Genomic DNA, 61834 nt, shown 5'->3' with positions numbered 1-61834 from the left:
GAGATGTACAAAACACTGTTTAGTCAACGAGCACTGTATATCTGAACTACATACAACGTATTTTACCAACTGTAAGCCTTAGGGTGCTTTCTCCTAAATTAAATGTATTTTGTCATTTTTGTTTTGTTTTTTTATTGATCAGTTGTACGCTATTGAAGGTAACATTGCTATCAACCACAGGCGTGAGTAAACCATGACAACAATTGATCCCTAACCCTGTATATATCCTTATCAACATAGTCGAAATAAACAAAAATATTGTTGTCAATTTCGTGCCAAACTGCTGAAAAATATTCATTTGCCACCAAAAGTTATTTCAATTAAAATTCTCCTTTGTTGTGATATTTCTTGTAAATAATAAAGTAATGAAAACGCATTCTTTCCCCCTTAGCCTTTCGAACAATATTCTTATTTTATGTTACTTTCTTAAAACTAGGAGCTAATTTATTTTAGAGTTAGAAATGATGATATCAATAGTCGTATGATTTTTGTTAATATGAATCAATGTCCGGTCCTCGGCTGGGTGAAAGCAAGCTACTGTTACCATGGTTACAATAAATTTACTTACGTAAATGTCTGTGGCTAGCTGATTTCAAATTCGTGATGTTACTTTTTCTAAAATTAACTGAAATGTCATATCTTAAAGTTGTAACAACAATAATTTTAATTTCGAATAATTATGTGCATGATATTTCAGGATGTTTCATAATGGCTGACAGAATGTTTAAAATCAACAGATCGATATAGGCAAATTATGTGCGTACTTTTAGGTTGTCAATTATCAGTTTTGACAGATACCTCGGATTGTATTACTACATGTACCTTGCCCTTGTTCAGTACAATGTCAGTATTTCATGACACTGTTAACTGAATTTTACTGATCACAGTACTGTACGGGCCTGCCTGTGTGTGTTTTACCTATCTATTTATCTGTCTGTCTGTCTGTCTGTCTGTCTGTCTGTCTGTCTGTCTGTCTGTCTGTCTGTCTGTCTCTGTCTGTCTACCTGCCTGTCTACCTGCCTGCCTGACTGTCTGTCTGTCTGTCTGTCTGTCTGTCTGTCTGTCTGTCTGTCTGTCTGTCTGTCTGTCTGTCTGCCTACCTGTCTGTCTACCTGCCTGCCTGTCTGTCTGTCTGTCTGTCTGTCTGTCTGTCTGTCTGTCTGTCTGTCTGTCTGTCTGTCTGTCTGTCTGTCTGTCTGTCTGTCTGTCTGTCTGTCTGTCTGTCTGTCTGTCTGTCTGTCTGTCTGTCTGTCTATCTATCTATCTATCTATCTATCTATCTATCTATCTATCTATCTATCTATCTATCTATCTATCTATCTATCTATCTATCTATCTATCTATCTATCTATCTATCTATCTATCAGTTTGCTTGTCATTAGTGTTGATTTAGGTTTAGAACAAAAATGTCTTTCTAAGACTACGTATTCGTATATTTCGACGTGTATCAGCGTCAAAGTTCACTAGTCATGAATAGTAACCGTTCTTAATCTTACACGTCACCTTGTCATACACAAGCACACACAAATGAAGAGCGCCCATCCACAATACAGGTGGTTTTTTTTGCGAAACCTAGGTAATATTTCTGCACATCACTATTTTCAGTGTACCATTCTTGTGCAACATTCCAAGACGACCTCGATTTGACTTGGAACCTCAAAGACTATGGTAATTTTGACATGTGTCGACAAGTGAAACCTGACTTCAACATCACTAGCTTTGGTGGAAAGTATTGTTTGACAATGCTAGTGAAACCGGTATGTATGTATGTATGTATGTATGTGTGTATGTATGTATGTATGTATGTATGGATGGATGGATGGATGGATGGATGGATGTATGTATGTATATGTATGTATGTATGTATGTATGTATGCATGCATGTATGTATGTATGTATGTATGTATGTATGTGTGGATGGGTGGGTGGGTGGGTGGGTGTATGTATGTATGTATGTATGTATGTATGTATGTATGTATGTATGTATGCATGCATGCATGGATGGATGGATGGATTTTGGATGGATGGGTTTATTTTGGCCGAAAGCTGCAGTAAACTATCCAGCTACTTCGACGATTTTATATTATGTCAACATTGATATAAACGGTTGATATTAACCTAACTCTACTTGTAGGCGGTGTTTTGGATGGGGGTGTGTTACCCAGCTACTTGTACAGATGAAGATATCAAAATAATGGTCCGTCAAGGTAATGTTTTGTGGTCATATATGTATGCAGCCGTGACATTTTAAAAGGTGAACAAATGTTCAACCTCCATTGATTAATTACATCATAACAAATAAAACCATTTTGTATTAACTTGAACATTCTGAACATTCTGCGCGATATAAATGACATTTCGACAGAACTCCCCCCCCCCACCCACCCAATTATTTCCGTATAGTATTTAGTAACATGACAAAATTAAGATAATTATATTGAACCATTTCAAACTAAGCTAAACGTTACATTTTGCACTAGCAAATTTATAGCATCCGGGTATAAACTAAGTATTATACGTAGATGCCAGTTAAGGATTTAATAATATTTTTAAAATGCAACCTCACATAATTTGCGCTAGAACACATGGAAACCACACTTGCCAATTGTATCTGTTATTAAAAAACAGTTGATTGGGGGTTTTGACGAATTTGAAGGAAAAACCTTTCAGATTTCTAAAGAGCATAATAATTTATTAAAATTCCTTTAAATTCACATATCATTTTCCTTGAAACAGAACGTTGTTTGACTCCTCGACAAACATCTGGCTAATATTGATACATTTTCCATTGGCGAGGTGATCTCTATCAGATTAAAATGTAACAAATATTTTACTTCAATTTTTGTCGAGCCCAACGATTCGATGTTATACACTTACTTAGTAAGATTTCAGTTGAATACAGCATTATGGGAATTATAGACAATACTGACTACAGACTAATACTGCTCTATATCACCCACAAGAATCAAAGTGAACTTGCTCGCATTTAAGTGACTGGGCAACTTCAATATGTTTATCCATCTTACTATTATTTGCAACGTTGCCAGATTTGACGTCATGCTCGTATGTATGTATGTATGTATGTATGTATGTATGTATGTATGTATGTATGTATGTATGTATGTATAATGAAGTGCCTCACAGCCTTGACATTATTTTGAAGACAATAATGTTTGGTCTTTATTCAACTTAGATTAGCGATTTTGAGCAGTATAACGTAATCTACAATATAAATGAAGCGCAAGTTGACCATTACCCATGGTTCAATACGGGTCCATGCAGCGCCCAAGCAGAACCAAAGATGATTAATGTGGACTGCTCCCAAAGCCCATTACAATTATCTTTTAGGAAAGCTGCGCAGCTTAAAGGAGTATAGTTTTCCAAGGCTTAAAAACAAACGTGAAGAAGTTGATCTTACACTAAACTTTAATTTCCCTGACTGACTATTATTCTATTGTAAACCAAATGTACGTTTCTTTTCGAGTCAAAATAATTCGATTTTAACGATTCACAAGACTTAGTATCAAGTGCACTACAATGTATATTTTGATTTGTTAGCAGTGTATTCATTCATAAATTTCTTAATTGTTTTAAGTGTTAATATCTTACAAATTCTTGAGGATTTTCCTAAATAACTTTCGTGTTCTACACTACAGGGTATAGAAACACAAACATTCGACCAATTATAATTGTTGAGGTTTCCTGTGCCCCAGAATCTTATCCTTTTCGTGGTGGTGACATTGCTGCCATGTAAGTATATGCAACAGTATATGAAGTTGCGTTATTGTAGAGGACATACAGGTGACGCATATTGGTTTGGGCAGTATAGGTGGGGGTAGTACTACCATCAAGAGGATACCAGTAACGCTGGATATTTCACAGCAGTATAGGAAATGAAAGGCATGTTGGTAAACAGTGAATGTTATATTTGTCAGTTCTGCTTCTGTTTTCACCTGATTCTCGTCTTCTTCGGTGTGCATCATCACCAATGTAAAGTTAAATGACAAGATGGATTATCATTTTGTGAAGGAAGTTCAAATGTTTTTACAAAATGTAAACGAGTGTCCCAACATGATATGCCATCCGGGGAGGCAGGGGGTTTATCAGGGCTGGCGAAACTTTCACACACACACACACACACACACACACACACACACACACACACACACATTTCATTAAGGTATTTCGGTCACGTGTTGCCCCACACTTCGAGACATTTATATATCATATTGGTTTTAGAACACTTTGCTGTGTCCTGTTGCTACTTATCATCATTGGCACGGTGTATGATATAGCGATACGATATATACTACAACCGAAGAAAGGGAAAGCAGAGACGATTCAAGAGTCGCATTTAAGTGAAACTACAAATGAGACAGTCAGTTACACGGTAGCTGAAGAATCGGACCTTAGAATCATTGATAAAGACGTAACAAGTGGCCACCATTCATCAAAATGTAAAGGTACGCATTAGGATTTGTAGCATTCTCGTAAGTCAGAGACAGCTTTTCTACAGATGGAAAGAAAATAATACTCAGAGAGAGAGAGAGAGAGAGAGAGAGAGAGAGAGAGAGAGAGAGAGAGAGAGAGAGAGAGAGAGAGAGAGAGAGAGAGAGAGAGAGAGAGAGAGAGAGAGTGAGTGAGTGAGAGAGTGAGTGAGTGAGATAGAGTCTGCCTGCCTGCCTGCCTGTCTGTCTGTCTGTCTGTCTGTATGTATGTATGTATGTATGTATGTATGTATGTATGTATGTATGTATGTATGTTTTTTTATTACATAAGTGGACTTTTTTATCTAAAATTATGCATTGCAAATATCTCAGGCATACCTTTCGTTGTTTAATGTGCATGTTTTCTTTTGTAACAGCCTACTGCGTAAATGTATTAAAGAAAGGAATCCTAGCCTTCTCTGTTCTTGGTTCTGCTGATACAATATTGAATACGGATCAACGAGGTGGAAGCATTAGCTGTTTGAACGGGATTCGCGTCTTAAGTATGTTCTGGATCATACTTTTCCACCTCTGGGTTTTTGTGCCAGCTTCGGTCGGTGAGTCGAGTTAAAATGTTATGATGTAAATGGGGCGGGACCCTATCTGTAATGTAATGTAATGTAATGTAACGTAATGTAATGTATTTTGTGTGCAGTGTAGTAGTGTAGTGTAGCACAGTGTGGTATGGAGTAGTGTAGTGTGTGCTGTATCAGGTCACGTGTGTCATAGAAAATGATGTCGTGTCCACATAGCCTATACTGTCTTAATGTTAATCAAGATATACTTTCGTTGTTTTATGGAGCTGTCATAAATAGTGTTATAAGTTACTCTATTGTTTGCTGGGGTGGAAATATTACACAACAAAATAAGAAGAGGTTGGATAAATTGATCAGTAAAGCAGGAAATGTCATAGGAAAGAAACGATGAAGTCTTATAAGAGCGAATGGCAGCCAAAGCTTTGCGCATAATGAGGGATGAAACAAACCCACTGAGACAGGAAATTAATGTCAGGAGAATTGATAGGAGTGGTAGATTTAGACAGCTAGCTTCTCGTACTACCCGTTATCATAATTCATTTATACCTCAAGCCATCACACTTATAAACAAAACTTTTAATAGAAACTAATGAATCTTTTTTAGTATGTTTTGGTCTGTATTGTTAATGTATTTATATTTCTTTTAATTTCTACACATATTGTTTTAGATTATTTATTCATAACAACACTGTATGTACATTTTACTGTTTTTGATAATCTTTTGTAGCAGATAACCCAATTACCCCTAAAAGGGACTCAATAAAGTTTTATCTTATCTTATCTTATCTTATCTTATCTTATCTTATCTTATCTTATCTTATCTTATCTTATCTTATCTTATCTTATCTTATCTTATCTTATCTTATCTTATCTTATCTTATCTTATCTTATCTTATCTTATCTTATCTTATCTTATCTTTGGTATGTAATGTAGTCCAATAGCGATAAGTGTAATGCAATATATTCAGTGTAGTGCTGTCTTCAAGGGACATATGCTGAGTTTATACGTATGGGGAGCATAATGCTTGCTGTAGAATTTAAACAAAAATACCACGACCTGATTTATTCAAATTTATACTGAAGCATGTTTTACAATAGACGATTGGAGACGTTTATGGTTTTACCACAGAACCTCCAATTTAGGGTTTTACCATAGACCCTCCACTTTATGGTTTTACCATAGACCCTCCACTTTATGGTTTTACCATAGACCCTCCACTTTTTGGTTTTACCATAGACCCTCCACTTTTTGGTTTTACCATAAACCCTCCACTTTTTGGTTTTACCATAGACCCTCCACTTTATGGTTTTACCATAGACCCTCCACTTTTTGGTTTTACCATAGACCCTCCACTTTATGGTTTTACCATAGACCCTCCACTTTATGGTTTTACCATAGACCCTCCACTTTTTGGTTTTACCATAGACCCTCCACTTTTTGGTTTTACCATAGACCCTCCACTTTATGGTTTTACCATAGACCCTCCACTTTTTGGTTTTACCATAGACCCTCCACTTTTTGGTTTTACCATAGACCCTCCACAAAGTGGACCTTCCTTGCCAGAGTAGTATTTACACGTGGCACTCATTTTGTAATCCTCTATTTGCAGGAAACCCACGTTACATTTCAGAGGTAGTGAGTAAACGATGGGCTACAGAAGTACTTATCCATGGAGATCTTGGTGTCGAGGCATTTTTGGTACTTAGGTAAGATTCCCCAATTTTTTTAATTCATTCTTTTTAAACAGTGAATGTCAACTACAGTCAATCAATCGCTAAATTCAAAATCAAACAAAAAAAATTGTTTCCGATAACATGACATAAAAAATATGGTAGGCAGGTCGAAATTTTCTTTTCTTTTTACCTTCCGTAAGGAAGGTTATAATATACTGATGAAGTCTGTGTCTGTGCGTGTGTGTGTGTATCACTATTTCCGAAAAAACGGCTGCATCAATTCAAAAGAAATTTCATAGACATGTTCCGTAGGGTAATGGCAAGAACTGATTAGGTTTTGGTAATAATCCGATGAATATTAATGAACAATTTGAGTAATTAATCGATCGAACGAGTAGAAAGTTGGCGTCAGATTCAGATTCAGATTCAGATTCAGGTAGCGTTATCTTATGAACGTTATATTGAGCGTCAGATGGCCTCAGATCCGAATCTGAATCTGACACCAACTTTATACTTGTGCTCTACACTACTGAGAAAGACTCTGTTTTCAGGGGTTTCGTGCCAACTTTATTTTGTGTTTCCCTTGGATCTGCACTCTGCATTGGCTGCACAAACACGAGAAAAAAGACGACCGAGGCAGGGTATTTAAGTGATTCAAACTCACCAGAAAACATTTTTTTTTCTTGGCCTTAAAATAGGTTTACAATGAGCGCGGAGTCAAATATGGACATTTTCAAATTTCACACACTGATGCGCAAATGAATAAAGAGAAATCGTGTCTTTTTAGATTTTCGATTAGAAGTTTAGGAAGTATTATATTGAACTCAAACCGTCTCCTTTTTACCGTGTTCTTTTCCGATTTCTCTCGATCACAAACTACCGCTGTTTGTTGCAAGGCTTGTACATAATCCTTTATCTAGCTCTGTATCTCAGGATATAAATACACTCTCACATATTTATCAAGTGTAATAATCTATAATTTATACCCAAATGTGTGTGGTCAAAATATGGAAAATAGACCAAGCCTCGCCTAGCCTATGAAGAAAATTTCGCGACAATGTATCAATAATGGTGACCTATACATTAGCCCCATCTACACGTAGGTCGTCCTACCTGAGGTATTCCCAAGTCCTACCTGACGTAGGATAGATTTGTGTCTACACGTAGGATGGTTACAGCGGAGATGAGGTGTGTTCTGTCCTGACAGTACATAGGACGAGTCAGGAGGGTTTCAGGAAACCTCTCAAAGGTGTCCTAAGTCAGGACGGTTTCAGGACAGGTTCAGGATGCGTTTGCGTCTACACGGGCTTCAAACTATCCTGAATCCTACCTCAGGTAGGATTTTTAGTGCCGTGTAGACAGGGCTAATGACCTCCATATAATTAGTGTACAGTGAGGGCGCGCCACTCAACAAAATCTTGAGAATGTGTAAACTCGTGGTGGGACAGAAGGAAGTTCAACACGCACATGCCATATCCTGGCCCAGTGCAGTGGGTATGTAGGGGATCACGAAAGCCGAGTGAAGTCGAGGATGGCAAGCTTGTGCTGAGAATAGGAGGTGTGGCGGGCATTTGAACAACATTTTGACAACTAACTTTCATTGGGATTTGACGAATCACAAATATAGAGCTAAATTTCTTGCATAAATCCTTACGGAAGGCATTCAGTTTAAATCTGGTTCTTTCAAGCTTTAACTTTCGTTGAGAGAGCTTGATGAGGTGTAAAAGAGGTAAATGAAGACAATTATACTTAAACACAGAACTGTCCTATATAAAGAGGATTATGGGCTAATCTATGCAAATGCGGGAAATTCAAACTGCTGTACAGAGCACTAGCTTCTGGGTCTTGTTTCGGTACTCCGAGAAACACACAGGTCATGAATCATGTACACATTGTTTGTGAATGTCGTAGGATGGGAACTTGATACACAAATTAGTTGAAAATCAATCAGTTTGTATCATAGAATGTAAAAACCTTTCAAAATGAGACAAATTGGCCTGCAAACAGCTGTTTAGATTGTGTCTCACTCAGGATTATTCAAATGTGTGACATTTGCATGTGAACAACCCAGATAGGGAATGTTTATATTTTGGTGAGTCACCACAAGTTCTCCACCTCCAAAACATATAGTCAGTCATATGCAAAATAGGGTGCCTGGCACCAGGCAGTTATGCCTTTAAACATAGACAGTGGAGGGGAGACCCTCCACTGTCTTTGCTTTAAGTAGACAAACACGTTATGCTGACTGTACTGTTATAGTAATAAAAGAGCTGGTTTCTCTCTGGAATAAAAAAGTGACCACAGATGAAGATGTGCATGGGAATAGAAGTAAATTGTAGCCATTTTTACCGGTATTAAAAGGGGGATGTGTGTGTGTGTGTGTGTGTGTGTGTGTGTGTGTGTGTGTGTGTGTGTGTGTGTCTCTGTCTGTGTCATCATTTTCTTAAAAACAGCTGGCTCAATTATAATGAAATTTGTTAAATATATTTGGGGTAATGACTAGACTAAATTAGTTGTTTAGCGTGATCTGTTTATGTTAATTAGGAACATTTGCATATCAATAAAATCAACAAATTCAGTAATAATTTAAGACTGCATACTTCAATTTCAATATAATTCAGCATATTCGTTAACCATAACAAATTGTGTATGTCCTATAAAGTTAATAGTTGATGTACCTTACAGTGTTAATAACTAATGCATAATTAGTGACTCCCTTACGGGAGGCATTCACTTTAAATCTGGTATATTTTAGAATGCAAAAAAAAATGTTTAGGGTCGGGGGCTTAAACTAGCTGGGGTCGGTCGCGCGGGGTATCGGAAACACATCATTTTTTTTATTTAGCTTAACTGTTCTAAGAATTTTCAAAATGAATGAATGAATGAATCGTTGATTGATTTCCAGTGGCCTTCTTGTGACGTATCTGACGCTAAGACAACTCAAAAGATGTGGGGGACCAAGACACTACAACTGGGGATTATTTTATTTTCATCGATACTGGAGACTAACACCAGTGTATGCCTTCACTTTGATGATGTACACCACACTAACCATACATATGGGTGACGGAGTGAGTTGGAAGATGGGGTGGACTGCAAGCCAGGAAATCTGTCAAGAGCGATGGTGGGCTAACATGTTGTATATCCATAATCTGTACCCATTTCCGGGCAATACCAGCGAGGTAAAAACATCAATTTAAGTTTATTTCACCTGCTGTTACCATCACCCTTTTCACTTGACGAAATCAATGTATTTGCATTATTGGCAAACAATTAACCCAGACTCTTCCCCTAGCTGTTCATTGTTACAATGACAATACTTGTTGTCGTTCATTTTGTTTTCCTCCAAAATTTAAATATGGTAATCCCAGTTTGTAAAGAAGTCTACGTACATAGATATTACAATTAGGTTTGATGGCAAGGATGGCTATTTTCACTTATTTCTTTGTAATTTCGTTCAACACCTATTTTCATCATTTACTGTACTTTGGTTTAAAGTGTATGGGATGGACATGGTACTTATCCTTGGATATGCAGCTATTTATTCTCAGCCCAATTTTCATCCTTACATTTTACAAGTAAGTTTTTTTAAATGCTATTTGTAATAATGTTTAGTAAACATAGAACCCTGTCCAGTCAAATACATACATACATACATACATACATACATACATACATACATACATACATACATACATACATACACGCATCACAGACAAGTTGTCAAATATCTTCCTTGCTGGATTATTATCTATACTCATTTTTTATTCATTATATAGATCTTGGATTGGAGGTGTTTGTTTGTCAACTGTGGTCTCTTTGTGTTCATTTGCCGTTTCAGCTTACCTTGCGACCGTCCAGGGAATGACAATAGGAGGTGATCCCGAGTAAGTATGTATATGATATAGCAGTGTCTACTCAGTCGCACTCAGATATAACACATTTCTGTGAATATGTTATCGGTTTTGTCTCTGTCTGTCTGTCTGTCTGTCTGTCTGTCTGTCTGTCTGTCTGTCTGTCTGTCTGTCTGTCTGTCTGTCTGTCTGTCTGTCTGTGGAGTGGGGTACAATTTATTTCATCCCATGTATTGAAAACATGAACACATTTTAGCCATTGGCAAACACTGCATGTAGATGTTGTAAGCCAGTAATACTAACCAGTACCCATGACTCTATTGTTATATCGAGATCGATGAACCGTTTCGCGGTTGTATTTTACAGCCCGTATCGCGAACCCCTTCATGAACCAGGTGATTGGTTGTACAGTAAACCGTACTACAGGATTTCCCAATACCTGGTTGGTATCTGCCTTGGATACGTTCTCTTCAAATTAGATGGAAAGAAGGTCAAAATCAACAAGGTATAGTTTCTGCAATACTTTTCAAAGTCGACTAAAACTAAACCATATTTTTTGTTGTTGTTGCAAGAGTGGCGACACCTGGCTTGTATATGAGTCTATGATAGTCTACCGTACAAAATGGTCATTTATTAATTTGCAAGTTAAGTGTTTTGGATTCAGTACAGTCAAAGGCTTGTATTTCTTACCTTCCGATGCATATTCATACCTGCATTTTTTAAAGAATCAAACGATACTAGTGGTGAGGCTGGTATACAGATCTCGAGCATTTAGACATTTAATTTAGAATTTACTCCACTAAGAAGAAGCGTGAAAATGGGAGGTGTAGATGGGGGTGGGGGTTATACCTTGCGCGTGAATGGTGAATCGTTAATAGCCCCCCCCCCCAACCAGAATGTCGTTAGTTAGTTTTGTGATCAAGACATTCTATCTTTATGTGTGTAGGGGAATGGGAAGGGCGTTATACCAAGGATGTATAAACAAACGTCCCTCAACAGACTTGAAGTCTGTATTGTACTGTCTACGTACTATGAAACCAGAGTGACTATATAGTTGCAATTAGGCGACACAATGATTTTTACATCTTACACAGCGTTTTTGTTATGAATTACACACACACAAAATAAACAGGCACTGATAACACTCACACAAATTAATGTTACGTTTTATCTCACTGCAAACACAAATATGTAGTCTTGTGTTTGAATCTTCCTTGTTTCATCAACAGTAATGTTGATTTGTATTCACAGTGAGATAAAATGTATCTTTTTTTATGCTGAGACGTAAAAAAACTTGCTGCCCAATTGAAACTCTATAGTCACTGTGGGTTGGTAGTAACATGGCTTCGAGTTGTGCATATGATATGGCTCCAGGTAGACTTATTGGGTGAACATTACGGTACTTATCATATGTTGGTATCATGAGACCTGCCATTAACTTCATTGTACTTGCAGTATCTGAATGTCCTGTTGTGGTTCTGTGCTGCGATCATTGCTGTAGCAGTTGTATATGGTACATACGGCAGTGGTTGGGGACGCCGAATTCCCCAGTGGGCAGCCGTAACATACACAACGCTCCATCGGTTTTCTTTCTCCCTAGCTATAGCTTGGGTCATCTATGCTTGCAGCACCGGTAATGGAGGTAAGTACACAAATCAGCGATAACACGGCACACGTGTCGTCCTATATAAAGCGTGTAGATGTAGCTTTTAGTTTTAACGAGTCATTTACAAAATTAAGGATTTCCAGTAATTAGGCTATATCAAACTTCTAATTTTATATCATTTGTGTCCGATATATAACTTGGTAAAGTAGTATGTAATTGTAATAAGTTAAGTTATTTGCATAGGTGCATATTTGCATAATTGGTGATTTTGTAAGCAGACAATGTCTTAAGAATGCCAGCTTCAAATTGTATATAATTTGTTATGTATAATGATTATAGCTCAGAATTTTGCATTTCGACAATGTGAGTATGCAACGCAAGGTATTCAGGTTAATATGATGGCAATATTACCTTGTCGTAGCACACGCCTCGGAAATTCAGACTTTTGCTGTTACCTTGTTTCAGAAACCCCAAACTCATCCTAAATTACTATGTTTTAGTTTTTAATGCCGTATTAGTTTCTTCATCACATTCTCTTTCAGTGTCAATAGTAACTGTCTTTGACTGTGACTTTACTTTGTAGGACCGGTTAACACTCTGTTATCATGGAAGTTATGGCTTCCATTAGCTCGATTGAACTATTCCGCATACCTGGTACATCTTGGACTCATATTCATGTACTTGTTTGGCCTAAAATCTCTGTGGTTCTACACTGACTTCCATTTTGTAAGTATACTAACTGCAACTCAACTTTATTTGAAACATGCACGCGCGTGCGCACACACACACACACACACACACACACACACACACACACAGAGTTGCATAAACACACATAAAATGCAAAATCATTTACAAGCTCAAAATTTTCGTTGTATAGTTATACTATTTTTTCCTCCGTGTTTCCCACTATTTTGTAAGTGGCGCTGCAAATTTTTGGGAAATTATAACTTGAAAATATGTCACCCTTCAACTTTTGCTATTGTGCATCTCCACCTTAAATCATAGGAATAGTTCTCTTGCGTTAAGTGTTGTTCATAAAGTCAAGACATTAAAATTCGATTATAGTTTAAATTTTCTCTCTAAAAAACAAAATTGCTAAGTTCGTTTTACCTTTTGAGTATAGATCAGTATAGTAATTTGCCATCTCTCTCTCTCTCTCTCTCTCTCTCTCTCTCTCTCTCTCTCTCTCTCTCTCTCTCCTCGCTGTATTTCCCTCTGTCTGTGTGTCTCTATCTCCGTGTGGAATTGCCTCTGTCGATTTGTGTGTCTGTATTAATTCTTTATTTTCTGTGTATCCCTGTTTCCCTATCGCTTCATGTACGTGTCTTTCGCTCTGTCCGATCCTCTTTCTCCCTCTACAGAGTCTTGAATTCATGGGTTTCCTAGTGCTGGTGTATGCAGTGGCTTTCATTGTCGCATCTGCTGTAGAGCTACCAACTCTTGAAGTAGAAAAGGTTGTGATACCGTCGAAGAACAAGAAAGCTTAATAAAGGCACGGGACCAATTGATATAATGTGCAAAACGTCATGATAAGATGAACGGGGGGGGGGGGGTAGGGTGTGGAGGGGCAAGTTCATGTATAGTTATACTCGAAGGCCCCGCGCAAACCTCTAACTAAACCCAAGATGTTTTATAATGCGATGGTATTGTCACTGTTTGACAACACTGTAGCAGTATCGTGGTATGGCCAAACAGTGGTACGTCTTTGCTGACCAGACTTCAGAGGTTCCAGAATAGAGCAGCCAGGATAATCCTTCAATGTGGGCCTAGGACCAACTCTTTTACTATGTTAGAGAGTTTCAATTGGTTTTCATGGAATGAACGTTTTGCCTTTCAGAAGGCGTGCGTCTATTATAAAAGTTTCCTATAAATTGTAACCTTCATATCTTAATAAATATGCCACGAGATTGAATGAATTTCAAAGCTATTTTATCCAACAAAGATCTAATCTCAATGCACATCTACCGAGAATTAATAATAATTCCAGCAAAAGAACCTTTTCAAATACTCTGGAGCTGTTCTGTGCTACCAATACAAATTAAGAAGTACAAAACAATTCATACTTTCAAGGATACATACACAAGTCATTTCATGTCATATAGGATGACTTCCAGAATGGTGTAACTGTGTAGTTTTGTGTTAATCTTCTCTCTAAAACCCACCAATCTTTGACACAAGCGCTAGCTTTGTCAAATTCATTTTAAAAAAATTAAATTCTGTTTTTTCTTACATCATCATATGAATACATGTCACGATCTATTCTCAATTCATTCATCTCGCACATTAAGAAAGGCAAACAAAATTTGTGCTGTCACAAGCCTTGTTCAGTCTTGTATCTATTCAAGTGTATTTAATTAATAAAACTCACGTATTATTCCAAAGAAAGAAACAAAATGCGATATTACAAACATGAAGTATCGAAATATCCCCTCATCCCTTAATATCATGATTCAGTGCTTAAAAATAAACTATTTCAACAATTATCCGTGTATCAGCATTATGATTATACCCTTTGTCTTTATAGTGTTTGTAAGTGACTCCCCTCCAGCCACACACACACACACACACACACACACACACACACACACACTCAAGATAAAATCAGTAGAAAATTATATCAGGACAGATGATCAATTGTTATTCCTCCAATTTTGTATATCAAAACATTGTCATCATCATCATCATCATCATCATCATCATCATCAGTACTGGCTCTCAATTCTATTTGCCTTTTTTGTTCTCACTATCCTTCAACAATCTTCGTAATATTTTCCCACTTTGCGTTTTTGGAATCTCATCGATAAATTCTACTCCTCCACGCAATTTTTTGAATGCTGCTACCTTGCCTATCAAAGTAAGAAAAACACAAATACCAAAAAAGACATTTAATAAAATATTTTCAAAGTGTAAGATTTACTTTTTAGAATGGTGAACCACTACGAACTGCAAACTATTCTCAAATATTGTACAAAGTTTATTTACATGTCACATATTCAAACTACCAACATTTACTTCAGCCTGTCCGGCACTAGACATGACCATACATAAATGGTCAAATGCAGTCAATAGGCAGCGACGCACAACTGAATTTATAAAACATATAATTATTTCGACATATGTAGAACGTTATCCACTCATAGACGACTATTAAGACATATACAATTCTGAGTACTATGCAAGAGGATCTAGCTATATTCATATCTTTACAACTATAAGTGTGTATCTCTTGTCGGTTTGTCAGTTTTTGCCTAAAAGAATTTTTGTTTCCCATAACATGACTTCGGAAAATGGTTGAGGTAGGGCGGATTTTTATATTATTTTACTTTAAATTTCTAAAAATTACCTCGACACTGAACACTGACTGTATTTGATGGGAAATGATCTTTGTGGACGTAAGTTGAAAATCACATCTGATCACTTTGATTTTAGAAATTTGTACACACCCTGAGTAATATTCCTCCATCCCGCCCCCAAAACATATTAAGACAATCGGTGTGACAGGTTTGGAACTTAAGTAGTTTACAAACCGTCCGACATACATACATACATACATACATACATACATACATACAGACAGACAGACAGACAGACAGACAGACAGACAGACAACATACAGAGTGAGACAAACAAACAAACAAACAAACAAACAAACAAACAGAAAGACAGACACACTATACCATGCCTATAGCATAATCTGATTAAAATGTGGTGTAGTATTTATTTTTGGATGTTATGTTTACTGTCATTTGTTCTTTTGTGAGCGTATGTAACGGGCACATTTTAATCAGATTGGTCGATACTCAGACAGCTAAAAGAAGCCTATTGCACAACTGAGCGTCAGTTCAGTTTTGCTAAAATAATTACACTTCTGATACTACCGTGAACTACGGAAAGTCTCGTTTTTACCTTCAACAAATTTATACACGTCCTCTGGAAGCAGGTTTTTACTGTTCGTCACAATAAAAGCCTTTGGCAACTCTCCAGCTTCCTCATCCTGAACAGGGATAACTGCCGCATCTTGAATTTCAGGATGAGTTATCAGCAGGGCTTCCAATTCCGCAGGGGCAACCTGAAAAAGTAGAAGAATACTGTGATCTCAAAATCGTTTTGCAAATATTTTGAAAATACCAACTTTGGAAGATAGTAGTAACAGTTGACTGACATGCACGATCCATATTGGTTACTTTGACGAATTCAAAAGCACACACATTCCTGTAAAATATCTGTGAGGCCGAATTTAATGATGTAAGACAAATCAGTAGTTGACAGGGTTTGGTCAACAGGAGGATTTTGCATTATGACGTATTACATACAGTAATTTAATTACATTAAATTACATTGTGTGATTAAATTACATGAAGAAAATATGTACTTGATTTATTAAAATTACCTGAAAGCCTTTGTACTTGATGAGTTCCTTCAGTCTATCTTCCACATGCAAGTGATATTTTTCATCGATGTAACCAATATCTCCTGTATAGTAAAAGTACACAGGGAAAGACCACTTTGATCCTCGCACATCTTAGCAGTAGCCATGTACAAGGCATGTAATGTGCCTCACAGCCCTGTATAATACTATTATACTTTAGTGTCCTGTCTGACCAGATAGCATATTTCGAGGTCGGACGGTTGCTGCTTACATTGCTGTCTACATAATTTTAACAATACCAATAACTAGAGTGATGAAATTATAAATATAACGAGCAACACATCAGAATGAAAAAAGAAAATACATTTTAAAAAAATTGTGTGTATGGTCCGACCAATTCTTCGCAAAAACACAAAAGTGAGTCTTCAAAAACTTCAATGAAGTTACCTATTATAATGCTAGTTTATATCAATACTTAGTTTTTTATCAAAAAAGTAGGCAGTTTGTAAAATTTAATAGGCTTTTTCTATTAATACCAGATAGTGTAATTATACATTAAAGAGAGATATTTAGTGACAGCTTAATATATGATGTTTCACTGTCGTGTTTGTTACTAATACGGCTCGGTTAAAGAGCAGATTAATCAACATGCTAAGACTGATATTTAGTTCATATGAATAGCAGATATAGTTTTAAAAAACCTTTAGATTTAAATTTAGATACTTCTAATTAAAGATTAGCATTTCCGAAATTCAAGGTAAACTTTCTGAACTGAAAATGTATTGTCACGTGTGCGAGAGAGACAGAGACAGAGAGAGACAGAGAGCGAGACAGACAGAGACAGCGAGAGAGAGAGACAGAGACAGAGACAGAGAGCGAGACAGACAGACAGACAGACAGACAGACAGACAGACAGACAGACAGACAGAGACAGAGCGAGAGAGAGACAGAGAGCGAGACAGACAGAGACAGCGATATATATATATATATATATATATATATATATATATATATATATATATATATATATATATATATATATATATATATATATATATATATATATAGAGAGAGAGAGAGAGAGAGAGAGAGAGGGGGGGAGGGGGAGAGGGGAGAGAGAGCCCGCCCGCGTACATTACTGCTTTTCAGCTCACAAACAACTTTGACATTTTGTTGAGCGTTCCTAGTTATTCGTTCAGTGTGTGAATATGACAACTGTTGCGCTGTCATTATATAATTATGTCGTCAAGAAAGTTAAGCCAAACTTAGACAGACCTGACGAGACCCAACCATCTTCATCAATCATTTGTGCTGTCGCCTCTGTGTTTCCAAAGTACCCTTGCATCACTGACGGACCACGAAAGCAAAGAATTCCACTTTCACCAACGGGTAATGTTTTTCCAGTTTCAATATCAACAACCTAAAAGTAACCAACATCATCATCAAAAGATACATTTATAGGTACAGATGCTGTAATTGAACTTTCCAGGCATACGAAACTGTGACAAGTAGTCTAGTAAATATTTACATGTTGTTCATGTGTAGAATATAATGAGTAATCATGTTTCCATCACAGCCCTACTCTTGTAAATACTGAAAGCTTACTACGATACAATCGCTCGTGGCGATAACTTTTACCTTGGCTTCAGCATTTGGCACCAAAGTCCCACTCGATCCCTTTGGCCATTGATTTGGGTCATTACCGTAACACATGTGCGTCACAATCGCTTCCGTTAATCCATACCCTACGAAAGACACAGGACAAATAATATTTTGAGAAGAACCACAAGTTTGCGCTTTCATCATATATTGCTAGCCTGTGCGCATATGCGTGTTACACCTTGAATGCGCTATACAACAGCCAATCATACCTGGACAACAACAATCACAAATTATATGCTGTGGTAGACAACCAATCACAACTTGTAGACTGTGGTAGACAACCAGTCACAACTTGTAGACTGTGGTAGACAACCAATCACAACTTGTAGACTGTGGTAGACAACCAGTCACAACTTGTAGACTGTGGTAGACAACCAGTCACAACTTGTAGACTGTGGTAGACAACCAATCACAACTTGTAGACTGTGGTAGACAACCAGTCACAACTTGTAGACTGTGGTAGACAACCAATCACAACTTGTAGACTGTGGTAGACAACCAGTCACAACTTGTAGACTGTGGTAGACAACCAATCACAACTTGTAGACTGTGGTAGACAACCAGTCACAACTTGTATGATCTGGTCAACAATCAATCACAACTTGAATACTCTAGACAACAACCCGTTGCACGTGATATGTGTACAGTTTCATAGCCAACCGTTCACATCACATTTTAAAGTGTAGAAACCTTTACCTTGTCTAAGAATAGCTTTGGGGTTTGTTCTACTCAGCACAGCTGCAGGCAGCTCATCACCCAGCGGTGCTGCCCCACAGAGAAACTCTTCAATGCAAGATAAGTCGTAGTTATCAACAATTGGATGTTTTGCCAGGAAAAGTGCCATGGGAGGAACAATTGGTACGTGATTTACCTAATAGTATGAAACAAATATGTTTACTATAGAATCTTTATTTTCTCCAAAATCATCATGTCACAATATACCATAATTAAAACAGAAAGCACTTAAAGCGCTTGATAAAGTGGGTATGGTTTAACAGATAGTTATTGGTCAAGTCAGAGGCCATTAACTGAAGATACTCAGACACTGTTGAGTAGAGCTTTATTATTTTGTCCGAGGCGCAGCCGAGGTGTCCGATTATTTTCAGTTAATGATCGAGGACCTGTCCTATAATGAAGTTATACTTCGAATTAGACCTTTTTAGGTTTTTCACTAGAGATTTGATTTCATAGATTTGATTTATTTCAGCACAAGAAAATAAACATTCAGTATACAGTTATGCAGAAAACTGTCACAACAGACAAAATAAACAAGTCAACGTTGTCATCTACAGTGCTGTTACATAACCACTTACCCATTATCATGTTAATTACAAAATTCAGTATAGCAAACCCATCCCGCATATCTCGGCCAAATAATCCGATATTTCCCAAAAGTTCTGAAACCTGGCAAAGACTCGTACTGTAACAACAGTCCCAATTCGAACAGTATATCCGTTTTTACCCACATATATAGTTCTGTTGCTATCCCTGGTACACATACACATACACATACACATACACATACGCATACGCATACGCATACGCATACACATACACATTGTCATGTCAATGAACAATTCTATATGGAAACCTGCTTTCTACACGTCACTTTGTAGATATAGAGCATGTCTTTGGATAGATAGCCACAGTAATAGACGTACAGTGTTCAAGACCCGTCAAGGTAAGAGCTATTTTTTACACACACACACACACACACACACACACACACACACACACACACACACACACACACACACACACACACACACACACACATTACAGAATGACAGGTGCAGAATATTAATTAGATGTGGTAGAACACGGTATTAGGAGGACAGCACATGTTGGTTGCATTGTAACAGTTGACAAGTTGGGGACAGTGCTATAGAAATAATTAACTTGTTGAAGACAGTTTCATTCATGAGTTTAAAAGTGTTTCTGTCATGGATTAAAGGTATGCACAGACACTTTCTTTGTGTAATTAAGTGTCACAACTGAAAAAGTGTCCGTTAAATGAAATTGAGAGCACAGTTTAAACAATGGGGAAGAGTTGGAAAGGAGTATAACGATATATATATATATATATATATATATATATATATATATATATATATATATATATATATATATATATATATATATAGCATCAAAACAAAGCATTAATTCAGTTTTATTCAAACAAAATCAATTAATTTATTCAAATTCATTACTCCAGCCACGTCCTATTCAATTTACTGCAATTCATTTCATTGCAATTCGGTTCATTATACCATGTACGAGCGAAGTTGAACAAAAAATATGGAATGTATACTCTGGTCTTCTATGTCACCACAATGTATGTCTACGTCATTGGTTCTGCTGTATTCAAAATATGAGTCAAAACGTTCAAAATTGCTATACTCTCCCCATGTTTTCTTTGATATTACTGGCTCTGGTATAATTATGTTATTCTCCAATCTTTTTCTTCACAGAAAATATTCGTGACTCGTCTAGAGACTCGTAGTGACAAAGCCATTTGTATTTTCTTTGGCTGAGCGAAGAAAAAAATGGCAATAACATCTAAATATACAATGTAGTTTATTTTGTGTATATCTATAGATATGCTAACTTTGTCAATTTCTTTGATCATCCTCCATAGTGTATACCAATTAATATTTGTAGGATAGTTTTAAAAGTTGGAAAGTTTGAATAAAACGAAAAATATGAGATTCCACACCTTATAATCTTGCACAGTTTTCAGGAAAACCTCCTGATCAAATCGTGGTAATGTTATCACTCGAGATCCCTGTACAAGATCAAGGCTCATAATAGCCAACATACCATAGATGTGAAAGAAAGGCAAAACTGCCACCGCGGTGTCATGTTCCTCTCTATGAAGAAGCCCAGGTGTCCTGTTCAAAATAATACAATTGATACAAGGGTCAAATCATAGACCCTACACCAAGGGTGTAGGGTCTATGGTCAAATTTATTTGATGACTAACATCTTCATCAATTAGAGTATGAATTGAATTGGCATAGTACTGCAGTGTGTCCAATCCATAACGCTATTATCACCACACAAGTCATAATTACATTGTAATTTTGTCAGGCTTTCTGTGCCTATCTTGTTTTTATTTAATAGCATTTCATACTAATGATTATGGGAACAATTGTATATTGTACCTGAGCTGTTCAATATTTGCTATGTAGTTAAAGTGGCTCATCATAACCCCTTTGGGGAGTCCTGTCGTACCACTGGAATACGGAATAACAGCCACATCTTTCTTTGGGTGTATGGTCAGGTTACGTGGAAATGCCGAACCATTGTTGTCAAGAAGAGAGGAAAACGTCTTACAACCGTCTGCCTGCCCAATCACGTAAACATCCTACAGATAGAAGACAGACCACTGATATGATGGAATAAATAAATGAATTGTATAGACGTTCACTAATTATTTTCCCACCAATTGCAAATTCCCATTTTCAATGTATAATCTACAAGCAAACCCCTTGCAAGGCTCATCAAACCCCAAATTATATAAAGTATACTTTATTATGCCTATAGTTCTATTCTATACATACCTTGATTGTAGCGATTCTCTCCGCTCCTTGTCTCGCCTTCTCTGCAAACATCGGTAAGGTAACAATGATATTCGATTGTGAAATTGTCAGCTGTTGAACCAATTCCTCTGGTGGTAAAACACAAAGACGAATTTCAAATTTTCTACGCTGTGCAAAACTCCAAATGGTTTTAATGAAGAAAAACATACAGACTTTGCAATATATAAATATACGTCGCTTACATTCATAAAAAAGTATATGTAAAGTTTATTTGTTGTTTGTGTATTTGTTTATTGTTTACAGTTTTCGTAGAATCCTTGTGAAATGTGTTGTTTTTTTCCATTAAAATATTTGCATAGTTATTGCCAATTGCCAAGTTTCATATCACTTTGAATTGGCAGTACACGCATTGTTCCCTGGACATATAGCAATGTATGTCAATAACATTTGAGTAAATCTCCTCTTTTTAAAACACTTACCTGTTGTATATAGAGGGTTAACAGTCGTAATAGTGCCACCAACCACTGAAACAGCACTGAATATCACAAAATATTCAGGTATATTTGGAAGGTAAATGGCACAAGTGTCACCCTGTTTAAAACCATCCAGAGTTAGGCCACCAGCACATTTGTAGATGAGTTCCTCCAGTTGTGTAAACGTATATGATTTACCGGTAACGCCATCGACCTGTCGGGGACAATATAAATATCAGTGATGAACTTTATCAAATACTAAATTACGTCAGTATTGCCAGAAATTCTTTTTACCGTAACCACAAGAAGTTCATTTAGGTATCATTGGATTTTGATAGACTTTGAAGGATGCTTTAACCTTTGGGAACAGTGGAACGGTGCAGAAATATATGAGTCGGCACCATCTCTGAAACATAAGAAGCTAGGTTCGAATTAAATCACATAGCGCTCACAAAACTAGAACTTTCACGGACGAAATTTGAAAGTTGTCGACGGGGTGCTGTACCTACCAATGCTTCCCTATTTCCAAATTTATCGAAATCTTTCATAACATATTCAGCTACATTCATGTCATCCGGGATTTGTATATCGGGTAAAGAACTCTTGAAAATACCTGTGAAATATAAAGAATACATTACTTACTTTACATACACTATAGGACCATGCAGTATATATGACGCTGGAAGTTATCTTTTTTTGTGTGAATAAGGCAAAACAAATGTATGTTTTCGATAACCCGACCGACCGTAGTTTAAGCCACCCTAAACATTTAAAACAAAAGATAAAAAACCATGTGTTTTCTTCAAACTTCATGCACGTCTGTTTTCTTTCCCCAGTGATGTCTATACATATTTCATGAAAGTATCACAGAATGGGAGGTTTTGGGTAGATGCAATATTTTGCAAACAATAAAACCAATTAAAAAAATAAAATAAAATAAACCCGACCTACCTACCCCTTTTCTGAGGTTTGAAACAGATATCCGTGTTTCAGCACTATTTTTTTAAGTGATGGTGTTAGTACCATTGAAATCATGTGCAAATACAAATGGGGATTGAACACACACACACACACACACACACACACACACACACACACACACACACACACACACACACACACACACACACACAGTCTGTCTGTCTGTCTCCCCCTCCCCCTCTCTCTCTCTCTCTCTCTCTCTCACACACACACACACACACACACACACACACACACACACACACGGAATTGCAGCTGATTGCTCACCAATGTCGTTGAACTTTTCACAAAGAACACTTGACGTATTAGCAAAGTACCTCCCAGTTATGTAGTTTGGTCTTATTATTGGCGAATTTAATATTTTCCACCATAATGCGTTAGAACTTATGGCTGGCTTGATCGTTTGACGGGCGATGAACGCAGCTCTCAACATATTTACGAAATGTGAATCAACGATGGAAAATCTTCAATATCGTCGTTCATAGGTTGATCTCTTTAAAGACAAAGACAAACATATTACTGGTAATTACAATACTAGAGATGAAAGTATGAAAAAGTGTTACCAGTGGATGAGTCCATTTACTATCATACCTAAGTATCCATAAGATAACCATAACAGTGGCACTAAAACTTTATCACATGTAAACGTAGGGCTAAAAAAGGGGGTTGTTTTTACCTTAGCTTTTACATACAAGTTTTTGAAGCGTGAATAAATACATACAGCGCCCTCATCCGACAGTTACTGAAAATATGGCTTATGATTTACATAATAGTTTCAAATAGAGAAATCAATATGTGGTGATCAAATCAAATGTTAGATACTAGTTCAACATGATATTGACATAATAGTTTCAAATAGAGATATCAATATGTGGTGATCAAATCGAACGTTTCATTTTGTTGCGCCTATTATCTCCCTTACCTTGAAGGCTTCTCTCCTTGACACTTACAAATTACAACGAGTTTAATTCCTATAAACAGGCATAGGACTCGTAAAAACTTTGAATGTATTGTTTCTGTTTACAAGTTTTCCAAGCACACTTCAAGCTATAGTTAGAGGCCATAACTTGCTGATTCAAAATCAATCTATCTATCTATCTATCTATTTAACTACTCCCCTACCTACCTACCTACCTGTCTGTCTGTCTAACTAACTACATACCTACCTAGTACCTGTCTGTCTGTCTGTCTGTCTGTCTGTCTGTCTGTCTGTCTGCCTGCCTGTCTGTCTGTCTGTCTGTCTGTCTGTCTGTCTGTCTGTCTGTCTGTCTGTCTGTCTGTCTGTCTGTGCATGCGTGTGAGTGTGTGAGTGTGTATTAATATAAACTGAATGCCTCCTGTACGGGAAGAACCATAGATTTTTGTTCCTACACACACTAATTGTTGGAATGTGACACCCCCAGGGGCGGTACGAGTGACCAGCTCTGGTAGGGGTGTGTGGCCAGTGCTGGAAACCCCAGCCCCCATTTTAGATCCAATTAGACCAAATATCAACTCCCAATTGTAGACCATTACAGGTTTTCTAAAAGATGGAAGTGTAAACCTAAATACATTTTCTTTAGGAGGCAACATTTTGGGGCAATTAATGACAGGATTTGGTAAAGGATAATGGACCACATTTTAGACCAAGCAAAATAAAAAATGATGCAAATTGGATCCCGTGTTAGACTTCAGTTGAAAATAAAACAGACCCCATTTTAGACCAAAGGGCTAGATAACGCATCCCAAAGAGCGGCACATATACGTACACTAAAGTAAGGGGAGTAGCACCCCCTCCCAGTTACAGCGGGACGTCATTGTCATTGGCATCATCACAGTCTCAGTACGATAACTAATGAAAAACAAATGAGCATAGCTGAGCACTAAGTAATAAAACGTCTACGAAAAACAGGTTTACACGTACTACCTTTGTTAGAACAACAAATATTAACCTGTGGTGGTTGACTGATGGATGACCTTGTTGTTGATTGCTGAAGAACTCAAAGATGTGAAGTGTAAGAAATACCTGTAGTCAAGCTTACCTTTGCTTTGATTCTGTCACTCCAGTACACAGCTATATATCTGTGACCGCTACCTGAATTGTACCAGCTTACTGAATAGAACTTTAATTTAGTCTAACTAATGACCTTTGAGTGTGCCAGCTGTAAGTGTGATCTTTTGTTCGGTGCGAGGAAATCGTCTGACCTAGTTTTTGACCTAACCTCAACAGTCTGACCTAGGGTGTCACATTTTACAGACCTGTTCTTGGGGAGCGTCATTGTGTGATGTAAAAGTGAGATGAGCACTCAATATTTATTTTACATGCCAAAGTACAAATACATATATTGTAAGAAAATTGTTTAATAAAACGTTACGTTTTATTGAGTGTACCATTTCACCTTATCACTCCAAATACATCGAATATTGGAAGGAGGTGACAACCAAGACAAGGGGGAGAGGATTGTTCTTCTTCTGCTGCTGCTGTTATTTTAGTTACATTTTAAATTTAAATTATGTTAATTTGTTTAATGCAGTTTACAAAAGATAAATTATTCGTAAAATTGACCTGTAACATTGCTAATGGTATTATTTATTTCTTAATGATACTGCTTGGATCAAACTCAGTGATACCAAACATTTATCTTTTTGCATAACAACATGCCATAGCAAGCATGGTAAAGCATACATAAATAACATACAGAAATAAAGATACTATAATACAGTCCTTTAACCAACTGCTGGAGGAGTTTACATCAACAAGAAATATTTGATTACTTGTGTTACCATACTTCTGTTTACCCAGTTTATTCACAAAACATTTCCTGTATGGACAGTAACGAACTCTTTCCATTTATTAAACATGTATTACCTCTCTTTACAAATTAATTAGTACAAACAAACAAACAAACATGGGATTTGTCTTATATTATTGTTTTATAGTCTTTTTTCCAAGTAGAAAAACATAGTTGATTTATTCATTTAAAATAGCAAATAAATACTTTTTTATGGTCACTTTGAATTTTCTCCTTTGTTCATGCCATGAATTTTCATTTGTTGAGTTCAAAGGCACAGATAACGTGGAGTATTTCGGAATAAACCGAACAATATGATATACCTTTTTTTTTCTTACATGTATTATCAGGTGCTTCAATTATTACCCAGTTGTTGCATAAATAAAACTAATAAAGTGTCTATCCTATTCATGCAAAGCCTGGCAAATGGTGGAAAAATAAGTTCACATGTTATACTGTATAGAAGATGTCGGTATAAAATATGTTTATATTTTGAGAAAATTAAATTCTGGCTTTGCATTGGTGGCTGCTAAATTAAGAATACATTTGGTTGTGAAATATGTGGTCTTACATCTCCACAAATACAGAACAAGCTATAGAACGGTTACAAAAAAAGGGTTGTTAAAAAGATAATGTAGAATTATTTAGAACTTGTGATACCAGTGCATAAAAGTTTTGTATATTTTGTGTGTATCTATGTTATTTAATGTGCTAATTTGGTAGTGTTTTGGTAGCCTCGGTTATTGATTAGTTAATTTCTTTCATTTTTCATTGGGTAACAACGTATTTTGTAGTTTTATTTTAATAATACATGTACAGTATCTACCCATTTATATTGAAATCATATAACCCCCCCCCCCCAAACATTTCAGTCGGAAAATACGAGTCACCGTGACAATTCTCACATGTTACTTGTATTTCCTCAGCTGAACGAAGAATATGGTCAGCTTCACTCCTAGTGCACGAAAGATGTCATGATAGTGTATAAACTCAACTGGTTGCCAGCAACTATGTGTACCCCTCCTATCCCCCTGACATTGCCCATGTTATAAACCCTTAACATTGCTTTACCGTGTCCAGCTTCAACAAGAAGCACTTTCATGCTCTTGGGAACTTCAGAATTAACTAATGAAGTTTTGATGGTGCCTTTCCATTGTTCGGACCGTTGATTCCCTTCCTTGGTTTCCGACAAGCGTGTAGATATTTGGTATCTTTCAAAATAGTATATGAAATCACTGTATATGCTCTGCAATTTAGTCGCTAATGGTTACTAATAGGGATAAAGTAGACAACAAGAAAAAGTTAGGAACTTGATTTTGGTGATAAAAATGTATGTGCCTTTAAAGGTTAGATAAAAATAGCGATTATTTCGAATGTATGCTACACGAATGTATAAATCCGCGTACACGGGGCATGAATGCACTTCCTAATTCCTAATAGGGAGTGTGGAAAGTCTTTTGTAGGTGGCAGTGAATGCGACAGTGTTCTACAGCCTGATATAAAACCGTCCTGAAGTTGACAATTCCAAAACTGTGAATGAACAGTTAATCCAACTTCTTGAACGAAGGATATTTTATCTTACAAATTGTTTGAGATACAGTACATAGAAGCCAGAAATACCATACATATGTACAGGGCAAATTTATGTCTCCGTGCAAATAGAACAAGATAAAATCGACTGATCCAAATCAAAATTGATCAAATCATGTAGAGATAAATAATTCATCGGTGATCTTCAAAACTGTTCAACGATAGAACTATATGTCCCGTAGCAGGTCTCCGTCGAAGTATCTTTTGATCTGTATCCGTCAAGTGATAAAGCTAACTCTGTACCTCCCATACCTCCGTCAACGGAAATTGGTTATATTTCCATTCGCTGTATGACGATGTTGAAGTTGTCAGCAAAATCTTTTTTTTTAAAAAGTAGATAAAAACGTAATTATGTACGGATTTGAGTGACTGACGATAACAGACATTTCTAGTCCAAATTTCGAAAAGAGACCATAATAATGATTAAAATAAAATACGATTGTTGATTCATTAATTGGAGGAAATATATTGAACCCACAAACAAGACCAACATATTTTTTTTTGGCCTTAACCAATTCTATAACTTCCCATACTGCCGAATTATGATATGATCATCTTTTCTCCAATAAATCAAAGCTTCAATGCAATGTAAAACGTGTCATATGAAAAGTCGACGCTTATATCACGTTTAATTCACTTTGCACATAGTCCCACACAAAATGGCGCTTATTCCCCCTCGAAAATAATACTACTAGTTCTGCTATGTGACAGAAACCTTTATCCAATCAGCGTTGCGGAGTTCGTCTGTCGCGTACTGGATGGAACGTCCACCTAGCAACAACAAAATGTAAACACAGTGGCGTTACTACGGTAGTCATCTTTGTCGGGAACATGTTAACACAGGACGATATTCAGTGTGCCATTGATACTCCTGTATTTGTAAGGTTATTACTGAACTCGAGTGACTATCGAAAATGACAATGGCAAATATGAATAGTGAAGAGTTTGTGGTAAACATGAACAAAGTGCGGTAAGTATTTATCAAATGTTTTCTTCTCGTTTGTTCCCTTGGTGATCAGAAATTTACGTGTATAACGCTCTCAATACTGTAAGCTGAATCAGCGTAAATGTATATTTATTTTATTATTTGTAGTACACGGTTTTCACGGTATTTAACAAATCAATTTGTATAAATATTAAAGTAAATAATTGTAGACCATGTTTGCAGCGGATACGACAAATTCAGAACAGTTCCCATGCAATATTTTGTTTCGTCAGTGCGTATCGTGAAAAGTAGAAACTCCGAACATCGAACGCGCGCGCGTCGCAAAGCCCATGATTAATAGTGCAAAATTTCGATATTCTCTTGAAGCGTTCGGCTGCTCATATCATTTGATCGAAACATTCTCTCTTTTTGGTAAATTTCCCTTAAAAATTGTCTGTGACATATTAGTGAGAAATTTACTCAGAATAAGCTTTATGTTTTATATCCATAGATAAGCAATGGAGAGGACAATTAAGTGGATTTAATTCTGTTTCAGATGCCTGATACTATAATTGTCTGTGAAAAAGTTACTAGATCAACAGGCAATTTCTAATTTACATCCAAATTAAAGTATGATTGAGAATTGAACTTGATGATTCCCAAACTAGTTCAAGTTTATAATTTGCAAGTCTTTTATTTCTTACCTTCTGATGTATATTCATACCTGCACATTTTAAAGAATCAAACGATACTATTGGTGAGGCCGGTATACAGATGTCGAGCATTGAGAGATTCAATTTAGTATTTACTCCAAAAAGAAGAAGTAAGAATGGGGTGGGGTGGGGGATGGGTTGGGTTGGGTTATACCTACAGTAATTTGTCGTTTTTGGGGGAAATATGTCTCTCTCGTCTCGCTGTCTTTCCCTCTGTGTGTTACATTCTCTCTCTCTCTCTCTCTCTCTCTCTCTCTCTCTCTCTCTCTCTCTCTCTCTCTCTCTCTCTCTCTCTCTGTGCTATTGCCCCTGTCTCTGTCCATTTGTTTGTCTGTCTTCTTTATTTTCTGTGTATCCCTGTTTCCCTCCCGCTGCATGTACGTGTCTTTCTCTCTGTCAAATCCTCTTTCTCCCTCTACAGAGTCTTGAATTCATGGGTTTCCTAGTGCTGGTGTATGCAGTGGCTTTCATTGTCACATCTGCGGTAGAGCACCCACTCTTGAAGTAGAAAAGGTTGTGATACCGTCGAAGAACAAGAAAGCTTAATAAAGGCACGGGACCAATTGATATAATGTGCAAAACGTCATGATAAGATGAACGGGGAGGGGGGGGGGGTATAGCAAGCTCATGAATGAGCAGTTGTACGCGAAGGCCCCGCGCAAACCTCTAACCAAACCCAAGATGTTTTATAATGCGATGGTGCTGCCATTGTTTGACTTCACTGCGGTAGTATGGTCAAACAGTGGTACGACTTTGCTCACCAGACTTCACAGACTCCAGAATAGAGCAGCCAAGATAATCCTTCAGTGTGGGCCTAGGACCAACTCTTTTACTATGTTAGAGCGTTTCAATTGGTTTTCATGGAATGAACATTTTGCCTTTCAGAAGGCGTGTGTCTATATTAAAAGTTTCCTATAAATTGTAACCTTCGTATCTTAATAAATATGCCAAGAGATTGAATGAATTTCAAAGCTATTTTATCCGACAAAGATCTAATTTCAATGCACATCTGGTATGGAATGGGTAGTTTTGTGTTCATTTTCTCTCTAAAACCCACCAACCTTTGACACAAGCGCTAGCTTTGTCAAATTCATTTAAAAAAATGTAAATTCTGGTTTTTCCTACATCGTCATATGAATACATGTCACGATCTATTCTCAATTCACTCATCTCGCACATTAAGAAAGGCAAACAAAATTTGTGCTGTCACAAGCCTTGTTCAGTCTTGTGTCTATTCAAGTGTATTTAATTAATAAAACACACGTATTGTTCCAAAGAAAGAAACAAAATGCGATATTACAAACATGAAGTATCAAAGTGTCCCCTCATCCCTTAATATCATGATTCAGTGCTTAAAAATAAACTATTTTAACAATGTTCCGTGTATCAGCATTATGATAATACCCTTTGTCTTTATAGTGTTTGTAAGTCACCCCCCCCACCACACACACACACACACACACGCACGCACGCACGCACGCACACACACACACAGACACACACGCGCGCACGCACACACACACGCACACACTCAAGATAAAATCAGTAGAAAATTATATCAGGACAGATGATCAATTGTTATTCCTCTAATTTTGTACATCAAAAACATTGTCTTTTTTGCAAAGACAGTTTCAACCCTCAAAATGAGGCAAAATGACAGAATCAGAATCCTTGATATATCATCATCATCATCATCATCATCATCATCATCATCATCATCATCAGCACTAGCTCTCAATTCTATTTGCCCTTTTTGTTCTCACTATCCTTCAACAATCTTCGTAATATTTTCCCACTTTGCGATTTTGGAATCTCATCGATAAATTCCACTCCTCCACGCAATTTTTTGAATGCTGATACCTTGCCTATCAAAGTAAGAAAAACACAAATACCAAAAAGACATTGAATAAAATATTTTCAAACCATAAGATTTTCTTTTAGAGTGGTGAACCACTACGAACTGTAAACTATTCTCAAATATTGTAGAAAGTTTATTTACATGACACATATTCAAACTACCAACATTTACTTCAGCCTGTCCGGCACTAGATATGGCCTTACATAAATGGTCAAAGGCAGTCAATAGGCAGCGACGCACAACTGAATTTATATACATATAATTATTTCGACATATGTAGAACGTTAAACACTCATAGAAGACTATTAAGATATATGCAATTTTGAGTAATATGCAAGGGGATCTAGCTATATTCATATCTTTACTACTATAAATGTGTATCCTCTCGCTAAAATAACTACATTTCTGACACTATTAACATACTACCATGAACTACGGAAAGTCTTGTTTTTACCTTCAACAAATTTATACACGTCCTCTGGAAGCAGGTTTTTACTGTTCGTCACAATAAAAGCCTTTGGCAACTCTCCAGCTTCCTCATCCTGAACAGGGATAACTGCCGCATCTTGAATTCCAGGATGACTTATCAGCAGGGCTTCCAATTCTGCAGGGGCAACCTGAAAAAGTAGAAACAACTTTGGAAGATAGTAGTTGTAACAGTTAACTGATATGCACGATCCATATTGGTTACTATGTCGACTTCAAAAGCACCAACATTCCTGTAAAATATCTGTGAGGCCGAATTTAATGATGTAAGACAAATCAGTAGTTGACAGGGTTTGGTCAACAGGAGGATTTTGCATTATAATTATGAAGTATTACATACAGTAATTAAATTACATTAAATTACATTGTGATTAAATTACATGAAGAAAATATGTACTTGATTTATTAAAATTACCTGAAAGCCTTTGTACTTGATGAGTTCCTTCAGTCTATCTTCCACATGCAAGTGATATTTTTCATCGATGTAACCAATATCTCCTGTATAGTAAAAGTACACAGGGAAAGACCACTTTGATCCTCGCACATCTTAGCAGTAGCCATGTACAAGGCATGTAATGTGCCTCACAGCCCTGTATAATACTATTATACTACAGTGTACTTATCTGACCAGATAGCATACTTCGAGTTGGGAAGGTTGCTGCTTACATTGCTGTCTACACAATTGTAACCATGCCAATAACTACAGCAGAATGAATGAAGAAAATACATTCAAATTTGTTTGTGTGTGTGATCCGACCAATTCTTCTGAAAAACACAAAAGTGGTCTTCAAAAACTACAATGAAGTTACCTATTATACTAGTTTATACCAATACTTTAATAGGCTTTTTCTATTAATACCAGATAGTGTAATAATACATTAAAGAGAGATATTTAGTGACAGCTTAATATATGATGTTTCACTGTCATGTTTGTTACTAATACGGCTCGGTTAAAAAGTGGATAATCTATATGCCAAGACTGATATTTAGTTCAAATGAATAGCAGATATAGTTTTAAAAACGTTTAGATTTAAATTTAGATACCTCTAATTAAAGATTAGCATTTCCAAAATTCAAGGTAAACTTTCTGAACTGAAAATGTATTGTCACGTGTGTGTGTGTGTGTGTGAGAGAGAGAGAGAGAGAGAGAGAGAGAGAGAGAGAGAGAGAGAGAGAGAGAGAGAGAGAGAGAGAGAGAGAGAGAGAGACAGACAGACAGACAGACAGACAGACAGACAGACAGACAGACAGACAGACAGACAGACAGACAGACAGACAGACAGGCAGGCAGACAGACAGACAGAGAGACAGAGAGAGACAGACAGAGAGAGGGAGAGGGGGAGGGAGAGAGACAGAGAGAGACAGAGAGAGACAGAGAGAGAGCACACGTACATTTCTGCTTTTCAGCCCACAGACAACTTTGAAATTTTGTTGAGCGTTCCTGGTTATTGGTTTAGTGTGTGAATATGACAACTGTTGCGCTGTCATCATATAATTATTTCGGAAATAAAGTTAAGCCAAACTTAGACAGACCTGACGAGACCCAACCATCTTCATCAATCATTTGTGCTGTCGCCTCTGTGTTTCCAAAGTACCCTTGCATCACTGACGGACCACGAAGGCATATAACTCCACTTTCACCAACGGGTAATGTTTTTCCAGTTTCAATATCAACAACCTAAAAGTAACCGACATCATCATCATCAAATGATACATTTATAGGTACAGATGCTGTAATTGAACTTTCCAGGCATACGAAACTGTGACAAGTAGTCTAGAAAATATTCACATGTTGCCCATATGTAGATTATAATGAGTAACCATGTTTCCACCACAGCCGCCCCCCCCCCCCCTTGTAATTACTGAAAGCTCCCTAAGATACAATCGCTCGTGGCGATAACTTTTACCTTGGCTTCAGCATTTGGCACCAAAGTCCCACTCGATCCCTTTGGCCATTGATTTGGGTCATTCCCGTAACACACGTGTGTCGCAATTGCTTCTGTTAATCCATACCCTACAAAAGACACAGGACAAATAGTGTTTTAAGAAGAACCACGAGTTTGCGCTTTCATCATCTATTGCTAGCATGTGCGCATATATATCCGTGTTACACCTTGAATGCACTACACAACAGCCAATCATACCTGGTTTGCTCTAGACAACAACAATCACAACTTGTATGCTGTGGTAGACTTGTATGATCTGGTCAACAACCAATCACAACTTGAATGTTCTAGGCTACAACCAGTTGCACATGATACACATGTATAGTTCATAGTCAACCGTTCACATCACATTTGGTAGACAACTACAGTTTATAAACATTTACCTTGTCTAAGAATAGCTTTGGGATTTGTTCTTCTCAGCACAGCTGCAGGCAGCTCATCACTCAGAGGTGCTGCCCCACAGATAAATTCATCAATGCAAGATAAGTCGTAGTTATCAACAATTGGATGTTTTGCCAGGAGAAGTGCCATGGGAGGAACAATTGGTACGTGATTTACCTAATAGAATATTTTTACCAAAGAATCGTTTATTTTCTTCAAAATCAGCATGTTATAAGATACCATAATTAAAACAGAAAGCACTTGATAAAGTGGGTATGGTTTAACAGATAGTTATAGGTCAAGTCAGAGGCCATTTTCACCAGAATCAAGTCAACGTTGTCATCTACAGCGCTGTTACATAACATCTTACCCATTATCATGTTAATTACAAAATTCACTATAGAAAACCCATCCCGCATATCTCGGCCAAATAATCCGATGTTTCCCCCCAAATGTTCTGAAATCCATTAAACCTGGCAAAGACTGAGTGGGTGTATGTGTTTCCCCATGGACCCCCACGAACCGTGTGATAAACCTTTAGCCCTTTAAAGTGTTCCTGTCATGGATTAAAGGTATGCAGACACTTTTTTGTGTAAATGTGTCACGTTAACTGAAACAGTCTCCGTTAAATGAATTTGAGAGCATGGTTTAAACAATGGGGAAGAGTTGCAAAGGAGCATAACGATATATACAACAATAAATAAGCCACAAATTCAATTTTATTCACAACAAAATCAATTAATTTATTCAAATTCATTACTCCAACCACGTCCTATTCAATTTACTGCAATTCATTTCATTGCGATTGGGTTCATTTATACCATGCACGAGCGAAGTTGAACAAAAATATGGAATATATACTCTGGTCGTTCTACGTCACGACAGCTTGCGTCTGTGTCACGACAATGCATGTCTACGTCACTGGTTCTGCTATATTCAAAAATATGAGTCAGAACGTTCAAAATTGCCATACTTTCCCCGACTTTTACTGGCTCTGGTATAATTATGTTATTCTCCAATCTTTTTTCTTCATTCAAAATACTCGTGACTCGTCTAGAGACTCGTAGTGACAAGCCCCCCTAGGTCACTTGTATTTTCCTTGGCTGAACGAAGAAAAATATTTTGAGTATAAACATCTAATTATACAATGTAGTTCAGTTGATTTTGCGTGTATCTATAAATATGCTTCTTTTGTGAATTTCCTTGATCATCTTTTCTCCATAGTGTATACCAATTACTATTTTGTAAGACAGCTTTAAAAGATGGAAAGTTTGAATAAAATAAAAACATGAGATTCCACACCTTATAGTCTTGCACAGTTTTCAGGAAAACCTCCTGATCAAATCGTGGTAATGTTATCACTCGAGATCCCTGTACAAGTCCAAGGCTCATACTAGCCAACATACCATAGATGTGAAAGAAAGGCATAACTGCCACCGCGGTGTCATGTTCCTCCCTATGAAGAAGTCCAGGTATCCTGTTCAAAATAATACAATCGACACAAGGGTCAAATTTATTTGATGACTAACATCTTCATCAATTGGAGAGTAAATTGAGCTGCCATAGTACTGCAGTGGGTCCAATCCATAACGCTATTATCACCACACAAGTCATTATTGCATTGTAATTTTGTCAGGCTTTCTGTGGCTGCCTTGTTTTTACTTTATAGCATTTCATACTTATGGTTGTGGGGAAAATTGTTTGTATACTGTACCTGAGCTGTTCAATATTTGCTATGTAGTTAAAATGGCTCAGCATAACCCCCTTGGGGAGTCCTGTTGTACCACTGGAATACGGAATAACAACCACATCTTTCTTTGCGTGTATGGTCAGGTTCCGTGGAAATGCCGAACCATTGTTGTCAAGAAGAGAAGAAAACGTCTTACAACCGTCTGCTTGCCCAATCACGTAAACATCCTACAGAAAGAAGACAGACCACTGATATGATGGAATAAATAAATGAATTGTACAGACGTTCACTAATTATTTTCCCACCAATTGCAAATTGATGGAACTGATGGAATAAATAAATGACTGTATTGTATAAACGTTCGGTAATTATTTTCGCGGCATATATGCAAATTCCATTTTCTAGGTATAATCTACAAGCAAACCCCTTGCAAGGCTCATCAAACCCCAAATTATATAAATTATAATTCATTATGCCTATAGTTCTATTCTATACATACCTTGATGCTAGCGATTCTCTCCGCTCCTTGTCTCGCCTTCTCTGCAAACATCGGTAAGGTAACAATTATATTCGGTTGTGAAATTGCCAACTGTTGAACCAATTCCTCTGATGATAAAACACAAACACGGATACCAAATTTTCTACGCTGTGCAAAACTTCAAATGGCTTCAATGAAGAAAAGCATACAGACTTTGCAATATATAAATATACGTTGCTTACATTCATAAAAAAGTATATGTAAAGTTTATTTGTTGTTTGTTTGTTTGTTTGTTTGTTTGTTTGTTTGTTTGTTTGTTTGTTTGTTTGTTTGTTTGTTTGTTTGTTTATTGTTTACTGTTTCGTAGAATCCTTGTGAAATGTGTTGTTTCTTGCATTAAAATGTTTGCATAGTTATTGCCAATTGACAAGTTTCATATCACTTCGAAATTGGCAGTACACGTATTGTTCCTGGACATATAGCAATCTATGTCAGTAACGTTTGAGTAAATCTCTCCTTTTTAAAGCACTTACCTGTTGTATATAGAGGGTTAACAGTCGTAATAGTGCCACCAACGACTGAAACAGCACTGAATATCACAAAAAATTCAGGTATATTTGGAAGGTAAATTGCACAAGTGTCTCCCTGTTTAAAACCATCCAGAGTTAGGCCACCAGCACATTTGTAGACGAGTTCCTTTAGTTGTGTAAACGTATATGATTTACCGGTAACGCCATCGACCTGTCGGGGACAATATAAATATCAGCGATGAACTACATCAAATACTAAATTACATCAGTATTCCCAGAAATTCTTTTTACCGTAACCACAAGCAGTTCATTAAAGTATCATTGGATTTTGACTGGGTGCTGTACTTACCAATGCTTCCCTATTTCCAAATTTATCGAAATCTTTCATAACATATTCAGCTACATTCATGTCATCCGGGATTTGTATATCGGGTAAAGAACTCTTGAAAATCCCTGTGAAATATAAGAATACATTACTTACTTTACATACACTATAGGATCGTGCAGTATGTAAGAAGTTGGAAGGTAGGTAATATTTTTTGTGAATAAGGCAAAAAAAAAAATAATTCTAAGTTTCCGATAACCTGACCGACTGTAGTCTAAGCCACCTATCCTAAACATTTTATAGACGATCATTAAAAACAAAACGATAAGAAATTCTCTGTCTTCTTTAAATTTCATGTACGTCTGTTTTCTTTCCCCAGTGATGTCTATACATATTTCATGAAATGTGAATAATAGGGCAAAAAAATGTATGTTTTCGATAACCCGACCGACCCTAGTTTAAGCCACCCTGAACATTTTTTAGACAATGTCATTTAAAACAAAAGATAAAAAATTCTGTGTTTTCTTCAAACTTCATGCACGTCTGTTTTCTTTCCCCAGTGATGGCTATACATATTTCATGAAAGTATGACAGAATGGGAGGTTTTGGGTAAATGCAATATTTTTCAAACAATAAAACCAATTAAAAAATAAAATAAAATAAACACAACCTACCTACCTTTTTTTCTGAGGTTGGAAACAGATATCCGTGCTTCAGCACTGTTTTTTTAAGTGATGGTGTTAGTACCATTGAAATCATGTGCAAATACAAATGGGGATTGAACACACACACACACACACACACACACACACACACACACACATACACTCTGTCTGTCTGTCTGTCTGTCTGTCTGTCTGTCCGTCCGTCCGTCCGTCCGTCCGTCCGTCCGTCTGTCTGTCTGTCTGTCTGTCTCATAATTGCAGCTGATTGCTCACCAATTTCGTTGGACTTTTCACAAAGAACACTTGACGTATTAGCGAAGTACCTCCCAGTTATGTAATTTGGTCTTATTGTTGGCGGATTTGATATTTTCCACCATAAAGAGTTAGATCTTATGGTTGGCTGGATCGTTTGACGGGCGATGAACGCAGCTCTCAACATATTTACGAGATTTGAATCAACTATGGAAAATCTTCGATATCGTCATTCAAAGGTTGATCTCTTTAAAGAGAAAGACAAGGGTATTACCGGTAAATGCAATACTAGAGATGAAAGTATGAAAAAGTGTTACCAGTGGATGAGTCAATATACTATCATACCTAAGTATCCATAAGTGGCACTAAAACTGTATCACATGTAAACAGAATGCCTTTCCCTGCGAGGGCTAAAAAGGGGGTTGTTTTTACTTTAGTTGGCAAACATTGCTTTTACATAACAGTTATTGAAGCGTGAATAAATACATACAATGCCCCTACCCGACAGTTATTGAAACTATGGCTTATGATGTGATAATTAAAGATTGTGAGTAGACTAAGTACGTATCAATCATTTGCTTTCAGATAAACCCCAGACAACTGTCTGCGGATAAATCTATGCATAAATGAGCTTTGTCTGTGCATATGGCTGATAAACGAAAATTGAACATTTTGTGCCAAGAAAAATTGTATAAATCAGTTATGACCAATTTTACCTGCCGAAGGGGAGATTGTTATACTTTTGTCTGTCTGTCTGTCTGTCTGTCTGTCTGTCTGTCTGTCTGTCTGTCTGTCTGTCTGTCTGTCTGTCTGTCTGTCTGTCTGTCTGTGGACACGATATCTAAAAAAAACCTCCTGCGTTGATTGATTCTAATGAAACTTGCTACTCATCTTTCCTTTGGTAATAATAAGAACTGGTTAGGTTTTTGTAAACATCCAATGAACATTAATTAATCTTCCTGATAAATATTGTTCAGTCACTCTTGCTGTTTATTGTACATCCTCTCACTGTATCATGGGGTTTGTATTTTATATCTACTGTACTTTTCAGAGTGCCCTAGGCCAGGGCTACGCTCTTTAAATAAAAACTGGCTATTTGAATAAACGAATAACGCTGAGTGCGACCCCACGTTATCATGATTGTAAAACACCATTCATCAATTTGAATTAATGAGACCCACGGGGATGATACCATGGCTCTTCTATACAGAGGTGAAGTACTTGTCATGTACACTCATACAATGTAATAATGCGAAGATGTAAGTATTTGACATCTCACAAAATACAACCCCTTCTTCTTGGTGTCATTAAATATTACAGTCATCTATGTTTATATCATTTAGGCTGTCTGTAGGTCACGGGAGGTCACGGTCTGCTGTGTGTATATTCCGTGGGTTACTTAAAAGCAACAAAATGAAATGGGAAGAATCCTATGGTATAGACCGGTATGATCGGTAATTACAACCTGCTCCTCACAGGTGGCATTTATGAGTCAAAATGTCTGACCATCTCAGTACTAGTAGTCTACAGGAAAGTTATGTCAATAACAAATACATCTTGTCATATCAAATCTAAAAATCAGTTACAATATAGCCTGGAATCCATGCGGATTGGATTTTTTACATTCGTCTTTCCAATCACATGATTTTAAAGATGAATGTAAAAAATCCGATCCGAATGGATTCCAGGCTAGAGACAATACCAGTCAAACATAAATGCTTGATTATTGTAAAATAAGTTGGATTAATTACATGATGACCTTATACTCGAAACTTAGTTATGTACTATGTGCCTATTGCTATCTCCCTGACCTTCTCTCCTTGACACATGCAAATTACAACGAGTTTAATTCCTATAAACAGGCATAGGACTCGTAAAAACTGTGAATGTACTGTTTCTGTTTACAAGTTTTCAAAGCACACTTCAAGCTATAGTTAGAGGCCATAACTTGATCAAAGCCCTTTATCGCAAACACATTTTGGTCTCAAGAAAAACATAACATCCCAAAACTGTGTGTGTACGTTTCGTTCTTTATATTAGAGAGATTAAGATGTCTTCACATAGCGAGAACGTTACGCGGAACACCGATCGCGTTACGTTCTCGCTACGTGATGTACAGAAGCGATTAAGATGACAACATAACCTTTGACACGTCGCACAATTGTAAGTTGTAATAATGTATCTTATTGGCCAAGAAGTTTACCATCGTCCAATCATCGCTAGCTTTACAACATCGTTTTGTTGCGACAATGTTGGTAAACATAAGGACATGGCGGCAGCGAGGAGAAGGTACGTTAGTTATGAACGATACATTTTATTGTATATTTTCACAGCTGTGTTAAATTTTTATCCTTATTAGTCCTATGATATGACTACTATGAGAAAAAGCGGTCTTACCTAAAATGCAGCAAAAAACATTCATTTTACGCCCCGCGTAAGGTCTATACGATCGGTTCCGTACGCCTATAACTTATAAGCGTTGCATGGCAATATCCAGTGACAACTTTTTAAATCCAAAATTATTTGTTATCTGATTTGTTCTGTATTTTGAAGCGTAATTGACTGTGTATAACTGATAATTAAATTTGTTCGTGACCATAACCCAGCATTCCCAGGCGACTACCCACCAGACACGAATTCACAATGCGGAAATCGAATACACCAATGTACATTACTACATATTTGTCAATACTTTCAGACGAAGACGTCAAGAAATAACAGAAGCACTTTTATTAGAGGAAGACCACGATGACATCGAATTTTTTTTAATCAATACATTTTTGGAGAGCAGAAATCTTGTTAATACACCAATCGTACTTGATCTCTTTTCAAATGATGAGTGTTTTGAATACTTCAGGTAAGTACCCAAGAAGTGGGTGCATTATTTTAGTACAATTGCATAAGTCCAACTTGTCATATCAATAGAATATGTGTAGTACAGGTTGTGAAATGAAAAACAAAATTGCGTTGATAAGCCTACCGGTGTTGTCCTTTTGATGTTTTTATTCTATTTTTCATTTTTTGATATGACTTTAATTTTTTAAAAATGTTTTTGTATACAATGTACAGCTTACACATTCTTTCATTCTGTAAATTACAGATTTGGTAAACATGACTTGACCCGGTTACATGATGCACTCTCTCTGCCAGAAAAAATAGTTGGATATAATGGAACTGCAGCAACAAGTATGGAGGCACTACTCATTCTTCTGCGTCGACTATCATATCCCAACCGTTGGTGTGATTTAGTTCAATTTTTCCAGAGGGATGAACCAGAACTAAATATAATTTTCAATACGGTATGTCACTTTCCTCCTCTATTGACATAAAATGTAATAATGTGTCATTTTACGTAATTCTACATATCAACAGTTTGTGTCAATATTGTGCTAAATCAACAATGGATGTAAAATGTTTCTGCAAGTAGAATGACCTAGAAAAGTCACCTTAGAAACAAACATACTAGTAACCTAAAGGAGGACACTATAATATCAAAAATATCTCACCCACTACTATCAGATACGTATTCCTTTTAAAAGCTAATAGCAATCAGTAATTGAACTTTTTTTACATTTGTCAGTGTGATTATACTTATCTCAAATTTGTGTGATTTTTGTGTGCTCTTTTATGCAGATTGTAGAATATATCCATGGGCAATTTAACCATCTTCTCACATCCTTAAATTTGGCATGGCTTGACCCAGTTACATTTGCTGCAGCAATCCATAACAAGGGGGCCTCACTGGATAATTGCTGGGGATTCATTGATGGAACAACTAGATCAATTTCAAGACCACGTACTGGCCAAAGGGTTGTATTTTCTGGCCATAAAAGAACGCACTGCCTTAAATTTCAGGTAAGAGAATACTGGAACAGTGTTTCACAATTCAGGCGGAATAATATTTACACTAAAATTACAGTCTTTCATCAGAGTTTGAAAGACTTATTCATTCGATGATTGACGTACGAGTCATGAAGTTATTTTGGGAATATAGAATAAATATTAATGTTTAAGCTCTTAATAAATCTTAATTTTGGAGTCTTGTTTAATGTAGAGTTTCCTGTCATACTGGACATTGTAAAGAATGTGCAAATATCAAGATTTCAGTTTGTCAACACAGTTTATACATGTGCATCGAGCATTGTTGTTTGACAATTTAAATTCAGAGGTATTTGTTTGTCAACAACAACAATGCAGATTACAGACATACAAGCTACACTGACAATTGAACAATGGACATTGCACAGTGCACTAGGGACAACAAACTTTAGACATGAAATAGAGAAACACAAAAAAGTTTATCAAATAACACTTTGGCTGCAAACATTGATATGTATTTTGGTTCTCTAATACAAGTATTTCATCCAGTTTTCATTGTTTAAAAAATATTTCTTCAAATGTCTAGCATCACATTCAAGAAGCTATCTATGTGCCTTTTTATGAGCATCTACCTTTACTCCTCCAGCCTAACCCTATTTCAGTATGTTGATCCATCAATGCTCTAAGAAACCATGTCACGATCCTTTTCTTTAATGGCCTCAATGTCAAACCACATTAGTCTACAATCTGATAACTCATCAAAATAGATCAAAGCATTGTCCAACATGGTTTCTATTTTATTCAATTTCAGTCCCTTCAAGCACCAAATGGTCTTATAGCCCATATGTTTGGACCAATAGAAGGGAGCCGACATGATGCATATATGTTGGCAGAAAGCCAGCTACTTCCAATGTTAGAGCAAATTCAACATAATGGACAGATGATGTGTGTTTATGGTGACCCTGCTTATCCTCTTTGTCCAGAGTTAATGGGCCCATTCAAGGGGGCACACTTAACCCCTCAACAGCAGACTTTCAACCGATCCATGTCAGAAGTTCGTGTATGTGTGGAGTGGGATTTTGGAAAGATTATATCTATCTTTGCATTTCTTGATTTTAAGAAAAACCAAAAGTTCTACCTACAACCTGTAGCAATGTATTTTTTGGTGGCAACAATTCTAACAAATTGCCATACTTGTCTCTATGGAAGTGAAATTTCAACCTTTTTTGATCTACAGCCACCAGCACTTGAAACTTACCTTAGAAATGAATAAACATTGTTGGCTGTTATTTATGTATTAGTTGTAGTACCAACAGACTTATCAAATGTTATTATGCATATTACTGTTATTATGAATAAACATGATTGCTACTGATATTGTCTGAAATTGTATATTTTTGTTACATAAACAAAACAAAGTAAAAACAAAGATATCATTTATTTATTGAACACTGATTTATTTTGTCACAGTTGCCGGTAAAATGTGGAACAGAATTCATGGAAAGTAATAACTTAAGCAGGGAAAACTACAGGCCACAGCAAGCATGATCTAGATATGAACATTTTCCTGTGATATTGGAATGTATAGTTTCTGATTCTCCGATCCTCTCATCCCCAAGCATGCACCACTGATGGCATATTCCATTCTAGGCCTAGTGTAACAACATACCAACAAACTTACGTGTTTGTGTGTGTGTGTGTTTTTTCTTTTCCTTTCTTCCTTAATTAATAAATATATAAAACTCTCTATTCTTAATTTTCTTACCTGACTCTGTTTCTACCACTAGCCATATCTATCACAAAAAAAACCTGTAAATTGGTGACAGCTTATTTATATCATGTTTATATAATAGTAGTTTATCTACAGTCAGATTTTAATGAGTCAACAACAGATGGTCAGCTGATTAGTAATTTAAATACCAGCGGACCAACTGTTGTTGACAATATAAACAGGAACAGGGACATGTAAGAAAAAAAAAGTTTGTGAGTATGTTGTTGGACCAGGCCCATGACTGATGACTGAATATACCATTAGTGGGAGTGGGGTGGGGAAAGGGGATTGGAGAATCAGAAAATGTACAATCAGATGACATACAGGATATTGCACATATCTAGATCATACTCACTGTGCCCTGTGGGAAAACTGTTAAGAACACTTTTTTAAAGTTATAAAATAGACGAGAACTTTCATTTTGTTTACATTTGTGACAATGTGAAATAAATAAATATATATATATACAATGTTAAAATGTAATTTAAATTTAATTTCTCTTGGCAAGCTGCTCCAACATCCTCATTTGCATTTCCAGCTGCTTCTCCTGTAAAGCAAGTCGCCTCTTTTCAACTTCCAGTGCATCCTGCTTGTACTTCATATCCATCTCATGCTTCTCTTGCAGATAAGTAAAAAGATCAGCTTTTGATGTTCTGCTGCATTTCGCCTTTTTCTCTGTTTGAGGTATCAGAAAGAAATGAAACATAGTTAGCAAATTTGTAATCATGTAAAGTGGATTGAACATGTTAAATACCAACATTCCTGTTAAGAGCTATGGTGATTAAGAAAATATGTTGAAAAACACCCCATCTGCATTCTACGCTATGATTCGTGACATTATAGAATGTATTGTTTGATCAGCCTTATTCTACAGACTGGAAACCAAACTTTATTAGACTTGTTTGAGAAATTTACCACAAATCCATTTGTAAATGTAGATATTTGGCAGACTTCCAATCTTCAAAGTTGATCAAGGCTATGTATTACAATTACTGACATTGTTTTGGTTACTATTGTACCATGTGAGAAGATATACTGTTCTGCTTGTTACAAAATACTGAATCATCTTCTTTGCTGGATGTCTACTCATACACCCTGGTGAATCAAAATTACCTCCTGAGTCATTTTCTGCTGTTGTCATTCTCTTCATGGCAGTCTCTCTGATGGTAATGGCTTGCTGTCGTTGTTCATATTTTTTCTTGGATGCCACCACGTCATTACTTCTACTTGCTGCCTGGCTTTCAACATATGACACAACTTCTTGGCACAGCTGTTGCAATTCAGTGTACTGCTCTTCTGTACCAGACCTGAAAAAATATAAATATGAATATGAGTGTCTCGCTGGAGAGAACAGTACTCGATGCAAGTATTAGTAGCAGAGTATTATAGACTTAATTCAAAAGAATTAGGGTGTAATGAGTCGTTACTCAGACGACTAACTGTGTTTGTTTGTTTGTGTGTGTGTGTGTGTGTGTGTGTGTGTGTGTGTGTGTGTGTGTGTATATATATATATATATATATATATATACAAACTAAAATCTTAGTCAGACGCTCACAGACAACTGTTCATTACAAAAGATGAATAATTACCCCAGTGTAAATACTTAAAGAAGTAAAATCATCTCAAATTTTAGCAAATGAATATCAATTTCGAAATTCAAAATTCACAGTAATATTAATCAAAAGAAGTTAATCACACAGAGGGTTGGATTCCATGTAACTTTGTTATCACTCACTTTTTCATAGCCTTCTTATCATTCTCCTTGAACTTCGCTAGTAGCAAATCTGCGTGCTCTCTGACGGACCTTGATGTTATTTTTGGTCCGTCACCACTCGTACACCAGCCCCAATGTGACATCAGTGTGTTAGCAATAGCTAACCATTCTGCCGAGGTTTCAGGCCTGTTAGCCACTACTTCCCGTAGTAGATCAACGTCCTGTTAATTGAACGGACCAACGTATGACAGTTCGTTTCTGCACTGACATGCTTGCTCTCAGTATCTGCAATTACATCAATAGTAAAAGAACATAGTTGAAATGTATTTATGAATCCAGTCATCACAGCTGGCTACAAAAACATAATTACACAGCACCAAGCAACGGTGAAGCAGTAGTGTTTACAAGCCTTAACAATTACGCCTTTCTCGGTTCATACGATGCTATATGTGTCCCCAGCCTCTGTGTTTGTCTCCAAAACAAGAAATTTATATGAGGCAGTAATGTATATGAAATAATTGTAACCCGCTGATCGTGCGATGACTTTTGTTTGGTGGCCGTTGTTACTGTTACTTCCGTATTCGGCAAGCAAGCTGGATCAACAACAACAACAGTGGCCACATAGTGACAGTCCAACGCCAGTCATGACTTTTTGTCTCTTTTTTATATAAAATGTTGCAACATCAGTAATTTATGAATATAGTAACTCGTAAAATGATAAGTATATTTTGAAAAACAATGATTCACATTGAATTTTCTGTTCAAATAAAAGCATGAAATGCTCTCGGAATTGATATACGAGAAACTTACCTGTTTCACGTAAAAATACAACTGGCAGACGACAAGCGAACGTGTGACGTAATCAAATTACGAGAAGGGCGCGCAGGGAGTGATGACGTATCCGTTAACGTTCCGTTCACGTAAGACATCTTTATCTCTCTAATCTCCCACAGAAATACGTGATAATATTAATAAATCAGAAAGCACGCTTTTTAACGACCAGCAATTCGGCCCGTACTTTGACCTGTCCCCCCACAAATAATGTTACTGTGGGCTCTTTAATAGATTCGTACCGTCATATTATATTGTCATTATATATGTCATGTTTTTATCTATCTATCTATCTATCTATCTATCTGTCTATCTATCTATCTATCTATCTATCTATCTATCTATCTATCTATCTATCTATCTATCTATCTATCTATCTATCTATCTATCTACCTATCTATCTATCTATCTATCTGTCTATCTATTTGTTTAACTACTCACCTACCTACCTACCTACCTACCTACCTACCTACCTGTCTGTCTGTCTAACTAACTACGTACCTACCTAGTACCTGTCTGTCTGTCTATCTGTCTATCTATCTATCTATCTATCTGTCTGTCTGTCTGTCTGTCTGTCTGTCTGTCTGTCTGTCTATCTGTCTATCTGTCTGTCTGTCTGTCTGTCTGTGCATGTGTGTGAGTGTGAATGTGAGTGTGAGAGTGTGTATTGATATAAACTGAATCCTGTATGTACGGGAAGAACTATAGATTTTTGTTCCTACACACACTAATTGTTGGAATGTGACACCGCCAGGGGCGGTACAAGTGACCAGCTCTGGTAGGGGTGTGTGGCCAATGCTGGAAACCCCAGCCCCCATTTTAGACCCAATTAGACCAAATATCAACTCCCCATTGTAGACCATTACAGGTTTTCTAAAAGATGGAAGTGTAAACCTAAATACATTTTCTTTAGGAGGCAACATTTTGGGACAATTAATGACAGGATTTGGTAAAGGACAATGGACAACATTTTAGACCAAGCAAAATAAAAAATGATGCAAATTGGATCCCGTGTTAGACTTCAGTTGAAAATAAAACAGACCCCATTTTAGACCAAAGGGCTAGATAACGCATCCCAAAGAGCGGCACATATACGTACACTAAAGTAAGGGGAGTAGCACCCCCTCCCAGTTACAGCGGGACGTCATTGTCATTGTCATTGGCATCATCACAGTCTCAGTACGACAACGAATGAAAAACAAATGAGCATAGCTGAGCACTAAGTAATAAAACGTCTACGAAAAACAGGTTTACACGTACTACCTTTGTTAGAACAACAAATATTAACCTGTGGTGGTTGACTGATGGATGACCTTGTTGTTGATTGCTGAAGAACTCAAAGATGTGAAGTGTAAGAAATACCTGTAGTCAAGCTTACCTTTGCTTTGATTCTGTCACTCCAGTACACAGCTATATATCTGTGACCGCTACCTGAATTGTACCAGCTTACTGAATAGAACTTTAATTTAGTCTAACTAATGACCTTTGAGTGTGCCAGCTGTAAGTGTGATCTTTTGTTCAGTACGAGGAAATCGTCTGACCTCAACAGTCTGACCTAGGGTGTCACATTTTACAGACCTGTTCTTGGGGAGCGTCATTGTGTGATGTAAAAGTGAGATGAGCACTCAACATTTTTTACGAGTACTTTACATGCCAAAGTACAAATACATATATTGTAAGAAAATTGTTTAATAAAACGTTACGTTTTATTGAGTGTACATGTATTATCAGGTTCTTCAATTATTACCCAGTTGTTGCATAAATAAAACTAATAAGTGTCTATCCTATTCATGCAAAGCCTGGCAATTGATGGAAAAATAAGTTCACGTGTTATGCAATATAGAAGATGTCAGTATAAAATATTTTTATATTTTGAGAAAATTAAATTCTGGCTTTGCATTGGTGGCTGCTAAATTAAGAATACATTTGGTTGTGAAATATGTGGTCTGACATCTCCACAAGTACAGAACAAGCTATAGAATGGTTACAAAAAAGGGGGTTGTTAAAAAAATAATGTAGAATTATTTACAACTTGTGATACCAGTGCATGTTATTGATGAGTTTATTGAATGTGCTAATTTGGTAGTGTTTTGGTAGCCTCGGTTTATGATTAGTAAATCTCTTTCATTTTTCATTGAGTAACAACGTATTTTGTTGTTTTATTTTTATATAATACATGTACAGTACCAACCCATTTATATCGGAATCATATAACCCCCCCCCAAAAAAAAAAAAAAAAAAAAAAAAAAAAAACATTTCAGTCGGAAAATACGAGTCACCGTGACAATTCTCACATGTTACTTGTATTTCCTCAGCTGAACGAAGAATATGGTCAACTTCACTCCTAGTGCACGAAAGGTGTCATGATAGTGTATAAACTCAAACTGGTTGCTAGCAACTATGTGCACCCCCCTCCTATCCCCCTGACATTGCCCATGTTATAAACCCTTAACATTGCTTTACCGTGTCCAGCTGCAACAAGAAGTACTCTCTTGGGAACTTCAGGTTTAACTAATGAAGTTTTGAAAATAGTATATGAAATCACTATAGATGCTCTGCAATTGATGATGATGATGCTGATGATGATGATGATGATGATGATGATGATGATGATATATCAAGAATTCTGTCATTTTGCCTCATTTTGAGGGTTGAAACTGTCTTTGCAAAAAAGAAAATGTTTTGATGTACAGAATTGGAGGAATAACAATTCATCATCTGTCCTGATAGAATTTTCTACTGATTTTATCTTGAGTGTGTGTGGTGGTGGTGGTGGGGGGGGGGGGGGGGACTTACAAACACTATGGAGACAAGGGGTATAATCATAATGCTGATACACGGAACATTGTTAAAATAGTTTATTTTCAAGCACTGAATCATGATATTAAGGGATGATGGGATATTTCGATACTTCATGTTTGTAATATCGCATTTTGTTTCTTTCTTTGGAATAATACGTGATTTTTATTAATTAAATACACTTGAATAGACACAAGACTGAACATGGCTTGTAACAGCACAAATTTTGTTTGCCTTTCTTAATGTGCAAGATGGATGAATTGAGAATAGATCGTGACATGTATTCATATGATGATGTAAGAAGAACCAGAATTTACATTTAAAAAAAATGAATTTGACAAAGCTAGCGCTTGTGTCAAAGATTGGTGGGTTTAAGAGAGAAGATTAACACAAAACTACACAGTTACACCATTCTGGAAGTCATCCTATATGACATGAAATGACTTGTGTATGTATCCTTGAAAGTGTGAATTGTTTTGTACTGCTTAATTTGTATTGGTAGCACAGAACAGCTCCAGAGTATTTGAAAAGGTTCTTTTGCTGGAATTATTATTAATTCTCGGTAGATGTGCATTGAGATTAGATCTTTGTCGGATAAAATAGCTTTGAAATTCATTCAATGTCGTGGCATATTTATTAAGATATGAAGATTACAATTTATGGGAAACGTTTAAAATAGACGCACGCCTTCTGAAAGTCAACAACGTTCATTCCATGAAAACCAATTGAAACTCTCTAACATAGTAAAAGAGTTGGTCCTAGGCCCACATTGAAGGATTATCCTGGCTGCTCTATTCTGGAACCTCTGAAGTCTGGTGAGCAAAGTCGTATCACTTTTTGACCATACTACTGCAGTGTAGGCAAACAATGGCAGTACCATCGCATTATAAAACATCTTGGGTTTAGTTAGAGAGGTTTGCGCGGGGCCTTCACGTACAACTACTCATTCATGAGCTTGCTCCCCCCCCCCCAACCCCACCCCGTTCATCTTATCATGACGTTTTACACATTATATCAATTGGTCCGTGCCTTTATTAAGCTTTCTTGTTCTTCGACGGTATCACAACCTTTTCTACTTCAAGAGTTGGTAGCTCTACAGCAGATGCGACAATGAAAGCCACTGCATACACCAGCACTAGGGAACCCATGAATTCAAGACTCTGTAGATGGAGAAAGAGGATTGGACAGACATAAATATACGTACATGCAGCGAGAGGGAAAATGCGACATAGAAAATAAAGAGGACAGACACAATTATATTTACAGAGACAGGGGCAATAGCACACACACACACACACACACAGGGAAAGAGAGCGAGACGAGACATATTTCCCCCTAAATGCCAAATTACTATAGGTAAGGTATAACCCAACCCCCCCCCCCACCCCCACCCCATTCTTACGCTTCTTCATTTTGGAGTAAATTATTTATTATTTATTGTTTGGATCAGGCTCAAGGCCCATATAAAAGAAATATACCGGGAATTTACAAGAAAATATATATAAAAACCCAAACTAATACAAAAAATCAAATAGTGATATAAATCAATAAAGAACATCTGTATACCGGCCTCACCACTAGTATCGTTTGATTCTTTTAAAAATGCAATCAGCGAATAACCGAAAATTAAAGTAGTTAATAGAGTTGGGCCTAAAATTGAACCTTGTGGCACTCCACATTTAATTTGTTGTGGCTCAGACGATTTACCATCAATAACAACAACTTGTTTACGAGATTGAAAATAACTGTGAAACCATTGTAATGGTTGGCCTCAAGCTTCTGTAGAAATCGTATTTTATTTTAATCATTATTGTGGTCTCTTTTCGAAATTTGGACTAGAAATGTCTATTATCGTCAGTCACTCAAATCCGTACATAATTACGTTTTTATGTACTTTTTAAAAAAGATTTTGCTGAGAACTTCAACATCGTGGAAATATAACCACTTTCCGTTGACGGAGCATGGGAGGTACAGAGTTAGCTTTATCACTTGAAGGATACAGAGCAAAAGATACTTCGACGGAGACCTGTTACGGGACATATAGTTCTATCGTTGAACAGTTTTGAAGATCACCGATGAATTATTTATCTCTACATGATTTGATCAATTTTGATTTGGATCAGTCGATTTTATCTTGTTCTATTTGCACGGAGACATATAAATTTGCCCTGTACATATGTTTGGTATTTCTGGCTTCTATGTACTCTATCTCAAACAATTTGTAAGATAAAATGTCCTTCGTTCAAGAAGTTGGATTAACTCTGGCCCTGAAAAACTATTAAACTAGGTACGCAGTTTAAGATCGACTATTTGGAGATATTTCTTTCCATAATTGTAATTGTGTTCGACGTTGTCTTTGGTTAAAATGTTGTTTGATATAATCATCTCATTGCACACTGACACTAGCGTTATTCCGCAATTTATTTTGAAGCGACAATTTGCTATGGAAAGAATGGCCTTAAATTTGTAAACAGAGCTGTACCTTCGACATCAAAATCCAAACTTCAATTTCCATTATAATGATAATGACAAGGAGAATTCACTGAGTTCACCTTGGGTTCCGACATAAACGAGGTCATAACAGTTTTGGGAGTTGGGTATTAGAAAATGATTATTTTGCCGTGTTACTTATTTGAGAAAGCACCATCCATTTTTTTTTACTTTGAATGTGACATCTTTTCGGAAACTACTTTGAAAGATACGACATTAGGCTTGAAAAAATGAAAAAGCTGTTCAACCTTATATTTTTTTCTGGTGATGGGCAATATATCCTCATGTTGGCTTCGCATTTTTTTTCAAAATTAAGGATATTTCTTTATATTTTCTGAATAGTACATATAATAATATAATATCTTATACAGTGGTTTACGACCATTGGGCCATCAAAAGTCTGAAAGTCTTGAAATGTTTTGCTTTTTATTTGAGATTTTTTGGTACGTACTTAGCCTATTCACAATCTTTAATCATCACCTCATAAGCCATATTTTCAGTAACTGTCGGGTGAGGGCGTTGTATGTATTTATTCACGCTTCAATAACTTGTATGTAAAATGTAAAGTAAAAACAACCCCTTTTTAGCCCTCACAGAGAAAGGCATTCCGTTTACATGTGATAAAGTGTTAGTGCCACTGATATGGTTATCTTATGGATACTTGGGTATGATAGTATATTGACTCATCCACTAGTAACACTTTTTCATATACTTTCATCTCTAGTATTGTATTTACTGGTAATACCCTTGTCTTTCTCTTTAAAGAGATCAACCTTTGAACGACGATATCGAAGATTTTCCATAGTTGATTCAAATCTCGTAAATATGTTGAGAGCTGCGTTCATCGCCCGTCAAACGATCCAGCCAACCATAAGATCTAAATCACTATGGTGGAAAATATCAAATTCGCCAACAATAAGACCAAATTACATAACTGGGAGGTACTTCGCTAATACGTCAAGTGTTCTTTGTGAAAAGGCGAACGAAATTGGTGAGCAATCAGTTGCAATTCCGTGAGAGAGAGAGAGAGAGAGAGAGAGAGAGAGAGAGAGAGAGAGAGAGAGAGAGAGAGATACAGACAGTGTGTGTGTGTGTGTGTGTGTGTGTGTGTGTGTGTGTGTGTGTGTGTGTGTGTGTGTGTGTGTGTGTTCAATCCCCATTTGTATTTGCACATGATTTCAATGGTACTAACACCATCACCTAAAAAAACAGTGCTGAAGCACGGATATCTGTTTCCAACCTCAGAAAAAAAGGGTAGGTAGGTCGGGTTTATTTTATTTTATTTTTTTAATTGGTTTTATTGTTTGCAAAATATTGCATCTACCCAAAACCTCCCATTCTGTGATACTTTCATGAAATATGTATAGACATCACTGGGGAAAGAAAACAGACGTGCATGAAGTTTGAAGAAAACACAGAATGTTTTATCTTTTGTTTTAAATGTCTAAAAAATGTTTAGGGTGGCTTAAACTAGGGTCGGTCGGGTTATCGAAAACATACTTTTTTTGCCTTATTCACAAAAAATGATTACCTACCTTCCAGCGTCATATATACTGCACGATCCTATAGTGTATGTAAAGTAAGTAATGTATTCTTATATTTCATAGGGATTTTCAAGAGTTCTTTACCCGATATACAAATCCCGGATGACATGAATGTAGCTGAATATGTTATGAAAGATTTCGATAAATTTGGAAATAGGGAAGCATTGGTAGGTACAGCACCCAGTCGACAACTTTCAAATTTCGTCCGTGAAAGTTCTAGTTTTGTGAGCGCTATGTGATTTAATTCGAACCTAGCTTCTTATGTTTCAGAGACGGTGCCGACTCATCTATTTCTGCACCGTTCCACTGTTCCCAAAGGTTAAAGCATCCTTCAAAGTCTATCAAAATCCAATGATACTTTAATAAACTTCTTGTGGTTACGGTAAAAAGAATTTCTGGCAATACTGATGTAATTTAGTATTTGATAAAGTGCATCACTGATATTTATATTGTCCCCGACAGGTCGATGGCGTTACCGGTAAATCATATACGTTTACACAACTAAAGGAACTCGTCTACAAATGTGCTAGTGGCCTAACTCTTGATGGTTTTAAACAGGGAGACACTTGTGCAATTTACCTTCCAAATATACCTGAATATTTTGTGATATTCAGTGCTGTTTCAGTCGTTGGTGGCACTATTACGACTGTTAACCCTCTATATACAACAGGTAAGTGTTTTAAAAAGAGGAGATTTACTCAAATGTTATTGACATACATTGCTATATGTCCAGGAACAAAGCGTGTACTGCCAATTCAAAGTGATATGAAACTTGGCAATTGGCAATAACTATGCAAATATTTTAATGGAAAAAAACAACACATTTCACAAGGATTCTACGAAAACTGTAAACAATAAACAAATACACAAACAACAAATAAACTTTACATATACTTTTTTATGAATGTAAGCAACGTATATTTATATATTGCAAAGTCTGTATGTTTTTCTTCATTAAAACCATTTGGAGTTTTGCACAGCGTAGAAAATTTGGTATCTGTGTTTGTGTTTTACCACCAGAGGAATTGGTTCAACAGTTGACAATTTCACAATCGAATATCATTGTTACCTTACCGATGTTTGCAGAGAAGGCGAGACAAGGAGCGAAGAGAATCGCTAGCATCAAGGTATGTATAGCATAGAACTATAGGTATAATAAAGTATAATTTATATAATTTGGGGTTTGATGAGCCTTGCAAGGGGTTTGCTTGTAGATTATACATTGAAAATGGGAATTTGCAATTGGTGGGAAAATAATTAGTGAACGTCTATACAATTCATTTATTTATTCCATCATATCAGTGGTCTGTCTTCTATCTGTAGGATGTTTACGTGATTGGGCAGGCAGACGGTTGTAAGACGTTTTCCTCTCTTCTTGACAACAATGGTTCGGCATTTCCACGGAACCTGACCATACACGCAAAGAAAGATGTGGCTGTTATTCCGTATTCCAGTGGTACAACAGGACTCCCCAAGGGGGTTATGATGAGCCACTTTAACTATATAGCAAATATTGAACAGCTCAGGTACAATATACAATTGTTCCCATAATCATTAGGTTTTCCTGAAAACTGTGCAAGATTATAAGGTGTGTAATCTCATATTTTTCGTTTTATTCAAACTTTCCAACTTTTAAAACTATCCTACAAATATTAATTGGTATACACTATGGAGAAAGGATGATCAAAGAAATTCATAAAGTAAGCATATCTATAGATATACACAAAATAAATTACATTGTATAATTAGATGTTATTGCCATTTGTTTTCTTCGCTCGGTCAAGGAAAATACAAATGGCTTTGTCACTACGAGTCTCTAGACGAGTCACGAATATTTTCTGGCTGAATGAAGGAAAAGATTGGAGAATAACATAATTATACCAGAGCCAGTAATATCAAAGAAAACATGGGGAGAATATAGCAATTTTGAACGTTTTGACTCATATTTTGAATACAGCAGAACCAATGACGTAGACATACATTGTGGTGACATAGAAAGACCAGAGTATACATTCCATATTTTTTTGTTCAACTTCGTTCGTGCATGGTATAATGAACCGAATTGCAATGAAATGAATTGCAGGAAATTGAATAGGACGTGGCTGGAGTAATGAATTTGAATAAATTAATTGATTTTGTTTGAATAAAATTGAATTAATGCTTTGTTTTGATGTTATATATATATATATATATATATATATATATATATATATATATATATATATATATATATATATATATATATATATATATATATATATATATATATAACATGACACTTAATTACACAAAGAAAGTGTCTGTGCATACCTTTAATCCATGACAAGAACACTTTTAAACCCATGAATGAAACTGTCTTTAGCAAGTTAATTATTTCTATAGCACTGTCCCCAACTTGTCAACTGTTACAATGCAACCAACATGTGCTGTCCTCCTAATACTGTGTTCTACCACAGCTAATTAATATTCTGCACCTGTCATTCTGTAATGTGTGTGCGTGTGCGTGTGCGTGTGTGTGTGTGTGTGTGTGTGTGTGTGTAAAATAGCTCTCACCTTGACGGGTCTCGAACACTGTACCTCTATTACTGTGACTATCTATCCAAAGACATGCTCTATATCTACAAAGTGACTTGTGTAGAAAGCAGGTTTCCATATAGAATTGTTCATTGACATGACAATGTGTATGTGTATGTGTATGTGTATGTGTATGTGTATGTGTATGTTTACCAGGGTTAGCAACAGAACTATATATGTGGTGTATGTGTATGTGTACCAGGGATAGCAACAGATCTATATATGTGGGTAAAAACGGATATACTGTTCGAATTGGGACTGTTGTTACAGTACGAGTCTTTGCCAGGTTTCAGAACTTTTGGGAAATATCGGATTAATTGGCCGAGATATGCTGGATGGATTTGCTATATTGAATTTTGTTATTAACATGATAATGGGTAAGAGGTTATGTAACAGCACTGTAGATGGCAACGTTGACTTGCTTATTTTGTCTGTTGTAACTGTTTTCTGCATAACTGTATACTGAATGTTTATTTTCTTGTGCTGAAATAAATCAAATCTATAAAATCAAATCTCTAGTGAAAAACCTAAAACCGTCGAATTCGAAATATGACTTCATTATAGGACAAGTCCTCGGCCATAATCGGACACCTCGGCTGCGCCTCGGACAAAATAATAAAGCTTTACTCATCAGTGTCCGATTATGTTCAGTTAATGGCCTCTAAGTTGACCTATAACTGTCTGTTAAACCATACCCACTTTTTCAAGTGCTTTAAGTGCTTTCTGTTTTAATTATGGTATATTGTGACATGATGATTTTGAAGAAAATAAAGATTCCATAGTAAACATATTTGTTTCATACTATTAGGTAAATCACGTACCAATTGTTCCTCCCATGGCACTTTTCCTGGCAAAACATCCAATTGTTGATAACTACGACTTATCTTGCATTGAAGAGTTTCTCTGTGGGGCAGCACCGCTGGGAGATGAGCTGCCTGCAGCTGTGCTGAGAAGAACAAACCCCAAAGCTATTCTTAGACAAGGTAAAGGTTTCTAAACTTTAGTTATTAAATGTGATGTGAACGGTTGACTATGAAACTATACATGTATCACGTGCAACTGGTTGTTGTCTAGAGTATTCAAGTTGTGATTGATTGTTGACCAGATCATACAAGTTGTGACTGGTTGTCTACCACAGTCTACAAGTTGTGATTGGTTGTCTACCACAGTCTACAAGTTGTGATTGGTTGTCTACCACAGCATATAATTTGTGATTGTTGTTGTCCAGGTATGATAGGCTGTTGTATAGTGCATTCAAGGTGTAACACGCATATGCGCACAGGCTAGCAATATATGATGAAAGCGCAAACTTGTGATTCTTCTCAAAATATTATTTGTCCTGTGTCTTTCGTAGGGTATGGATTAACGGAAGCAATTGTGACGCACATGTGTTACGGTAATGACCCAAATCAATGGCCAAAGGGATCGAGTGGGACTTTGGTGCCAAATGCTGAAGCCAAGGTAAAAGTTATCGCCACGAGCGATTGTATCGTAGTGAGCTTTCAGTAATTACAAGAGTAGGGCTGTGATGGAAACATGATTACTCATTATATTCTACACATGAACAACATGTAAATATTTTCTAGACTACTTGTCACAGTTTCGTATGCCTGGAAAGTTCAATTACAGCAGCTGTACCTATAAATGTATCTTTTGATGCTGATGTTGGTTACTTTTAGGTTGTTGATATTGAAACTGGAAAAACATTACCTGTTGGTGAAAGTGGAATTCTTTGCTTTCGTGGTCCGTCAGTGATGCAAGGGTACTTTGGAAACACAGAGGCGACAGCACAAATGATTGATGAAGATGGTTGGGTCTCGTCAGGTCTGTCTAAGTTTGGCTTAACTTTCTTGACGAAATAATTATATAATGACAGCGCAACAGTTGTCATATTCACACACTGAACGAATAACTAGGAACGCTCAACAAAATGTCAAAGTTGTTTGTGAGCTGAAAAGCAGTAATGTACGCGCGCGCGCTCTCTCTCCCCTCTCCCTCCCTCTCCCTCTCTCTCTCTCTCTCTCTCTCTCTCTCTCTCTCTCGCTGTCTCTGTCTGTCTGTCTGTATGTCTGTCTGTCTGTCTCGCTCTGTCTCTCTCTCGCTCTGTCTCTGTCTGTCTGTCTGTCTGTCTGTCTGTCTCGCTGTCTGTCTGTCTGTCTGTCTGTCTGTCTGTCTCTCGCTGTCTCTGTCTCTCTCGCTCTCTGTCTCTCGCTCTCTGTCTCTCTCTCTCTGTCTGTCTGTCTCTCTGTCTGTCTGTCTGTCTGTCTCTCTCTCTCTCTCTCTCTCTCTCTCTCTCTCTCTCTCTCTCTCTCTCTCTCTCTCTCTCTCTCTGTCTCTCTCTCTCTGTCTCTCTCTCGCACAAGTGACAATAAATTTTCCGTTCAGAAAGTTTACCTTGAATTTCGGAAATGCTAATCTTTAATTAGAAGTATCTAAATTTAAATCTAAACGTTTTTAAAACTACATCTGCTATTCATATGAACTAAATATCAGTCTTAGCATGTTGATTAATCCGCTCTTTAACCGAGCCGTATTAGTAACAAACATGACAGTGAAACATCATATATTAAGCTGTCACTAAATATCTCTCTTTAATGTATAATTACACTATCTGGTATTAATAGAAAAAGCCTTAGTATTAAATTTTACAAACTGCCTACTTTTTTGATAAAAAAACTAAGTATTGGTATAAACTAGCATTATAATAGGTAACTTCATTGAAGTTTTTGAAGACTTCACTTTTGTGTTTTTGCGAAGAATTGGTCGGACCATACACACAATTTTTTTTAAATGTATTTTCTTTATTCATTCTGATGTGTTGCTCCTTATATTTATAATTTCATCACTCTAGTTATTGGTATTGTTAAAATTGTGTAGACAGCAATGTAAGCAGCAACCGTCTGACCTCGAAGTATGCTATCTGGTCAGATAAATACACTATAGTATAATAGTATTTATACAGTGTGTGAGGCGCATTACATGCCTTGTACATGGCTACTGCTAAGATGTGCGAGGATCAAAGTGGTTTTCCCTGTGTACGTTTTCTATACAGGAGATATTGGTTACATCGATGAAAAATATCACTTGCATGTGGAAGATAGACTGAAGGAACTCATCAAGTACAAAGGCTTTCAGGTAATTTCAATAAATCAAGTACATATTTTCTTCATGTAATTTAATCACACAATGTAATTTAATGTAATTTAATTACTGTATGTAATATTTCATAATGCAAAATCCTCCTGTTGACCAAACCCTGTCAACTACTGATTTGTCTTACATCATTAAAATTGGCCTCGCGGATATTTTACACAGGAATGTTGGTGCTTCGAATTCGCCATAGTAACCAATATGGATCGTGCATGTCAGTCAACTGTTACTACTATCTTCCAAAGTTGATATTTTCAAAATATTTGCAAAACGTTTTTGAGATCACGGTATTTTTCTACTTTTTCAGGTTGCCCCTGCAGAATTGGAAGCCTTGCTAATAAGTCATCCTGAAATTCAAGATGCGGCAGTTATCCCTGTTCAGGATGAGGAAGCTGGAGAGTTGCCAAAGGCTTTTATTGTGACGAACAGTAAAAACTTGCTTCCAGAGGACGTGTATAAATTTGTTGAAGGTAAAAACGAGACTTTCCGTAGTTCACGGTAGTATGTTAATAGTGTCAGAAGTGTATTTATTTTAGCAAAACTGAACTGACGCTCACTTGTGCAATAGGCTTCTTTTAGCTGTCTGAGTATACGCCAATCTGATTAAAATGTGCCCGTTACATACGCTCACAAAAGAACATATAACAGTAAACATAACATCCAACAAGAAATACTACACCACATTTTAATCAGATCGTGCTATAGGCATGGTATAATGTCTCTCTGTCTCTTTGTGTGTTTGTCTCACTCTGTATGTTGTCTGCCTGTCTGTCTGTCGGTCGGTCGGTTTGTAAACTACTTAAATTCCAAAACTGTCATACCGATTGTCTTCATATTTTTTTTTGTGTGTGTGTGGGGGGGGGGGGGTGGAGGAATATTACTCAGGGTGTGTACAAATTTCTAAAATCAAAGTGATCAGATCAGTGATTTTCAAGTTACGTCCACAAAGATCATTTCCCATCAAATGCAGTCAGTGTTTAGTGTCAAAGTAATTTTTAGAAATTTAAAGTAAAATAATATAAAAATCCGCCCTACCTCACCTATTTTCTGAAGTCATGTTATGGGAAACAAAAATTCTTTTAGGCAAAAACTGACAAACTGACAAGAGATACACACTTATAGTTGTAAAGATATGAATATAGCTAGATCCTCTTGCATAGTACTCAGAATTGTATATATCTTAATAGTCGTCTATGAGTGGATAACGTTCTACTTATGTCGAAATAATTATATGTATATAAATTCAGTTGTGCGTCGCTGCCTATTGACTGCATTTGACCATTTATGTATGGTCATATCTAGTGCCGGACAGGCTTGAGTAAATGTTGGTAGTTTGAATATGTGGCATGTAAATAAACTTTGTACAATATTTGAGAATAGTTTGCAGTTCGTAGTGGTTCACCATTCTAAAAAGAAAATCTTACGCTTTGAAAATATTTTATTATTAAATGTCTTTTTTGGTATTTGTGTTTTTCTTACTTTGATAGGCAAGGTAGCAGCATTCAAAAAATTGCGTGGAGGAGTGGAATTTATCGATGAGATTCCAAAATCGCAAAGTGGGAAAATATTACGAAGATTGTTGAAGGATAGTGAGAACAAAAAGGGCAAATAGAATTGAGAGCCAGTACTGATGATGATGATGATGATGATGATGATGATGATGATGATGATGATGACAATGTTTTGATATACAAAATTGGAGGAATAACAATTGATCATCTGTCCTGATATAATTTTCTACTGATTTTATTTTGAGTGTGTGTGTGTGTGTGTGTGTGTGTGTGTGTGTGTGTGTGTGTGTGTGTGGCTGGAGGGGGAGTCACTTACAAACACTATAAAGACAAAGGGTATTATCATAATGCTGATACACGGAACATTGTTAAAATAGTTTATTTTTAAGCACTGAATCATGATATTAAGGGATGAGGGGACACTTCGATACTTCATGTTTGTAATATCGCATTTTGTTTCTTTCTTTGGAATAATACGTGATTTTTATTAATTAAATACACTTGAATAGACACAAGACTGAACAAGGCTTGTGACAGCACAAATTTTGTTTGCCTTTCTTAATGTGCGAGATGAGTGAATTGAGAATAGATCGTGACATGTATTCATATGATGATGTACAAAAAACCAGAATTTACATTTTGTTAAAATGAATTTTACAAAGCTAGCGCTTGTGTCAAAGATTGGTGGGTTTTAGAGAGAAAATTAACACAAAACTACCAATTCTAGAAGTCATCTTATATGACATGAAATGACTTGTATATGTATCCTTGAAAGTATGAATTGTTTTGTACCGCTTAATTTGTATTGGTAGCACAGAACAGCTCCAGATAACTCTACCTGGAGCCATATGCACAAATCGAAGCCATGTTACTACCAACCCACAGTGACTATAGAGTTTCACGTTTTTTTACGTCTCACATATCGCGCAGGCATATAAAAAGATACATTTTATCTCACTGTGAATACAAATCAACATTACTGTCGATGAAACAAGGAAGATTCAAACACAAGACTACATATTTGTGTTTGCAGTGAGATAAAACGTAACATTAATTTGTGTGAGTGTTATCAGTGCATGCTTATTGTGTGTGTGTGTGTGTGTGTGTGTGTGTGTGTGTGTGTGTGTGTAATTCATAACAAAAACGCTGTGTAAGATGTAAAAATCAATCGCCTAATTGAAACTCTATAGTCACTCTGGTTTGATAGTACGTAGACAGTACAATACAGACTTCAAGTCTGTTGAGGGACGTTTGTTTATACATCCTTGGTATAACGACCTTCCCTTCCCCACATAAAGATAGAATGTCTTGGTCACAAAACTAACGACATTCTGGCGGCGGCGGTGGTGGGGGGTATTAACGATTCACCATTCACGCGCAAGGTATAACCCCCACCCCCATCTACACCTCCCATTTTCAAGCTTCTTCTTAGTGGAGTAAATTCTAAATTAAATGTCTAAATGCTCGAGATCTGTATACCAGCCTCACCACTGGTATCGTTTGATTCTTTAAAAAAATACAGGTATGAATATGCATCGGAAGGAAAGAAATACAAGCCTTTGACTGTACTGAATCCAAAACACTTAACTTACAAATTAATAAATGACCATTTTGTACGGTAGACTATCATAGACTCATATAAGCCAGGTGTCGCCACTCTTGCAACAACAACAAAATTATGGTTTAGTTTTAGTCGACTTTGAAAAGTATTGCAGAAACTATACCTTGTTGATTTTGACCTTCTTTCCATCTAATTTGAAGAGAACGTATCCAAGGCAGATACCAACCAGGTATTGGGAAATCCTGTAGTACGGTTTACTGTACAACCAATCA

The 61834-nt window shown here is 36.6% G+C and overlaps 4 protein-coding genes and 1 pseudogene across 4 annotated transcripts in view; 2 read left to right on the top strand and 3 right to left on the bottom strand.

Annotated features, from left to right (window-relative positions):
• The window catches only part of LOC144439134 (nose resistant to fluoxetine protein 6-like), a 13968-nt gene extending 321 nt beyond the window's left edge, over positions 1-13647 (top strand). Inside the window, exons 2-13 of the mRNA XM_078128403.1 lie at positions 1606-1757; positions 2135-2229; positions 4240-4463; positions 4865-5044; positions 6634-6730; positions 9603-9879; positions 10196-10275; positions 10477-10584; positions 10918-11056; positions 12007-12193; positions 12741-12883; positions 13522-13647. Coding sequence (XP_077984529.1) covers positions 1606-1757; positions 2135-2229; positions 4240-4463; positions 4865-5044; positions 6634-6730; positions 9603-9879; positions 10196-10275; positions 10477-10584; positions 10918-11056; positions 12007-12193; positions 12741-12883; positions 13522-13647 — 1808 coding nt within the window. The remainder of the gene's footprint in view (positions 1-1605; positions 1758-2134; positions 2230-4239; positions 4464-4864; positions 5045-6633; positions 6731-9602; positions 9880-10195; positions 10276-10476; positions 10585-10917; positions 11057-12006; positions 12194-12740; positions 12884-13521) is intronic.
• Positions 13648-14755: 1108 nt separating this feature from the next.
• On the bottom strand, positions 14756-25268 carry LOC144439060 (uncharacterized). Its single transcript, XM_078128309.1, has 13 exons — positions 25209-25268; positions 23455-23680; positions 22716-22819; positions 22213-22420; positions 21755-21861; positions 21356-21558; positions 20908-21082; positions 18888-19062; positions 18168-18274; positions 17805-17949; positions 16551-16633; positions 16067-16229; positions 14756-15006 (listed from the first exon to the last, which is right to left on the bottom strand). Exons 2-13 carry the CDS (start codon positions 23618-23620, stop codon positions 14882-14884), a joined length of 1761 nt encoding a protein of 586 aa, XP_077984435.1. The 5' UTR covers positions 23621-23680; positions 25209-25268; the 3' UTR covers positions 14756-14881.
• Positions 25269-30926: 5658 nt separating this feature from the next.
• Positions 30927-37912, bottom strand: LOC144439133 (uncharacterized; the record flags this gene model as incomplete). The annotated part of the gene is made up of 12 exons (XM_078128401.1): positions 30927-31051; positions 31499-31661; positions 31946-32028; positions 33064-33208; positions 33438-33544; positions 33860-34034; positions 35160-35334; positions 35572-35774; positions 36047-36153; positions 36559-36766; positions 36905-37008; positions 37819-37912. Coding segments are annotated over 12 exons (1689 nt in total), but the record flags the coding sequence as incomplete, so codon positions are not given.
• A 5888-nt stretch (positions 37913-43800) lies between these two features.
• LOC144438417 (uncharacterized) lies at positions 43801-45928 on the bottom strand. The gene is made up of 4 exons (XM_078127438.1): positions 45913-45928; positions 45124-45387; positions 44501-44694; positions 43801-44062 (listed from the first exon to the last, which is right to left on the bottom strand). The coding sequence occupies exons 2-4, from the start codon at positions 45243-45245 to the stop codon at positions 43878-43880; spliced, it is 501 nt and encodes a 166-aa protein (XP_077983564.1). The 5' UTR covers positions 45246-45387; positions 45913-45928; the 3' UTR covers positions 43801-43877.
• Positions 45929-52403: 6475 nt separating this feature from the next.
• LOC144439132 (uncharacterized) lies at positions 52404-60102 on the top strand (annotated as a pseudogene).
• The last annotated feature ends 1732 nt before the right edge of the window (positions 60103-61834 follow it).

This window comes from Glandiceps talaboti, chromosome 8 (genome assembly GCF_964340395.1).
Source record: "Glandiceps talaboti chromosome 8, keGlaTala1.1, whole genome shotgun sequence".
Taxonomy (NCBI): domain Eukaryota; kingdom Metazoa; phylum Hemichordata; class Enteropneusta; family Spengelidae; genus Glandiceps; species Glandiceps talaboti.
The sequence above is the reverse complement of the archived record's forward strand: the minus strand, read 5'-3'. Positions and strand labels throughout refer to the sequence as shown.

Bases quoted from the DNA above. Each gene is read 5' to 3' on its own strand.
- LOC144438417 (XM_078127438.1), bottom strand. From the start codon at position 45,245: ATGTCACATTGGGGCTGGTGTACGAGTGGTGACGGACCAAAAATAACA. The intron at 44,695-45,123 runs GTGAGTGATAAC...ATATTTTTTCAG, and splicing joins GATAAGAAGGCTATGAAAAA to GTCTGGTACAGAAGAGCAGT. The intron at 44,063-44,500 runs GTAATTTTGATT...TACCTCAAACAG, and splicing joins AGCAGAAAATGACTCAGGAG to AGAAAAAGGCGAAATGCAGC.
- LOC144439060 (XM_078128309.1), bottom strand. From the start codon at position 23,620: ATGTTGAGAGCTGCGTTCATCGCCCGTCAAACGATCAAGCCAGCCATA. The intron at 21,559-21,754 runs GTATGTATAGAA...TTCTATCTGTAG, and splicing joins AGAGAATCGCTACAATCAAG to GATGTTTACGTGATTGGGCA. The intron at 16,634-17,804 runs GTCTGTCTAAGT...TTTACTATACAG, and splicing joins AGATGGTTGGGTCTCGTCAG to GAGATATTGGTTACATCGAT.